The 69,738-nt window shown below is 51.1% G+C and overlaps 3 protein-coding genes and 1 pseudogene across 7 annotated transcripts in view; all 4 read right to left on the reverse strand.

Moving 5' to 3' along the window:
• Nucleotides 1-1,545: 1,545 nt before the first annotated feature.
• On the reverse strand, nucleotides 1,546-12,487 carry LOC136661226 (ADP-ribosylation factor 6-like). 5 transcript variants are annotated; one of them, XM_066638302.1, is made up of 2 exons: nucleotides 12,277-12,487; nucleotides 1,546-6,660 (listed from the first exon to the last, which is right to left on the reverse strand). In XM_066638302.1, exon 2 carries the CDS (start codon nucleotides 6,622-6,624, stop codon nucleotides 6,097-6,099), a length of 528 nt encoding a protein of 175 aa, XP_066494399.1. In that variant the 5' UTR covers nucleotides 6,625-6,660; nucleotides 12,277-12,487; the 3' UTR covers nucleotides 1,546-6,096. The 5 variants fall into 5 exon arrangements, with proteins under 5 accessions (XP_066494399.1, XP_066494396.1, XP_066494397.1 ...); XM_066638299.1 differs by lacking the exon at nucleotides 12,277-12,487 and adding an exon at nucleotides 11,555-11,635; XM_066638300.1 differs by lacking the exon at nucleotides 12,277-12,487 and adding an exon at nucleotides 11,274-11,537.
• A 3,022-nt stretch (nucleotides 12,488-15,509) lies between these two features.
• Nucleotides 15,510-30,922, reverse strand: LOC136661102 (SPARC-related modular calcium-binding protein 1-like). The gene is made up of 13 exons (XM_066638121.1): nucleotides 30,821-30,922; nucleotides 28,107-28,163; nucleotides 26,872-27,074; nucleotides 25,040-25,148; nucleotides 24,219-24,318; nucleotides 23,588-23,638; nucleotides 22,909-22,965; nucleotides 21,716-21,793; nucleotides 20,351-20,543; nucleotides 19,849-19,931; nucleotides 18,700-18,799; nucleotides 17,459-17,706; nucleotides 15,510-15,923 (listed from the first exon to the last, which is right to left on the reverse strand). The coding sequence occupies exons 1-12, from the start codon at nucleotides 30,920-30,922 to the stop codon at nucleotides 17,466-17,468; spliced, it is 1,374 nt and encodes a 457-aa protein (XP_066494218.1). The 3' UTR covers nucleotides 15,510-15,923; nucleotides 17,459-17,465.
• LOC136661801 (5S ribosomal RNA) lies at nucleotides 22,608-22,724 on the reverse strand (annotated as a pseudogene).
• Nucleotides 30,923-58,873: 27,951 nt separating the features above from the next.
• RINL (Ras and Rab interactor like) overlaps nucleotides 58,874-69,738 on the reverse strand; it is a 12,119-nt gene continuing 1,254 nt past the window's right edge. Inside the window, exons 4-11 of the mRNA XM_066638499.1 lie at nucleotides 67,797-67,869; nucleotides 67,061-67,149; nucleotides 65,952-66,320; nucleotides 64,498-65,151; nucleotides 61,947-62,261; nucleotides 60,978-61,106; nucleotides 59,788-59,966; nucleotides 58,874-59,508 (exon numbers count right to left, since the gene is read on the reverse strand). Coding sequence (XP_066494596.1) covers nucleotides 59,143-59,508; nucleotides 59,788-59,966; nucleotides 60,978-61,106; nucleotides 61,947-62,261; nucleotides 64,498-65,151; nucleotides 65,952-66,320; nucleotides 67,061-67,149; nucleotides 67,797-67,869 — 2,174 coding nt within the window. The 3' untranslated portion in view covers nucleotides 58,874-59,142. The remainder of the gene's footprint in view (nucleotides 59,509-59,787; nucleotides 59,967-60,977; nucleotides 61,107-61,946; nucleotides 62,262-64,497; nucleotides 65,152-65,951; nucleotides 66,321-67,060; nucleotides 67,150-67,796; nucleotides 67,870-69,738) is intronic.

Raw genomic sequence — 69,738 nt, forward strand, 5'->3', positions numbered from 1 at the left:
TACAAACAGGTGAAGTCGGAGGGGGGGGCAGCCAAACCCCTTTCCCATGGCCCCAAAGGCAGAATCCAAGTTTTTCTGACTGAAAGGGAAACTATATCACTGGTTTAAAAAGAAAGGTGGGAACTCCACAGTCCTAACTCTTCAAGGGCAGAAATTAGTACTGAAAGTAGGGTGAGCATGGTGAGGTTTTATTTTGAAACACAACAAGCCTCTAGTCCTCAAGACTGGAGCATAAGGCAGAGAGGAATCAGAAGATGAGAGAGTAGCCAAGAAGGGCAGTGGGGGTGGACAGGAAAGAGGTGCAGCTCAGTGGGCCCACACACCCTGATTTCAGTGCAGGAGGTCCCAGCTTCACTCCTCAACGCGATTTCCAAGCGATCCTTTCCGACGATCCAGAAGTCATCACAAATGGATGCATTTTGCGAGGTGCAGTTTTACAGAGTCAAGATGCCAGCAGAGCAACTCTAACTAGACCAGACTGCAAAGCAGCCACCACTACAGATTCCAGGTGGCTGGGTTGTGGCAGAGACAGATGTTGTGTTACCCTGGCCCAGGAAGCAGCCCCTAAACCCTCACCACAAGGTGACAGTGGAGTGAGACAACATCTCCCACATTAGGATGGGAACCCTGGTGCACTCCTCCCTCAGGCTTCCATAGGCACCTGCTCTTGGCAGAAGAACAGTTGCCCACCCAACAAAAACTTGGGACATTTTAAAAAACATTCACTACACTGTATTTCCACAGTTGGGAAACTATAAGAAGAGCCCTGCTGGATCAGGCCAAAGGCCCATCTAGTTCCTGCATCTCTCAGTGGCCCAACAGATGCCTCAGGGAGCATACAAGACAAGATCCCTGTTGCAACTCCTTTGCCTTTGACATTCAGAGGTAGCCCACTTCTCACGGCTTGTAACCAGTGATGGACTTTTCCTCCCTAAAAACAGCCAGACCCCTTTTTAAAGGCATCTAAGCCAGATGCCATCACCACATCCTGTGGCTAGGAGTTCCACAGACTAATTATGCATTGGGAAAAGAAAATATATTTTCTTTTGTTTCTTCTAAAGCTACCCTGCATGTGCTCAATCTTGTCTGATCTTGGAAGCTAAGCAGGGTCAGGCCTGGTTAGTACTTGGATGGGAGACTGCCTGGGAATACTGGGTGCTGTAGGCTTATACCATAGTCTTGCGAGACTGAAGGTTGCCAACCAAGACCTGTTGAATTTCTGAATGTTGGTTGGGCAAGTATTAGGAACATGGTGGGGGGGAGGGAGCGAGGATCGGTGGCAACCAAGAACGATTGTGCACATGGCTCCTTATTTCAAGGGCCACATTTTGTGGCTGTATCCTGCAAATCTTAAAACCTCTGCTGCTTCCTCTCTCAAACCGGTGCCTTTTGTCCCATCCATCTTGAGTACTTCTCTGGGGTCACAAAGGCTTGTGGACTTGTACATTTGGGGAACTTATCGGCAAGGCTCACCCCTCAAGGAAATCACAAAAATGTGTATATATACAGTATGCATATTTAAAAAACACACTTCATTTTCATGAGAACTAGAAAGAAAAAAATCATTTATTTTTCTTTTTTAAAAAACAGTTCAGTGAAGTGAGCCCTTATTTGTAAAGACTTGGGGTTCCCCCCTTGCCCAGGCACCCATAACCACAAGAAAAAAATGTTTCACCCTCCCCACCCAAAACAAGGAAAAGATTCTAAAGAAATTCCAGCATTAAACGTACAGTACATTTGCATATGAAGGTCAGCATCTGATAAAACACACCCCATATATATATTTTTTTTTTCTAGCCAGGGAAGAAACAGAACATTTTCTTAAAAAAAATAATAAACCAAAATAACCCAGTGTATTCCAGTTTGCCAGCTGCAGACTTGCTTACAAAAAGTACCTTGTCTTCCCTTAAGTAACTTACTGAAGGCACAGAAGAGATCCAATTCTTTCCAACACTACCAAAGAGAGAAAGCACACCCATTTTGTTCAGTCGCGCATGCGCGATCTGGGAGTGACTGACAGTGATTGGAATCAATACACCGGCTAAACTAAAAGAGCCACTGAACATGGGGAAAAGAAAGATTAAGTGCCTCCGTGTGTACATTTTACATCCGCATATAACAACATCCTAGTCAGGATAACTGAAGTGCATTAGAGATCGAGCCTTGCAAGAAGCTCGGACCTTTGCCTGCAGACGGTGTGGTCCACCCAGGTCAGCCACCCTGTTGAGCTTCATAAGCCGCCACCTAGGCACGAGTGCTCCTTACTCTGGTGTAAGGTTCATGTGTCTAGGTGGCTCTTTTTGGCTAGGTTTCGCGCACGCACAGATCCGCAATGGGGGTGCAACTGTTGATCCTCTTTGACCCGTGTAAACAGCAAAGAAAGTGACCCCAAATAGAATTGTGGGACAATTTCTGAAAACTTCAGCTGAGCCACGGAAGCCCCGCAGAAGAAAATCATGTCTACGAGAGAGGAAAGGGCAGAGCACAGGCAAGGAAGGGTTTTTTTTATTTTTTGCTCAAATCCCCCGTCATACGGATTCTCAGCGACGTGCCTGTTGCAAGCATTTTGTGCTTTGCAAATGGGATTATCTTGGACGCCTAAGCAGATGGCCATCACCTGACTAATTCCCCTCCGTCTCAATGCGGCGACCGCCCAGGGAATCTGATCGCCCAATTCCCACAACACAAAGCAGACCTGCGGGAATGTCAGCAAGCACCTTGGGATCACAGGCAAAATTACTTCGGAAGTAAGAGGAAAAGATATTGGAGGAATGTTAACTTCTTTTTTTTAACTTCCCACCCCAGCCCCACAAAAACACAGTTTTAAACAGACAGTTTTAAACAGACAGTGACTTAACACAGTTAAGTCCAGCTTCTCTGGGGAAGAAGAAAGCCCTCTGCTTGGAATGGGCACACAGACCTGCCCTCCAACTTTTCATTCAGATTTCCAACACAGAATGAGCAAATTAAAGATTGGTCCACTTTTGAAGGAGTAAAAACTGGTTCCAATTTCTGGGCTGTTTCTGTTTTGCTAAGATTGGGGAGAAGATGTAGCCTGCAATCCTGCACCCACGATTTCTGGTTCCAGAGATTCAGGCAGGGGAGTTCACCTCCTGGAGGGTTGAGCCGGAAACAGAGGCAGGAACCCCCACCTTTGAGTTCCAAGTCTGAGAAAGGCACAGAGCAGATTGCTGCAGGCTGGCAGGCAGGCAGACAAGGGGAGGGCAAGGGTGTCACCAGAGCCAAGACCACAAAGGGTGACAAAAGAGTGAGAAGCCACAGGCCTGAAGCTTCAGGAGTCCAGTCACTTCTCCCTCCCCCCCCTTTGCTACAAGGGGGGAGGGAAGGAAGTGCATGCCTTGTGGGAGCTATGAGTCACGTTTTGTCAAAAGGAGAGCATGCCCAGGGTGTGGGGCCGCGGCAAGAACTGGGCCGGAGGGAGGGGGTGTGATTGCTCAGCCGGGACAGCCTGCACCACAAGACAGATCACCCACCACCTTTCCGCTGCAGGACTATCTGTGCTTCAAGGCACGAGGAGAGGAGAACTTCCCTCCCTCCTTTCCTCTTTGCAAGCTCAGTGCTGCTTTGGAAAGGGAGCCCTGCAGAGGCGGCTACCCAGGAGGGAATCAGCACCGACACCCATCTGCAAGCACTCCAAGGAAACCAAGATTAGAGTCCCTCTCCACCACCACCACCCCTCCCTGGCCTTGCAGTGGGGCAGCTTCAGACAAGGGGCAGCAATTTCTGGGATGTAGAAAAGGGGAGTACACCCCACTACCACAGCATAAGATTTTCTAGGCTCATCTTTCAGCAGATGACCTCTCTCTCTCTCTAGAACCCACTCCCATACCCACCCCAAAAGTCTCCCACTTTGGGACTTCCACACATTAAAAATGAATGCCGGTGGGGCCATGTGACTCCCAATGAGGAAACACATTCACATCATGAAAAAGGCAGGGTGCCCACGAACCAGAGGCAAGCTGGCTCTCCTGCAACTTCTGTTTGAGTAGGGGGCAGTCCCCCCCCCCCACCATCCTACTGAACGGTGGTGCCGTCGCAACAGGCAGAACTTTTGTTGTAGTCATCGCTCTGCTCAGATGGCAAAAGGATGACAGCCCAGATCTTGTGTTCCGAACAGAGGAGAGCTGGTTGTAACAGCAGCAGGCCTGGAACCAGACGTCTAACAAAGCTAGTCTGAGAGCAGGTTTTCTCTGCTTGGTGGGAGGAAAGAAGGACACACACAAATCCCTGAGTGCCAGCCAGGTTGAAAGACAGTGCTGGCTTGTAAAAGATGAAATTTGGGGTGGGCGGGCAGGTCTTTGCTTTGAGGGCCTTGAAAAGCATAACAGAAGACCTTCGGGTCAGGGATTCACAGGCCCAGGCCTCCAACCAGTGAAGAAAAGGGAAACAAAGCTTTAGTAAGAGCGGAAGAGGAAGTCAGGGCAAAAACCAACTCATCGTCACTCAGCTACTTCTCTGAAAAAAGTCACCTTGCAATCTGTGCTCAGATGATCTGGTGAAACCCAAACTTTGGCACATAGAAATTTGGGTTTCACCACATCATCTGCTATCACCTTTACTAATGAGATTTTGTTTTTAAAATCCACACCCAGCACTTGGAACTAGGACTGGCAAAGCCCGACACACACACACACACACACATTCCAGCCAGGAGAACTTGAGTTCCCAGGGTTGCAGACATGTCTTAACTGGATGAGTTCAGGTAGCAGCCAAGGGTAAAGGCTGGCATAAATGGCCAACCACCCTCCCACTAGGATGGTCAACCTATCAAGGCAGGATCAGATCGCTAGCCAAAGATGTGGTCCAGAGTAAGTCACAGCCATCAGTAAAAACAACCAGGGTGGATTGGAGTGGGAACGTTCCCCTCACTCCAAAGACGTTGTGTGAGGGGCAGCAGAATGAATATGGAGTTCAAAGCACTGGAAAGGAGAAAAAGCAGCCCCTGATGGATTTGGTCATGCCAGGAAGCCAGAGACTATGAAAGGCAGTTGTGGGACAGCCGCTTAGAAATGCAGGAAGCTTTATTACCTCTCTGAAAGTCCCACCTGCCTCTCCCCACTTCCCCACCGTGGTGGAAGCCTGTCACTTCTGAAAAGAAGAGCCTTCGCTCTTGGAAGAGCCAACCTCCACTCTGACTAAGGGCTTCTTCCATTCCACCCACCTTACAGTGGGGGAACAGGTTCGTCCAGGCTTGTACATCCTTGCCTATTCCGGGCAGGCCACCTTAGCAGGTTGAACAGGTCAAGAGAGGAGGAAGGGAAGGCGATGGGCGTTTCCCTGCAAAGGCATTCTGGGATGCAGACAGCAGGAGCCAGGCATTGCCACAATTGAACAAGGCCCATGCAAGGTGGCAAAAGGCTTCCAATGCCTTGGCCTCTCCACGCCCCCGACCCCTGCGTCAAACAGCATGCAAAACATGCAGACGGTGGTGTTCAAATGGGTCCCTTGAACCAAGGCATACAGGAGCCAGATCCAAAGATAAGGGTCTAGCACACAGGCAGAATTTTCCTCCCCTAAGACATCCAGAATGGAGGAGACAACTTGCCTTCTCCAAATAATCTCTCCACTCCAAACGGCCACTCAAGAAACTCCATGCAACCCATTTGCCCAGCCATCTCTTGAGAACAGCTCCTCTCCCAGGTCAGCACCACTGTTGAGTCATCACAGGTCAGAGAACCACAGGGCCGGGAAAGGTGGACCCAGCAGTCATTGGGAGCTTTCTTCTCTAAGGCCAGGGCTTTCTGCTCCTTGCCCCCTCCCCACATACTGCCGCTCCCATCAGCAAAAATCAAAAGGCACCTTACAGGATGCAGTTGGAAGCTTAAGTGGTCTTGTGGACAGCTCGCTTCTGACCCAGGCCATTGCCAGTTGCAAAAAAACCCCTCTCCACTCTCGCTAACAGCAAGGAGGAACCCCAGTGCACCAGATCAGATTTCAAAACCAGCTAAAAAAAAAATGTTGAGGGGAGGGGGAGATAAGAAGATAATATATGTTGTAGGATTCATTGGTTAGAGATTTTGTGTGTGCGGACATTATAGATATATATATATATAATATATATATATAGCCCTAGAATTATGATTTGTAGTTGGAAGTAAGCCACATTAAACCTTCATAAAGTCCTTCTCCCGACGTAGCGCACGATGGCTGGACATACCAATTCCTGTCCCTAATGCGCGTGAGCCCCAGTTTCTCTTGGATCTCATGGGGTTTCATGGCATCGGGGAGGTCCTGCTTATTTGCAAACACCAAGATGATTGCGTCGCGCATTTCCCGGTCATTGATGATACGGTGGAGTTCTTGCCGACCTTCATCGATCCGGTCGCGGTCAGCGCAGTCCACCACAAAAATCAACCCTTGGGTGCCGGTGTAGTAATGTCTCCAGAGAGGCCTGATCTTGTCCTGGCCTCCTACGTCCCAGACGTTGAACCGGACATTCTTGTAGGTCACCGTCTCCACGTTGAAGCCCACCGTGGGAATGGTCGTCACGGGCTGGCCCAGCTTGAGCTTGTAGAGGATGGTCGTCTTGCCGGCCGCATCCAGGCCCAGCATCAGGATCCTCATCTCTTTGTTGCCAAAGATCTTGGATAGCATTTTCCCCATGGCTGAGGGTGGGTACCACAGTCCATACAAGGCTGTCTGGGGTGGGAGGAGAGCAGGTGGGTTGGGGCAGAAGAACAAAAAAAATTACAATGTATAATTTGAATATCAACCCCCAGTTCACTACCCCAAGTCTGAGCACACATCACTGTCAGCATGAGGTGAGTAGGTGACACAATTACAGGCTGGCCTACTCAAAACAAGGACGCCATTTTGGGAGGGTCCCAATGGCAACCACCACGTGTGCTCCGGCCTACTTCTCGCCCCTTTTTCTCAACCAGCATTGGACTGCCTTTTCTGTTCTGGACCATCCCATCTCCACAACTTCTGCCACGCTGCTCCCAAGGGGTTCCCAGGCCCAACACACTGTGAACAGCCTTTTCTGGGCCCAAACAAACACAGCTGTTTGGGTGGTGTCCCCTGCCAGGCACCCAATTGCAGTTTGGACGCCAAGGGAACTCAAATCATGAGCCTGGTTGCCCGCGATGAGTAAGAATCTGTTTGATCACCCAGAGCTGCTCCTAATGCTGAGGGAGGGAACCGACAACCTGCCCTTGTTACTTCTCCTCCTCCTCATTCCCTTCATACGTCCAATAAGCCCCCACCTCTAGCAAGCAAGGAGAGCAAGTAGATGATGCCTCCATTTGCCCTCTCTCCATGGACAAGGGAGTGGTCAGTTCTGGTCCCAATCCTCGCCACTACCAAAGGGGAAGAGGGCATGAAGAAGGCAGGCCCATACCCTCAGGGGGGCATTTTCACAGCTGGGGAGGTGGCACTTCTTCAGTGGCACCAGGTGAGGGAACAGCGCTAGTGAGCCACCATAATGTGCTAATTCCTGCCCTGAGACAACCAAGAAATAAAGGCTGATGGGAACAGGGAGTCCATCATTTTCCATGGCCTTGATCAGGGGTGTCCAAAGTTTTTGGCAGGAGGGCCACATCATCTCTCTGACACTGTGTCGGGGGCCGGGGAAAAAAAGAATTAATTTACATTTAAAATTTGAATACATTTACATAAGTTTACATAAATGAATTTATTAAAGATGAACTTATATGAATGAATGAAGGTCTTGCAATAGCTCAAGGCCTATAAAAGGCCTTGCACAAAGCAAGGCTGGCCTTTCCTTTTGCTGCCTCTGCTGCATCACAGACATGAAACTGCAAGCAGTGGCAGGAGCCCTCATCCTACAGCTCACACAAGAGGTCAAACAGTTGCCCTCACGCTAAGAGTAGCTGCGTTGGGCCAGTGTGGGCTCCAACAAATCTCTAGAGGGCCAGAGGCTCATTGGAGACTGGGGGCTCCCTGAGGGCAGCATTGAGGGGCCTCAAGGGCTGCAAGTGGCCCCAGGGCCAGGGTTTGGGCACCCCTGGTCTTGATAGTTGGACTTCCAGATTTACACTCTGTGTGTTTGTGTGTGTGTGTGTGTTCCTTAAGGAAAGAGCAAGTGCCAATCAAAGAAACCAATGGAAAAATCCACAACTCTAATTCAGCAGTGTGCCATCCTTAACACACAAAAGGCTACAGCAAAGCCAGGTCATACAAAGTGAGGTTTTACTGAATTCAGATTTCCACACCACATCCACTGCATCCACAATCACAGGGTGGTAGCAGCTTCCAGGCGCAACCTAGAATTCTGTCAGTGAAACTCTGCTTGGTTTCCATTTCTGGGGCACTGTTCTTGCCTTTCCACCTCCCCCATCTCTATGGCTGCTCCTCCCCTGGGAACAGTCCCCCCACCACTGCCCTCTGTTTTCCAAACCACTTCCTCCTCTAACATCTTCAAGCCCCACCCTTCCTCAGCATGCGCTCACACTGATCTGCTCCTGGCTCCTCAGGTATCGGGTGCTGAGACCTCAGGCTGTCCGTGACATCTACGATTCAGAGGAGGCCTTCCCTGCAATGACAACAGGCTCAACACCTTGTACAGCGCCTGGCCCTGTGACAGCAGCCATGAGTCAGGCTGTGGTTACCATCTGCTACCACAAGCTAGAAAAATCTGAAGTCTACAGCAATACAATTGCTCATTTTGCAGAAGCAAGGAGCAATGCATCCCTTTCCAGAAAGGTACAGAGGCCCCACCTCGAGCCCTTGCTCTGGATGTTTTGCCAAGCATTGCCAATCCAATTTCAAGCCAATCCAGCTGGATAATCAGTCATGAGGTCTAGAAACTTGCTTTTAAAAAAAAGAACTTGCTATAAAACTCGATTTTAAAAAGGAAGCCAAGATTCACAAGGATGCTGCGAGCAGGACTTAAACTCCACACTTTCTCCAAGTTTACAAGGTTCTACAAATATAAGGAATGGAAACAGCATGTGTTTGTGGTTTGCAGTTGTCAAAGGAGGTCATGCACTAGATGAGGACCCAGAGATCTTGCTTCAAGACAATTCTCCTTGCAGGATCTTGGGAGAAGTACAGGGATGGATCCATTTGGAAAAAAAGTGAATCCTCATAACTGCATAGCCCTTAAAGGGAAAGGACTGCTGCAATATTTTTTTTAAAGCTTTCCAAACAGGACAGTGTCCCTCATCCATGCACCCCTGTCCAAAATCCAAACTCACCTTTTATGCAGAAGAGGAAGAGGTGCCAGTACTAAAAAGGAATCCATGACCTTCTTTGAAAACCATACTCCAACATGGCTGGGTGCCCTGCCAGCTTAGGCAGCAGGAAAATCCACATTATCCCTTCTTCTACTATACTTGACTAGACATTGTAATTCTGCTTGCCCTCACAGCCATCTTGTAATTTCACTATCATGCCCATTTTACGGACAAGCATACTGAGGCTAGAAGACAACGGGTGCAATTCACAAAATGTCAGGGTCATGAAAATCTTGTTGATTTCAGAGGACTTTGATGTCTTTTGCTTTCTCCAAACTGTGGTCAGTGACCACATGCAAGGTCTCCAAGCAATTCCACAGCAGGACTTGAACCCCAGCTTTCCCTAAGAGAGGAAATAACTGGGGGGGGGCACTACAAAATCTGGCCTCACTTTTGCTATCCCTGGATAAGTAGGGCATGTTGGGAATACTCTCCCAAAGATCCCTGAAAAAGATGGTCATGCAAAGCTGAACCTCCCTCCACCCTACGTTCTACAGGAAACAGGGTCATGATTATGTGGGGTTCTCTGGCTCTCACAAACACCCTATGATGAAAATAAGGCCAGGAGACAACTTCTCTAAAACCAGTGAGCTGCCTGAATATGACAGGATTTGAATCCAGGTCTGTAAGGTCAAAACCTCTCATCTATCCCAAAGCGGCAGGGTCCCCTTATACTCTCCACCGTAGCTTTTCAAACACACTCAGCAGGTTATTCACGCCCTCTCATTCAGAGGGATTTGTAAAGGCTTCAGATTCCTAGCCTCTTTCAACAACTAGCCTGGAGAGAAGTTACACCTGCAAGAGAGAGAGAGAAAGAGAGTGACCTTCCATCTCCCTCCCTCTCACACGTGGGAGCCACAGCACAGAAGGGATCAGGGCCACCGTTCTGAAGGTCAGCACTCAAGAACAGCAAACACCCGCCATTCCTAGGTCACCTGATTCCCAAGGCGCAATACATTTCCGAGTGGGAGTTTTGCTTCCAAAGTCAGAACACTAGCAGTTGGACAAGTTGCAAATCCTGGGCGGTGGCAGAGGGCCGCAAGGGGGGGGGGAGAGAAGAGAAACGCTGCCATTGTAATTTCCGATCTCCACCCACGCCGTTGCCAACGTGGTTTGAAAAAGATATGACCCACTCTTACCCCCTTCCTGGGGAGACCTCAGTGCCACCAAACCACACACTCCAGGTGCGAGAAGATATTTTAGTCCAAAGTTAAGAATGGCGGGAGGGAGGAGGGCTGTGTGTGGAAAAAGAGAAGAAGGCACTGCGGAAAGTTAGCTGAAGTTGTGTTGCACAAGTGACAACATTCACAAGTTTTGCTGACGCACCATCAGGGCCGCACCATCTCACCAGCACGTTGGAGACTGACAAACCCAGATTGCTGGAAGGCGACCAAGCCTTTCAAGGGCTCACACCAGCCAGGAACTGGAGAGCACCAAAAATGAGACCTCGGTTCCACTCTTCCAAAATGGCAACCTCCAAGAAGCTTCCTTTCCTCTTTTCTTGGCAGCCTGAAGCGGAATCACCCACACCGGAATGGAAACATTCTTGCTTTGCTTCCACACCAATCTCCCCTCTGCCTGGCAAAGGCACAAATCCACCTCGCTGCCCTCCCCCAGCCCCATCGCTGCTCCAGAAGTGGGTCAAACAGATCTGGTTGCAAAAGGGTGGGGGAGAGGGAAGCCCAACGGCCCAAGCAGCAGAACCAGGGTCTGCGCCTTCTCGGAGTTGCCCAGGGCTAGCAAGCAGCTGTAATAACAGGAAAGGGGGGGGGGTCCAGATGATCTGGGGCCAGGTCCCTGGAGGGTGGGGGGGGAAGGGTGGTGCTCTTCTCCCCCCCTCCCCAGGGAAATCTTCAGGGAATTTCCAGGTTTTTGGTCACACCACCACTGCAGCCCCCTGGAAGTTTTTTTTTTTGGGGGGGGGGGGTTTACACTCCCATCTCAGAACCAAAACTTTTTGAAGGAGGTGGGGAATCAGAAGCACAGATCTTCCCAGACTGGGAAACAAGACTGGACTCCCCCCCCCATGACCCCCCACTTCTCTCCCCCACCCACCTCCGCACCAAGTGGGTCCGCGCACAGCCTCCGGAAACTGAACACGCGCCTGCCGCTCCAGCACTGGGCAGGGCTCCTTCAGTTCAAACCCCGCAGATCCCTCCCCTCCGTCCGAAGCGAGAGGCAGGCGGGCAGGGATCGAGCGCCGGAAAGGGGGGGCAGAGAGTGCCGAGCGGGCGCCGCCTCGGGGCTCCCGATCGCCCCCCAAGACTCCCGAACCAGCACCTGGAGAGCAGGCAGGCAGCAGCTTCGTCCCAGGCCCCGATCCCCACCGCACTCACCCCGGAGGAGCTCGATCTGGTCGCGCCCAGCCGCACTTACTCCGCGGCCAGCATGCCCAGAGTGGAAATCAATGGACCTCTCCGCAAATGAATGAGAAGCTGGCCCGGGGAGGGGGGGGGCAAAGCCACGGCACTGGCCCCTCCTCCGCCTTCTGTCAAAGTTGCAGAGGGGAGGAAAGGCGGGAGGAGGAGCCCCTCCCCACCCCACCCAGCCAGCCAGCCACCCTCCCCCCCCCAACGCTGCGCGCCTGAAGCCCAGGGAGGTGATCGCGCGTAAAGGCGCATTCATTCATGCCGTGGCGAGCGCAGGCGGAGCCCGGGTTGCCTGGCGCTTTCCCCACTGCCACACGTGAACGCCCCGCCGGATCCTCCCAGGCACGTTTACTCAGGAGCCAGTCCCGGGGGGGGCACAGGATCTGGATCCACATGCCCAGAGAGCCCCCCTTAAGGAGACCCCCTCTCCCTCCACAAGCCTAGAGAGCCACCTCTTAAGGAGACCCCCGCTCCTTTTCCCTCCACATGCCCAGGGAGCCCCCCCCTTAAGGAGACCCCCACTCCCTCTCCCTCCACAAGCCCCGAGAGCCACCTCTTCAGGGGACCCCCTCTTCTTCTCCCTCCACACGCCCAGAGAGCCCCCCCTTAGGGAGACCTCCACTCCATCTTCCTCTTCCAGAGAGCCCGCCCCGCTCTCTCTCCCTCCCGGGGCGCCAGGAGAGACTCACCTTGGCGAGATCGCAGGACGCGCGCCCCGAGGAAGCCCCTCTCCTTCGGCTGGGCGGGGGAGCGCAGGAGATCAAAGGCGAGCGCAGGAGATCAAAGGCCGGCGGCCACGCCCCTTTCGAATGTTGGAAAAGTTGCGCGACAAAGGCTCGCGCCCGCCGCTGCCTCAACGTTCCATCCAGCCGCTGCCCGGCTCGCCTCTGCTGCTCCTTCCTCCTCCGGCTGCAAAGTCATCCGCAGCTTCCTCTCCTCCTCCTCCTCCTCCTGCTGCCACCCCCAGCCGGCCCCCTCCCCTGGCAAGCCTTTGGGGTGCTGCTGGCGGTGGGCGAGCCTGCCTGCCTGTGCGCAGCAGCCCAGGACGGGGGAAGCCCTCCGCAAGGGGATCTCCCTTCTCAGACCCCCCCCTCCCCCCGTGGCTTGCAACCTGTCCCGGAATAGGAAAGGGCGCGGACGGAGGGGAGGGAGAGAGAAAAAGACTTCTCCTTCCCCTCCCTCCGGGCGACAGCGCGCATGCTCCTCCAGGTCCCTTAAAGGAGCAGCACAGACTTGGCCGCTCCCCTCCCCCCCTCCCGCGGAGTCGTGGTTGGACTTGTCAGTTGGGGAGGAGAAAAGTCACATCGCCCACATTCTGGAAGAACCTGCCCCTCCTGCTGTGTCTTTGGCCCAGCAGAGGTCCAGCTGGGGAAGCGTAGCCTTGCCGTGGGGCCGGCCCGCTCAGGAGGCCAACTGAGGCCATCGCTTCAGGGCGGCTTCCAGTGGCGTGGCGAGAGGGGGTGCAAGGGTAGCAATCGCACTGGGCTGCCGGCTGCCCAAGGGCAACCATTTGGTCACCCACCCATGCAGTTGCCACCCCCCCCCCCCACGATTGCTGCTCGCGCATCTTGCAAAAAGTACCCGAAAGAGCAACACACTTTGCAAAAGATCACTTTGCAAGGGATCGAAGTCTCTGGCCGCTTCCTCCAGGGACAACCAGAGGGCTTGGGGGGGCAAGCAGGAGGTGGCATTTTTATTTTTCAATTTTTGAAACAAAACCATGGGTGTGACATCACACCTGGAAGTGATGTCACTTCCAGGTGTGATGTGGGGGGGGCATCATTTTTAACTTTGGCCCAGGCTCCAGGGTGGCTAGGTGCATGACTGCCCACCTCCATGCCTCCACTTCTCCTTCTCCCACTGCCTGGATTGTAAAAGGAAGTGCAGAAGAGGGGAGTAGCAGACACTCTAGCCCACCACTCTCCTCTCCTCCATGTTTCTACTTCCCCTCCGTCTTCCTTTTCCAGTATAGGGAGGGAGAGAAGCAAAGGCTGTCACAGCATCAAGTAAGGGGGAAGTATTTGGCACACTACATCAGGTGCTGGAAGGAAGGCTGGCCCTGTCTAGTAGGAATGCCTAGCTGCTTATGTCCCTCCCCCATCCCATCACCTGGTTAGTGGTATAGCTAAGGTGGGGCTGGGGTGCAGGGCCCCAGGTACCACACCTTGGGGTGTCAAGCAAGGGGTACCATCTTCTTTCGCACCCCCTTTCGTGGGCACGTGGAGGAGTTGTGTGCTGCTCTGAGCAGCCAATGGCTTTTTCCCCCTTCAATTATTTCTGGGTCAGGCACTTCCAGGGGTGATGTCATGAGTCACAGCCTTGGGTGCTAGAGGGGCCAGCTACACCACTGCACCTTGGCTTCCTTTCTTCCAGCACCTCACACACAAAAATAAAGTCTTGTTTGTAACACCCCAATCATCAAAGCAAAGACCATTTCATGAGTCTTTACATTTACATGCTCTCCAGATCCCTCCTCAAAGGATATCTTTTCCTGGAGGTGAGGTCTATCTGTGGCTATGTAAAACCTCCATGTCCAAAGGCAGTATACCTCAGAATACCAGCCGCAGGAGTTTTTACTTTCCTGCCCTGCATCTTGTGAGCCAGTGTGGGAAAGAGGATGTTAGGGCAAATCTGGCAGGACTTCTGTTCAGTGAAACCTTTGGTGCTGCTCCTTACATGGAATTAAGCTGAAAACTTAGGGGCTTTCTCAGAGTGCCTCGCTTTGTGTCTGCTTCCCCCCTTAGTGCTTTGCAACCCCTCTAGCTATGCCACTGGCTGTGCATACCTGTGCATACCAGGCCAGGTCGAATGGCAGCCTATATGCAGAACAAGACAAAGAGACAGGATTTCCTGGTTAAAGGACACCTATTCTAGGCAGACCTCTGTCTGGGCACATCTCTCATTTCAGGAATTAATCACGGCTGGCCTGGGAATGTGGTTTAATCAGGGGTTTGCTTGCCAACTCCGGTTTTCATTCCAGAGCTTGAAATCACTTTGAAGTTCTGCTGAACTGATGCAGCCCTGCAACAGCAAGTGGCGCTCTACTCCCGGGGAAACGGAGAACTTCCCTCAGCGGCAGGGAGACTATGAGTTGGATCCTATGAAAGCAGAGAGCTAACTTAGAATAGAGAAACTATCCATTTTCTTTCTCCTTTCACTGCTGTCAGAGATATAGGGGAGTGGGAGTGGGAGGGGAGTGGACAGAATTCAGGCCTTCTCTTACAGCAGGACTTCCCCCCCCCCTTAAGTCAGCAGGTGCACTCAGGCGACTCCTTAGAAACTTTTTTATAGGACCTTAGCCAAGAAAACAGGTTCAGCAGCAGGCAGACTAAGAATTTTGCCTGGGGGCATGTGTTAATGTCTGGGCTCTTTCTCAAGGCCTACCTAAGAGATGTTGTGGCTGCAATCCTATCCACATTTTCTTGGGAGTAAGCTCCATTGACTATAATGGGACTTACTTCTGAGAAGACATACATAGGATTGGGCTCTATATTGCACTAAGGCTCTGATCCTGTGAACATTTACCTGGAAGTCCTTCACACTTTAGCCCCTGCACACTTCCACTCCATTTTCCTCTTCAAGCCAGGGAACAGGAGGAGGAACATCAGTGGAAGCGGGTGGACAGAGGTGGGTGTTCCTGCCAAACTGCTGCCCCAGGCAAGTGCCTCAGTCAGCCTCAGGGATAGGCCGGCCCTGCAGGGCATTGAAAACAGGTTGCAGGATGAGCCTTGTGCCACCCATGAAAACCAGACTGAACTGGAATGAATGCACGAACGAATGAACAAATGGACACGCTGTTGTGTATCTATAATTTATTGATTTAAAATACAAATTACGGCTTGCTTGAAACTCCAACTTATCTTTACGCAGAGGCAGAAAGATTTAAGTAACTCATACAACTGCTTCTGAAAAAAAGGTTTTAATGAGAAAGCTTTGGACATTCATGTATTTTTTTCCCCTCTTAAAATTACATAGTAAAAATAAAGAAAAAGATTAAAATATATATCTATATGTATTTTACAAAATATCCGCAAAGAGCTGGTTGTTGCAGGCTTTTCTTATCTACATTTGTTTCCTTTTAAAAAGCAAAAATAAAAGAGAAACTGAAGGTCAGTAGGCAGCCACAGATGCCACACCCCCGTCCACGTTTATTGCCACGTTCCAGACCATCATCAACCTTCTTGGCCGAAAGCCTAGTCCGTCTCTTTAAAGTGCAAAGAGTCTGCAATCAGAGGCGGGAATGCAGTGCTCAGAGTGTGAGAGAGAGAGAGAGAAAGAGAGAGAGAGCCCCCAGGGTTGTGAAGGGGAAAACTCCATGTATTCAGGGAGGGGGAGCCTGGACAGAGAAAGAGAGAGAGAGAGAAATTAATTAAGTGCAACTTTGTAAACCTTCTGAGAGCCAGGATGGTGTCGTTAGGGAGTTGGACATAGGCCCGGAAGACCCAAGTTCAAATCCCCGCTCAGTCAGGAAGCTTCTAGGACAGACAGCATCATCACATCCTGTGGCAAGGAGTTCCACAGATGAATTACACGCTGGGTCAAAGGATGGCTCTGGGAGAGCCCAATTATAATACGGGCTGAATAAAGAGCTTCCCGAGGCTGCATCCAGCCTGCAGACCTTATGTTTGACATCTCTGGTCCACAGGGTGCTATTTCTGATGCCAGCTGGGGACACTAAAAGGGCACAGGGCTTTGGCAGCTGCCACTGAACACCCCCTCCCTCCCTGCCTCTGTCTCAGGAAAGTAACCTTCCCCCAGCCCATGGGAACAGTTTTCCTATTGTATTCCTCAACCACAGTTTGTTCTCCCGGCAAATAATTAAATTGAGCAGGGAGAGAGAGGAGAACAATCAAAGACCCAGAAAAGCCCAAATGGAATTAAACCAACAAAGAAACACAAATTTTAAAAACATCAGATAAGATCCACATGTGAAACCGTGCAAAGAAAATGCGGAGCCTTTTAAAAATGAAGGCAGTTTAGAGTTTCTAAACACACAATCCCGGCAACAGAAATCAATTTGCTCCAGGGAAGAGCTAACTGCTTCATTTCGCCCAGGAGAATAGATGCCAGAGACCGTGTTCCCCAGAACTAATCCATGATTAAGCCACCACAGGTAAATGCAGAATCCTCTTTTGTTCATGGTGGAAATTGATGGGGGAAGATTCCGGAGTGGGGGGGGGGGCACTGGATTGAGTTAGAAGCAAAAGATACATGGGTCTTTGGAGAGAGAAGATCTTTGTTCTAGTCCCAGGGAAGGGACTGCCAGGAGGCTCAGGCATCAGGAGCTGGCAAGGCTGGCTGTGGGTGGCCACCCAAGATTGCACCTGGCCATAACTATACCCTCCAAGAATATCTTTGCAACCAATGAGGACCAGAAGCACGATTTAAAAAGATTAAATAAAAATTAGGAAGCTGAGATGCGTGGCCATTATCACATTAACAACCCCCACCTTTTTGCAGATTTTTGGAACATTAGGCCTGCAGGATCAGGCCAAAGGCCCATCTAGTTCAGCTTCCTGCATCTCAGAGTGGCCCCACCAAATGCCTCAGGGAGCACACAAGACAACAAGATGCCCCTTGCCACCCTCTTGCACCTGGCATTCAGAGACAGCCCACTTCTCAAACCAGGAGGTTGCATAAGCGCATCATGGCTTGTAACCTGTGACAAACTTTTCCTCCATAAATCTGTCCAACCCCCTTTTTAAAGGCATCTAGGCCAGGTGCCATCACCACATCAAGGAGTTCCACAGATTATCTACACGCTAGGTAAAAGAAATATTTTCTTTACAAGGACACTAGGAGGAGGTGGCAGCAGATGGACACACCTTGTGGGGTTACAGGTAGGTCAGGGGAAGGCAGGAGGATACGCACCACGGCGTTAGCTGAGCCCCAGGCAGCCTCTGAGCTCGTGCAGGGAGATGAGCTTGTTGTTGTTGAGGTCACAGTAGTCCAGGAACTTGCGGACGCAGCGCTTGGGCCGGGTGTTCTTCTTCATGTAGAGCTTGAGGGGCCGCAGCTCCCGTTCGCTGATGCTGTTGCTGAAGTCTTTGTCCAAGCGCATGAACTGCCAGCGCACTGCTCGCTCCTCCAGGCTGGGACCCACTAAGCTGTCTGAGAACCTGCAGGAGTGAAACAGAGACCGGAAAAGTCGGCAGGGTTCTGACACAGTTATTTTGCGCCCCTTGCTAGCCTTCGCTTAAGTAGTACTATGTTCTGGGTCAGTTCTGTGGAACCTTGACTCCTGGACCCGGGTTCCAGGTCGATGCAGGCAACAGCATTACAAACATCAGTCTAACATGGGCCTGCAACAGTGTCGCCTGGGTGCCAACTGTTGTGAATGGCCTCTTTCGAAAGCAAGCCCCAAAGGCCTCAGAACAAGAAAGGCCACGTGAGAGAGATGGGGAAGTGGTTTAACTTCTGCAGCAGAAGCCTGTGTGAATGGTTGGGCTCATATGAACTCTTCAGGGCCCTCAACAGTCCTCAATGGACTAGGAACCAGAGACAGTCAGCAGATGTTGTTCAGCAGATAACAGAGTAGGGTTTGGGATACATGGGTGAATCTCTATGGGATTTGGATGGAATGGACCTATGACTTCAGGGAGGGGTGAGCTTTTCAGGGGCCATCTAGCTCTAACGCCACAAGCTTGAGTCACCAAGAGAGGCAACTTCCAAGTAATGGTGTACAAAGAGTGTGGCCAGGGGGGGATAGCCCCAGGTGCCAGGCTGCAGGGGGTTGTCTGAGACGGTTCTGCAAGATGGCAACAGAGGCCGGGTGACCTTGGCTGCAGCCACCCACAGAAGAAGCATGTTAATTTGTATGATTATATATACGAAGTTACAAAGTTATGTATAAATTTACAAATATAAATATACAAACTTACGAAGTTGGTATATATATTACAGACAATACATACAGAGTTCAATAAAAGAAAAAGTTCCCTGCCTGCACTTCTTCTCTGGTCATTATTCCTCTTCTTCTTCTTTTCATGTCATGACTATTACTGAAAATAATTTTGCCATGGGGGGAGGTGCCAAGAATTTATGGGCCCCATATGCCAAATGAGCTGGGTACGCCACTGCTTCCAAAGCTCGGCTCCTGCCGTGGCGCTTACCTTCGATACGGGACGGGCATCATCCGTGACTGCAGCATGTCAGATGCCAAGGCTTTGATCAGGTTGGAGAGGAACTCTGCCTTCTTAGAGCCTGGACAACCTGGGCAGGAAAGATGACGCGGCTGGAAGTCAAGGGGCTATGCCTGGCACCCAGATTTGTAGGGCCTGGAAGGTGATCTGTTAGGTACTTAGGGCAGAGTGGAGTCAAAATGTCTGTGGAACACTTTTGGCCCCCAAATGGGCTTGGAGGGCAGAGCGAGCAAGTTAGTAAGTGGTTTCATGAAAACTGTGCCCCCCCCACCTTTTCCACAGCCACTGCTGCATGTTTGCAATATCCACCTGAAAAACCAAATCAGATCAAGGAGAGGAAAAGGAAAGCTTCCTACTCTGGCCTTGTCTGGGTAGGAAATGGGGAAATGGCACCAGGCAGCTGCGGGGAGTGTGAATGATGAATGCCTGGCCTGTTTGTGGCCCTCCAAGTCACCGAAATAGGACCTGCTCAGCTCAGCTTGAGGGCTGGACACAGCAGGCAGGTCTAGGTCTAGACCTAGACTCTAGACCTACCTCTGGCACTGTGTCCAGCCCTCCACAGGGCTTGAGTCACCAAGAGAGGCAACTTCCAAGTAATGGTGTACGAAGAGTGTGGCCGGGGGGGATAGCCCCAGGTGCCAGGCTGCAGGGGAGTGTCTGAGACGGTGCCCCTAGGATTGGGCCCAGCAGCCTACAAGGGCCCCACATGTGCTCCGGTCTCAGAGCTCTCTTCCGACTCAGAATGGAGCAGACGTTGGCGAGACCCTGTGACGGGCAGGCATGTATGACGCCTTGGAATTGGCCAGGCCAGGGACAAATGCTGGAGCCCAGCTTCCCTTTGTTTGGGCACCGTAATAGTTTCTGCTGATCAGGCCCCTCCTTCATCAGGAGGAAACCTTTAATATTAACCAAGGTCTGGATCATTTTGTCCAGTTTGGTGGGTTCAGTTTAAGCAATCATGTTCCCTATCCTGTACTGGAAAACGTTTTACATTTTTTGAGATCGTCGTTGCACCGCCGCGGGTACCGGTTGGAAGCCAGGCCATGAGTGCTTTTTAAAAACAATAACAGCAGTGACACCCATGCCAAGCATTCGCTTGCAAACCCCTGGAGAACCCACCTGGCAGTGTCCGATCCCGGAAAAGGGAGCCAATCTCTGCGCTCCTGGCTGCTGCATCAGCCTCACAGTCTGGGGGGAAGTTCCTGGAAGGAGGAAGGCAAGCCTTGTCGAAGCTGACAAGGGCTGCACAGGCAGCCCATCATGAAGCAAAGGAGGGGGAAACAGCCCCAGTTGTCCAGTTTTAAAGCAACAGGTCATGACCCACAGTTTGGGAACCACTGAATTAGCTTTTCCTTTCAGGGAAGGTGCACCAGTCCTTTGACTGTTTTTGTGGCTCTCGTGTCTGGATCTTTTCCAGAGTTTATGCACACAGCCCCTCAAGCTGCCATCTAAGGAGAGACATCCCTGGTCTATTAGTCCACTGTGGCAGCAGCCTTGAGATGCCAGGGGGATGACCCAGGCCTCTCCTGCCTGTGTTTGACCACTGAGATACAACACAGTTTTGCCATCTGGGGGCCGTCAAGGCTAACAGACAGACAGCATAGGGGAGGAGAATACGGACCGTGTTGACGTGCCCGGGACAGGACGGCCAGTGTCCACCCGCACACACCAGCAGTAGCCAGTGGCCTGGTGGCATTGCACAGCCTTGTAAGTGCCATCCCCCTCGCACTCAGGGATGAAGGTGCCCTCCTGTTGATGTTGCCGAGCCTCTTCGAAGGCGTCGCGTCGCTCTTGCTCACATGACGGTGGGTACTCTGCAGGGGGTGGCACAGACCAGCCGAGAGTCAGAACAAAGAAGCCCGTTCTCTGCTGTCGGCAAACTATTGGACTATGACAGTTTTAAAACAAGTGCATATCAACTTTAAAAATATGGGATTTAAAAAAAACACCCAAATTAATGCAGAGTGTTAGCCAAGGCTCTTTTAATCAGATATGCTACTGTGATCAGTAGGATTTACCTACTGAACCACACAGAGCTATTCCAGGCGGTGGGAGCATAAGAACATATAAGAACATAAGAACAGCCCCACTGGATCAGGCCATAGGCCCATCTAGTCCAGCTTCCTGTATCTCACAGCGGCCCACCAAATGCCCCAGGGAGCACACCAGATAACAAGAGACCTGCAAGGCCTCCTGGGAATTGTAGTTTAAGAACATAAGAACAGCCCCACTGGATCAGGCCATAGGCCCATCTAGTCCAGCTTCCTGTATCTCACAGCGGCCCACCAAATGCCCCAGGGAGCACACCAGATAACAAGAGACCTCATCCTGGTGCCCTCCCTTGCATCTGGCATTCTGACATAGCCCATTTCTAAGATCAAGAGGTTGCATATACACATCATGTCTTGTAACCCGTAATGGATTTTTCCTCCAGAAACTTGTCCAATCCCCTTTTAAAGGCGCCCAGGCCAGTTGCCATCACCACATCCTGTGGCAAAGAGTTCCATAGACCAACCACATGCTGAGTAAAGAAATATTTTCTTTTGTCTGTTCTAACTCTCCCAACACTCCATTTTAGTGGATGTCCCCTGGTTCTGGTGTTACGTGAGAGTGTAAAGAGCATCTCCCTATCCACTCTGTCCATCCCCTGCATAATTTTGTATGTCTCAATCATGTCCCCCCTCAGGCGTCGCTTTTCTAGGCTGAAGAGGCCCAAACGCTGTAGTCTTTCCTCATAAGGAAGGTGCCCCAGTCCAGTAATCATCTTAGTCGCTCTCTTTTGCACCTTTTCCATTTCCACTATGTCTTTTTTGAGTTGTGGCAAAACGGAGGCTCCGAAGGGGAGGGGCCGCTTGCAAGCTGCGGTGAGTCTCCCTGCAAGACCTAGTGCTTTGCACCCCTTCTAGCTACACCACTGCTTCCCTTGCCAATTGATAATGACACCCCTGCTGGTCACTGAGAGAGATTCGCTCCTGAAAATGCTCACCTTGAGCCTGCTTGACTGTGCGGTTGGGCTTGAAGTCTGGGATTATGATGGGGATGAGAAAAGGCAGGGAGGTCCCCTCTGGATGCAGTGGAGAGAGAGAGACAGAGACAGAGAGAGAGAGAGAGAGAGATACACACAGACAGACAATAGGAAACAGAAAGCAAATGTTGTTAGGAAGCTTTTTATCACCAGCTGTGGCACTGCCCTGGTCAAGGCACCCACCTCATCCCTAGTAACAACACTGACCTCCTCTCTCCCCGACCTCCAGTAGCACAAGCATAGGCATGCCTACTCAAAATAAGCCCCAATGAATTTAATGGAACCTATTCTTGGGTAGGTTTACACAAGATTGCAGCCTTAAAAACTTTCCCAGTTATTGTAATTTTATGTTACACCAACAACTGCTTGTGTGACAATTTTTTTCACAGAAAAGTGCTCACTTATGGTGAGCCCTCTTGAAGGTCTCTTAAATAGGGCCAAAAGAGGCTTCGGCCCCAGCACTTCTCGGTATTAGGAGCCAGTTGCTGCCTGGATCCCAATTTTTCCATCCAGGTCAAGAATTATTATTGTCATTGTCAAAATATTTAATTTTTTTGCCAGCTGGCTTATACAACCAAGAGCTTGCAATCTTGACAAAAGACACAAATAAGGCACCAGCAAACAGCCCCAGGAACAGATGCTCTGCTGGGGTGGTGGCAGAGGGGGGCAATTGGCTTTGCCAACTGCTCAAAACAAGAAACCACCCCCTAAAAGATGCTTCTTTATTCAGCTGGCAGGGGTAAACAGATACTTCTCCTCCTCCTATGCTACACCCCAGCAGTTCCACGCTGAAAGGAGCTTTCACATTTAGTTGCATGGTTGGCAAGCTTCAGTCTCGAAAGACTATGGTATAAGCCTACAGCACCCGGTATTCCCAGGCAGTCTCCCGTCCAAGTACTAACCAGGCCTGACCCTGCTTAGCTTCCGAGATCAGACGAGATCGGGCATGTGCAGGGTAACAGTTGAAAGACTGAAAGTTAGGGGGGGGCTCATGGACAGTTGGCCTCACGGACACTCAGGCCCCACTCAAATCTTTTCCTGTTTCATTCAGACCTTTCTTGACACTGAACGCCCACAGCAATCTCAACAGGGGGCCAGGCTGCTCTTGACCCTGGACGGGCGGAGTTGGGTATGGGAGAAGGAGTACCACTTACCTTCGTTCTTGTGGGCCAGGGAGCTTGGCTGGGTGGGCAGTGGCCTGGCATTTTCTTCTGCGTTCAGGGAGGAAAAGAGTTCGAAGGCAACTATTACAGAGGTTTTAATGTCATCTTCTCTGTCCAAAGAGTGGGGGAGTTCAGCACTACAGGGTGACATGGTGTCTAGAATCCCCGCCAGTATCTTTTCCCCAATAGAGGATGGGTGCTCTGGACAGGCAGAAACCCAACTGGTGCAGACTTTCCTAGCATGGAGAAAGCTGAACGTTGAATTTTTGCCTGCCACACAAGTATTAATAACACCAACCTTCCTTCAAGGGAAAGAACACACAGCAACCCACCTTCTTTCTCTCTTCAATGGGAGCACCCCTCCAGATTCCAATTATCCAACCCACTGCTCTCCCAGAGCTGCAAATGGAACCCAGGAGTCCTGGCTCCAAGAACCTCTTCCCTTGCCCATTGGACTCAATGACGATTGGAGGTGCAGTACCCACACCTGCCTGTAGAGGGAGGGCTCTTCCTTCCTTCCTTCCTTCTTGAGAACATGAAGTAGGAGGGCAGATGTTTAAATATATTGGCCCACTGGGTACAGACAGCTGGGCTGGAATTTGGCAGAGGGTTGGGCAGGCAGGGCAGGGCGTGCAGTAGGGGGACAGGGACAGATTGGATGCAGTCTTACCTCTCCGAGAGGAGTTAGGATCTTGCCATGAAGTTCGCACTGTGTAGGACCCTGGGGGTGGAAAGGGGGTACAGAAAAAGGCAGGAGGAATGAATGGAAAGCGGGACACACCAGGTCTGGTTTTTGCCTCCCTCCTGCTCTGACTTGGGTTGCCAAAGTCCTGAATGGCCCCATTTGTGTGCCTGGATTAGCAGCTGGACATGCAGCAATTAAATGGGTGCCTCCCTGGGTCATCACTTCATCTCTGTGCCAGGCTGATGAAGCTTTACCTGATTCGCAGGAGGCACAAGAGAAGGTCCAAGGGGGGAAACGGTGGCCACCTTTCCTCCTGGCAAAGGGGGATACAATGGGTGAAAACCGGGCAGGCCATAAGAGATGTCAGATCTTGGCCGGGCAGCTGAATCCCAGGACATGGGGGGGGGGAGATGTCACCAAAAGCAGGAAGTAGAGCCCAAGACTCCTCACTGCCTGAAACAGTGTACCAAATGCTGCCCTACCCCCCTTGAATCAGCTGCCATTTCCTGAATTTTAAGAGGAATAGGGGGATGAAGTGGCAGTGTGGAAGAGGAGAGACATGCAACAGAGAAGATCGAAGTGTGGAGGAAAATAGAGTCGTGGGCTGGAGACCTACCTGTACAATTCGGTGTCTCATTGAGTACTGATGTCCCACTGATTGGTTTGCCTTCAGGTGTGGAGCACCAGCAGTAGCCAGTCTGCTTATGGCACTGAACCTAAGAGGGGAAAGCAGAGGGAAGAATTCAGCCTAAAACCTCACAGCTCCTTCCTATCATGAATGGCGTCAGTGGCGTAGCTAAGGTGGTGCAGGGGGTAGCAGTTGCACCAGGCATCAAGCTTTAGGGGGGCAACAAGCTGAGCTTGATACTAGTGACTAAAATTGTGAAAATCTTGGTATGTATGAATAATACCATCATGTTATAGATAATTGGAAAGGTAATTTAATGCAGAATGCAATGAAACAAACCGCACTGGAATATCTGTTTTCTATCAAAAGTTACGGCCAATAAACCAGAAAATGAAAACACAACTGCCTTGTGGAACAAAAAGTGAATTTGCTTAACTCCAAACTGACCTATGAGACTGTTCTGAGTGCCAATGAGATGTTATTATACTTTTATTTTTATTTATTTACTTAATTAAATTTGATTTTGTCAAATCAAATGCGGGGGGGGGGCTACAAAATGTTCTTTGACCCCTGGTTCTAGATAGATGCCGTAGCTATGCCACCGACTGGGGGCAGGTAGCAGAATACATGAGTAGTGAGCTGCTGGGGGGAGGAGGTGGGTTCCTCCCAATTTTCACTTTTTAAAAAGCCCGGGTGTGACATCACTTCTGGTTGTCACATCACTTCTGGGGCAACATTTTGAGCTTGGCGCCAGGCTACACGATCATTAGCTACGCCACTGATATGGCATTAGTTGGGAAAGGGCTTACCCGCATGAAGGAGCCATCGGCACTGCATTCTGGGACGTAGGTGGCATGAGCCTGGCGCCGGGACTGCGAAAGGGCCATCTCTCGATCCTCTTGGCAGCGGGTGAGGTTGCTATCTGTGTCGAACAGGAGGAGGATGTGAGAAAAGATAGACTTGGGGGTCTGCACCAGCTGTCTAGAGCGCCTCTGAGCATGCACAGGATGACAATTTTTCCAGGACATGTCCTTTTTTTCCCCTCATGTCCTGAAAAAGAACTTAAATGTCCTCCTTTTCCCTGTGAGTGGGTCTCTGCAGGCAGCTCATAGACTTCTTGTAATTAAAAAATTAAGGCTGCAATCCTATAGACTTTCCTGGGAGTAAGCCTCACTGAACACAATGGGACTTCTAAGTAGACATGCTCAGACTTGTGTTGTAAATGTAATAAATTCAATGTAATATAGTTTTACATTTGATAAGTTACCTGTTGGCAACCTTCAGTCTCGAAAGACTCTGGTATCGCGCTCTGAATGGTGGTTCTGGAACAGCATCTAGTGTGGCTGAAAAGGCCGATTCGGGAGTGACAATCCCTTCCACACTGGCAGCAAGTGCAGTCTGTCCCTGGTCTGTCTCCCTGGCTATGGGCCTTCCTTCTTTGCCTCTTTGCCTCAGACTGTTGGCCAAGTGTCTCTTCAAACTGGGAAAGGCCATGCTGCACAGCCTGCCTCCAAGCAGGCCGCTCAGAGGCCAGGGTTTCCCACCTGTTGAGGTCCACTCCTAAGGCCTTCAGAACCCTCTTGCAGATGTCCTTGTATCGCAGCTGTGGTCTACCTGTAGGGCGCTTTCCTTGCACGAGTTCTCCATAGAGGAGATCCTTTGGGATCCGGCCATCATCCATTCTCACGACATGACCGAGCCAACACAGGCGCCTCTGTTTCAGCAGTGAATACATGCTAGGGATTCCAGCATGTTCCAGGACCGTGTTGTTTGGAACTTTCTCCTGCCAGGTGATGCCGAGGATGCGTCGGAGGCAGCGCATGTGGAAAGCGTTCAGTTTCCTCTTCTGTTGTGAGCGAAGAGTCCATGACTTGCTGCAGTACAGAAGTGTACTCAGGAAAAAGCTCTGTAGACCTGGATCTTGGTATGTTCCGTCAGAACATGTTCCTCACTGAACACGTTGGAACTTACTTCTAAGTAGACATGCTCAGACTTGTGTTGTAAATGTAATAAATTCTATGTAATATAGTTTTACATTTGATAAGTAATATAGTGTTTAAACTGACCACATGAAATATATGAGTGTTTTTAGCTTTTATTATGGCCTATATTTTTCTTGGATGTCCTACACTTTGGGCTGCCTTGTCTTCTTTTGCAGTTACAACATCTGGTCACCCTGAGCATGCACAGAGAGCATTCCTCTCACTGCTTAAGAAAACTTCTGTCATCGGTGACTGGGGCTGGTAAGGTTCCAGACCACGCAGCCATGTGCCTGGCAATCAATGCTTTCCAGAGCATTCTCCCTGGTGGAAAATAGGGCCTGCCCCAGAGGTATGAGGGGGTCAGCAGAAGTCAGCCACAAGGTATGTGTAACAGGGACCAATGAGGGACCAATTCCATGTGCTACTGTCTAGTTTGGGTTTTGCATCCTAAAGTAAACATGGCAGCCACATTGAGGGGTGGGACCCTGATTCAGACTGGAAGTACGGCGTGGAGGTAGGAAGGTGTTTGACACATCTGTGCTTCCAAGGCATATTCTGGCTCGAAATTCTCCCCCTAAAAGCAGCTACGCCCCCGAAGGTGCAGTTTCTTTCCATGGGAAGCCTTTGGTCGTCTCCCCCCCCCCCGGTCAGGTCTCTACCTACTGTTGGGCTCTCGATGGGTGCCCCCTTCACAGCGGAAGCGTGGCCAGATTTCCAGGGAAGGCTGATGACATCGCGCACGCTGGAAGGTGCAGGGGGACTTGTAGAGTTTTCCGTCGGAGGCACATATGGGTCGGCCGCGCTCGTGGGGACACTCCATGGGGCACGGGGGTTCTCTCGGGTCACTCTCCGATATGATGAACTGTGAAAAGACAGACAGGTGTCAAATGAGAAGGACCCAATTAAAAAAAACAAACCTGTAGCCAGTTCATCAATGAATGAAGCAAAGAAATCTGCATATATAGTAATTTCATACAAGAAAAAAAATAGACAGAAAGCGAGGCTATTTTTCTTAATTTCTTGGGTGATGCATGTCTGGCTTGCAGCTGGCAGCACTGGAGAATAAATTTGCACAGAGGACAGTGTGAGAAATTTGTATGTTGGCACTGCATTTGTTCATCTTCAAGGTGCTACAAGCCTCTTGGTTGGTTTGGCCTCCACAGTCCAGTGTGGTTACTCTGCTGGAAGCGATTAAATCGACACAATGTTGCACATGCACCAAAAGGGACAGAAGGGCATTGACCGGTCACCGTGGATTCTTGTCTGCAGAAGTGCGCAAGTGATGCAAATAGAGCAATAAGCCGAGAAAAGTGAACGAGACCTGCCAAATCTGAAATCTGGAGTTTGTTTGACTCTCATGAGTGGTGCCTTTAGAGCAGCAGTTTTCAATGTTTCTCTTCCACAGCACATGCACCTCTATGGTCTTCTCCTCTTGCAATGTCATTTTTGGCTTCCGGGAGACTCTTCCAGGTCTATTTCCAGGGCAACTGTCTGAAGTAAGGAATTGTCTGTCCCTCTTCCTCTGCTGGAAGACAAATAGACAATTGCCCTGGAAACAGAGCCACAGAACCTGGAAGAGGTTTTCAGCTATTTTCAACCACTGTGCTCCAACTCCGGCACCACACCCGCGGACCTTTCATGGCACGTCAATGTGCCGTGGCACACCGGTTGAAAATGGCTGATCTAGAGGCTTTCCTGGGTCTGAGACTGAAGATATGGACCCAAATTGATTCCCACTGCTGTCCTCCACAATCCATCTCCTTCACTTAAACTTTGTCTACGTGAGAAACCCAAACCAGTTTAACTGTCCATGCTTCCCCAGAAGAACCATTGGGCACTGTTCCGTCCCTCCCTTGCCCAGCTCTCTCCCTCCCTCCCTTAGGGGGAGCTGTACCGACTGTATACCTTGGCAAGCTTCAAAGCCGCTGGTGAAAGGAGTTGGTTTAACTAACTGCAGAGCAAATAAACACAGGCAAAAGAGCACCAATTAGGAGCTAACCCTGGTTTCAGACCTAATTGTGCTGGATATACAAGGAGGTGAATTTTTTCCCTAGGCAGATGCCCAACCACAGGCTTGTAACTGCAAGGGGGGTAGTGTGTGTGTGTGTGTGTGTGTGTGTGTTTAAAATCACAACCAATCAAAACAGCTGGGGGGAAAAAGACAAGTTTAACTCTTTGTGCATTCCTTGCTACAAAAAGGAGAAACTTGCTATAGGTAGCTGCCTCAGAGTGTTGCCATTTTTCTTGCTGAGGCTTTTAAATAGCTGAGTGACAGGCAGAAGTGCAACAGGTGCAGCCTTTACTGGACACAGGGGGATGGAACAGCGGAGGCACTGTATAGTCAAGAGAGGGATGCTCTAGCCTAGTTTACTTCAGCCTTGGGGTGGGGTCGCGAAGCCTCAGTTGTGGGGTCACAGCAACTTATGGGAATGGAAAAGGTTGAGGACCACTGGACAAGAGCACCACCAGGTAAAGGGGGAGGCATTTGGTGTATCCAGGTAGCAGGAGACTGTGTCCCAGTCCTGCTCAGGTTCTTAGCAACTGTGCTAAAACTGCTTTCACCAGTGCCAGGCTTCACGGTAACTTTTTCTGCTCTCTCTAATAAGAACATTTGGTTAAAATGAACAGTGCTGGGAGGGCATATTGGGGGTGGGGAGTGGGCAGCAACAGAGTTGGGGGTGGGAAGATAGGGTCTTGGGAGGAAGGGTTGGGATTGACAGTGAGCAAAACAAAGGCGAGACCCAGAGAAGAGGTGAATGCCTCCGTTTTGCTCCCACCACCCGGAATGGCTCCAAAGAGGAGGGGGAGGCACCACTTGCATGGCGCGTTCAGGTGTATGCAAAACATAGTGCTTTGCCCCTCCTCTAGCTATGCCTTTTGTTGTGGGCATCCTTCAGTCTCGGGAGACTATGGCGTCACGCTCTGAATGGTGGTTCTGGAACAGAGTGTCCTCTCCAGTGCGCGAAGCCTGGGTAAAGTAGGTGTGGAGGATAGGCTGTTACCCATGCAGCAAATCCCCCCTCTCCACGTCGCTGAAATGGTCCAATGGAAAGGCAGAGGCCAATACGGCTGGTTCCAGCGGCGTCGCAGAAGTTGCCAGAATGTGACTGTGTTCAGCCATGAACTGCCTCAGGGACTCCGGCTCTGGATTCTGCCTCGAGGTTGACTCCTGAAGCCTTTTCCATAACTGGATGTAGCCACAAGGCAGTGGAGTTTTGGGATCAGAGTTTCCTTCTCTTAGATGAGCTGCCTTCCCAGGCTGACGAGTCCCATCTACCTGGTTGCTGTTTAGTCGCCTCTTACGACAAGTACAGCCAAACTGAGGGCCTATTCTTATCCCCAGCCCCCAGGGGAAAATGTAGATATGCCCCAGTAGCTATGCCACTGATCCAGATATCTATGATTGTTTTGTGAGTCGTCATCCCCCATGTGTCATTTGTGTCATTTAGGCTGGATCTTATGGTATTACGCAGAGAACACCCTCCAGGTGCCTGGCCCTGAACATAAGGTGGATAGACATGTCTCTGTCCCGAAGATTTTACAATCTCAAAGAGACAATGGGAGGAGAGGGAAGGGATTCGCAGGCATTAACTGGAGGAAGAAGAGGAGATTACGCTTCAGTAGCTGTACCTGGAATAGTCATAGGGACTAAGGGGTCAGGCCAAAGGATTCCTGAAAACCGTAGGTTTTGAGGAAGGGTTGACAGGAATTTAAACCGGTCCAAGGTGGCGTGTCAAAAACTGCCAGCTGGGAATTTTTTTAGGGCCAGGTTTAGGATTTTTGCAAAATGTCATATTAGGTACCACAGAAGCCACCACTCGTGTAGGAAATAAAGGGTGGAACACTGGAATCACCCCCAGGTATACTCAGCAAGGTTCAGGCGCAAGAAATAGCCCCATACTGGGATGGATGCATGCCTGTCAACAACCCTGGTGGCTCAAAACAAGGCACTGGAGACAAGTGACAGCTGTCTCCTTTGTGCCCTGCATCTGGCTGGATTGGATTTGATCCTGCCCGGCAACCCTCTTTTTTTGCCCCCTGCCTTGACCAGTAGCCCTGGTAATAGGTTCTGGGGCTTCATCCTGCCCCAAATGAAGCCCCGATGCCCACCAAGCACAGGAAACAGCCAGGCCTTAGAGCCGAGAAGCATCCCCCTCCCTCCCCACCTCCTGCAGACACACTCGGGCAGACATCTCCCTTCCTGCCCCCAAACAGCCATCCATTTCAGCTCCCGGCTTCTCCAGCAAAGAGGAGCTTGTTTGGGTTCCCGGAGGGGGGATGCCTCTCCTCGGCTGCCAAACCACCAGCCCAGCTCCCCTGCTGAGAGGCGGGAGAGCCCTGCCAAGGCGTTGAGAGGTGGCGGCTTGTTTGGGCAGCAAGGGGGAGGAAAAGATCCCCTTTCGCTTTCCACCCTCCGTTCCCCCCAGTGGCTCCTTTGGATTTATGGCCCAAAGCTGTGTCTTTGACTGGCAGCGGGAGAAGCTGTGAGCTCATGGAGGCCAGCAGCCATGTACTGCGCCGGCCTGGTGTTCCACACCGGTCCCGGACACTACTTGGGATAGAGGAAAGCCGCTCTGACCATCAGACTCTCAAGAGTGGCAAGTATACCTCTTCCTGGGAGTGGCAGGGGTCTCCTTGGGAGGTCCTGTCCGTAACGCTGCTTTTCGACCAGTGGCACTTCACAGGATGCAGGTACTCCTTGGCCCCCATGCCTTGGTGACCATGTGGCACTGGGCTGTCTGGTGTGCCCCTGCTAGGAGTAGGGGTGACCAGAGAAGTTGCTGCCCCAGTGGATCAGACGTGGCAGTGCAGCTGTCTGGCCCCTGGTCTGAGGAATGAGGTTGCAAACCCCAATTGTGGAGCAAGCCACCAACTCCTGGGTGCAGCTGCCACCTCTTAGAAAAGCGGTACCCACAAAAGGTGTACTTGGAGAAAAAGGAAAGGTTGACAAGACCTGGTCCAAGAGCCGAGTGGCGGTGGTGTCCTTTCAGGCAGTTCAACCACTATCACCCGATTAACCCGTCTTTTTAACAATCTATTTTCCATATGCAACAGCAGCCAGTTTCCCAGCTGGCCTTGGCTCCCGTGTCATCTGTCACAGCTTAAAATACAGACACCCCTGTAGATGCGCCACCTCTGTAGCTATGCCACTGTGTAGATGTGAGTAAGTGACAGTGTTTCTGTGCAGGCCTTGACAAGCTTCACCTGGTTTCTATAAATCTGGTTGCTGGTAAGGGCACAGAAGCAGGCAGTGTCGGTTTTTCTTCTGATCAGTTGGCAATCCTAACACACACACCCAGCATTCCCCCCCCCCCTTTTCATTTCAGGTTTCAGAGAAGAAGGTGCATTAATAGGTCCCTTTTCTATGAAAAAGGATTCAAAACTAAATCATGCTAAAAACTGAAGTGTTTTTAAAGAGAGAGAGCGAGAGAGAGAGAGAATGAAACACAGCTTATAAAACCCAACAAAAATAAAGGCAGGCCATAAAAGCAAAAACTAACAGAAGGTGAGAAATGCTGTTAACAGCCACCGGAGGCTCTTAAAAAAGGAGGTGAGCCGAGGCCAGGTCGTTGCAGATGGCAAATAAGAACCTAAGAACATAAGAACAGCCCCACTGGATCAGGCCATAGGCCCATCTAGACCAGCTTCCTGTATCTCACAGCGGCCCACCAAATGCCCCAGGGAGCACACCAGATAACAAGAGACCTCATCCTGGTGCCCTCCCTTGCATTGGCATTCTGACAGAGCCCATTCCTAAAATCAGGAGGTTGCACATACACATCATGGCTTGTACCCCGTAATGGATTTTTCCTCCAGAAACTTGTCCAATCCCCTTTTAAAGGCGTCCAGGCCAGATGCTTGTGGGAGAACAGCAGCAAGGCTGCCCAAGCCTCCCTGATATCAGAGACCATGAGTGCCCCCCCTGCCCACAGCACACAAAGGGCATGTTTTTCTCTCCCACCCCCATTACTCCCAGTTGCTGCCCTACATCTGGTTCTATCTCCCCGCTTTTCAAAAGTCAGGAAGGACAAGCAAAGGAGGAAGGAATTGGGGAGAGCACTGCTAGAGACTGGTAGCCTAGAGAGGCTGTTCTCCCCACTTTCCCCCTCTCCTGTTACTACTACTACTACTACTACTACTACTACTACTACTACTACTACTACTAATAATAATAATAATAATAATAATAAATAAACTTTATTTTTATCCCGCCCTTCTCCCCAAAGGGACCCAGGGTGGCTTGCAACATATTACTTGCTACCATTGCGTCTGCTGATAGCCGTCCGGCAGAGCTGTTCCGTGTGGTGCGGGGCCTCCTCCATCAGGCCCCGCCAGTGGACCAGGAGGAATACACGGTCAGCCGCTGTGACGTGCTTGCCCAACACTTTGCAGATAAAATTGATCGTATTCGTCGCGACTTGGATGCCACATTGACAATGTCTGTTGATGTCCCCTTGGCAACTGCTTGTCCAGTATTGTGGGATTCTTTTCAGCTTGTGCAGCCTGAGGATGTGGACAGACTCCTTTGGAGTGTGAGGCCGTCTGCCTGCCTGCTTGACCCTTGCCCAGCTTGGCTGATTAGAGCGGCCCGGGGGGGACTGGCTGAGTGGACGGGGAGGGTGGTCAACTCTTCTTTGATGGAGGGGACATTGCCGCTCGCCTTGAAGCAGGCAGTGGTTCGCCCCCTCCTGAAGAAGCCCTCCCTGGATTCCACTGTGTTGAATAACTATCGGCCAGTCTCCAACATCCCGTTTCTGGGCAAGGTAATTGAGCGGGTAGTGGCGTCCCAACTCCAGAGGGTCTTGGATGAAGCGGATTATCTGGATCCTTTTCAATCTGGTTTCAGACCGGGCTTTGGGACGGAAACTGCCTTGGTCGCCTTGGTGGATGACCTACGCCGGGGACTGGACAGGGGGAGTGCGTCCCTGTTGGACCTGCTGGACCTCTCGGCGGCTTTCGATACCATCGACCATGGTATCCTTCTGGGCCGATTGGCCGAGTTGGGAGTTGGAGGCACTGTTTTGCGGTGGTTTCGCTCCTACTTGGAGGGTCGGTCCCAGATGGTGGTGCTGGGGGATGCCTGTTCGACACCCTGGCCCTTGAGGTGCGGGGTGCCGCAGGGTTCAATTCTGTCCCCCATGCTATTTAATATCTACATGAAACCGCTGGGAGAGGTCATCCGGGGGTTTGGAGTGAGGTGTCATCAATATGCTGATGACACCCAGCTCTATCTCTCCTTTCCTCCAGACTCCAAGGTGGCGGTTGAGGGCCTGGAGCGCTGTCTGGAAGCAGTGAGGATCTGGATGGGGGCTAACAAGCTGAAATTAAATCCGGATAAGACAGAGGCTCTCCTGGTTCGGAAATCCTCGATGCAGGTGCTGGATTATCGACTTGCTCTGAATGGGGTTGCACTCCCTCTGAAGGAGCAGGTTCGCAGCTTGGGGGTCCTCCTGGATTCGCAGCTGCTCCTGGATTCCCAGGTGGCGGCTGTGGCTAGGGGGGCCTTTGCTCAGCTTCGGCTGGTGCGCCAGCTGCGACCGTACTTGGATCGTGCAGACCTGGCCACGGTGATCCATGCCACGGTGACATCGAGGTTAGATTACTGTAACGCGCTCTATGTGGGGCTGCCCCTGAAGACGGTTCGGAAACTACAATTAGTACAGAATGCGGCGGCCCGTGTGGTCACCGGAGCCAGGCGGTTTGACTCTGTCAGCCCGCTTCTCCGGGGGCTGCATTGGCTGCCCATTCGTTTCCGGGCCCAATTCAAGGTGCTGGTTTTGACCTTTAAAGCCCTATACTGCTCTGGGCCAGGATATCTTAGAGACCACCTACTCCCGTACAATCCGGCTCGCCATCTCAGGTCATCAGAGAAGGCCTTTTTGCAAGTGCCGCCACCCAAGGAGGTCTGGGGGGTGGCTGCAAGAAATAGGGCCTTCTCGGTAGTGGCACCAACATTATGGAACTCCCTTCCCCTTGACTTGAGAATGGCTCCCTCTCTTGAGAGCTTTCGGCGAGGCCTGAAAACACTGTTGTTTAAACAAGCCTTCTGATTTCTGGCCTTCTTAACTTTTTTATACATCTTTTAGTTTTACAGGCTTGATTCCTCGGTGATCTGCTCTTTTACTCTTTTAATCTGACTACTGTTTTTATGGCCCTGTAGTGTGTTTTTAAATGTTTTTATCTGTTTGTATTAATGTTTTTTAAATTCTATTGTTTTTAATATGTTGTTAGCCGCCCTGGGTCCCGTTAGGGAGAAGGGCGGGATAAAAATAAAGTTTTATTATTATTATTATTATTATTATTATTATTATTATTAAGAAAAACAGATTAAAAAACATAATTTAACAGATAAAAACATTAAAAACACATTAAGAGAAACCATAAAAACAGTAATCAGATAAAAGTCAGAATAAAAAGAGCATCAAACAGCAGTTCAAGGAGGAATCACGCCTGTAAAAAACTAAAAGATGTATAAAAGATGTTAAAAAGGCCATAGAGTCAGAAGGCTTGTGTAAACAACAAGGTCTTCAGGTCTTGCCGAAAGGTCTCGAGGGAGGGAGCCATTCTCAAGTCAAGGGGAAGGGAGTTCCATAACATTGGTGCCACTACTGAGAAGGCCCTATTTCTTGCCGCCGCCCCACGTACCTCTTTAGGCAGCGGCACATGTAAAAAGGCCTTCTCTGATGACCTGAGCCGGATTGTACGGATTAAAACAACAGAGGCAGGGAGCTGGAGGGAAGCAAAAGCTCCAACAGCCCCACCAGCAGCTCCTTCGTCACCACCCTATGACGGCTGCCACCACCAGCAGGCAAAGACTTCTCGTGCGCCACTATGTACCTGCCATCTCACTGGGGTTTGTTGGAGTAGAGATTTTCAGCTTTTTTTTTCTCACATCATCTTCTCTATGGTCTTCATCTCTTCTGATGTCACTTCCAGCTTCTGGGAGACTGTTCTGGGTTCTGCGTCTCTGTTTCTAGGGCACCTGCCTGTAGCAATGAATTGCCTGTCCCCTCTTCCTCCGCCTGGCAGAGGAAGAGGGACAGACAATCGGTTTCCACAGTTGTCCTTGAAGCAGAGCCACAGAACCTGGAAGAATTTTCAGCTATTTTCAGCCACTAACTTAGAGGGTTGGACCTCAGCAGCAGACCCGGAGCCATCCCTCTGATACACTCTCTCACCTGCGCTACGACCAACAGCGTCACAGAGCCCGCAACACCACAGAGTGTGTGTGGCAGGAACACCCCAGCAAGGTCGTTGGGGACTGGTAGGTGTGACAGGGGAAGGGGAAGCTGCACTAGGCACCTCAACTCCTTGCACCAAAAAGTCTTGGGCCAGGACAGCTAAGCAGGGTCAGGCCTGGTTAGTACTTGGATGGGAGACCGCCTGGGAATACCGGGTGCTGTAGGCTTATACCATGATCTGGGAAGCTAAGCAGGGTCAGGCCTGGTTAGTACTTGGGTGGGAGACCGCCTGGGAATACCGGGTGCTGTAGGCTTAGACCATGATCTGGGAAGCTAAGCAGGGTCAGGCCTGGTTAGTACTTGGATGGGAGACCGCCTGGGAATACCGGGTGCTGTAGACTTATACCATGATCTGGGAAGCTAAGCAGGGTCAGGCCTGGTTAGTACTTGGATGGGAGACCGCCTGGGAATACTGGGTGCTGTAGGCTTAGACCATGATCTGGGAAGCTAAGCAGGGCCAGGCCTGGTTAGTACTTGGATGGGAGACCGCCTGGGAATACCGGGTGCTGTAGGCTTAGACCATGATCTGGGAAGCTAAGCAGGGTCAGGCCTGGTTAGTACTTGGATGGGAGACCGCCTGGGAATACCGGGTGCTGCCGGCTTATACCATAGTCTTTCGAGACTGAAGGTTGCCAACCAGGACAGAAATGAGTTGGGTGGAGGAATGTAGGCATCAGAGCCATGAATTCACTGCTCCAGGCGCCCCGTGTGTTGTCATGTTCTTGCATTCAAAGCAGGATCGGGATTTTGCAAAGTTGTTGGTCTGCATTAAAAACTGTATCGCTGATTGAAATGATTCAGACTGGGTTAGCTTGGCTTGAGGGAACCCCAGGAATGGTGCTCTTCAGAGGATGCTAAGCTTTTCTGTGCCCTACTCAGCATGTGCAGATTGGGCCTGCTCAAACTAAACAGCACCAATTAAAATACAGCACAATCCTAAACACCACTGCCTGACAATTATTTGCAGAGTGCTGTTGCATGCCAACCACACCTCGCCGTCAGCCAAGCAGGGCTCTGGCCAAGAGCCTGCACCCATCAGAAGACCCCCAAAGGTCCCATATGGCCAGGCCGACCCTGCGAAGAATCTCTTTGGAGCAAATCCATCTGCCTGGCTTAAAAATCACTTCTCCCCTCGTCCTGAGCCTACCTCGGAATCTCTGCTCCATGAGTAATGCTGCCGACACCACAGCCCAGGACACGTCTTCATCAGCATCTCCCCCACCCATCCACCCCAGCTCTCAATCAAAGAAATGCCTCTTTGCCGTACCGGTGCTGAACAGACATGATGTCACCTTCCCACCCCACCCCACCCCCACCCCCCAGGCTGGTAGCCTCTCTGTCCAAAAAGCGCCAAATCCCCCATAGCCGCCAGGCACGGGGCATAGCATACCCCAGACAGACGCTCTCCACACACCTCCCACGCCTGCCTGCGCCAGCCTGGATCCTGGCCGGCAGACATCCCCCTGCCCGGCGTCCATTCCAAAGGCCACTCGGTGGCAGTCACTGCCAATGGTTAGGTCACTCAGGCAGACGGAGTTAATGGCAACCAGCTCGTTATCGTTTATAACGAAACCTGGGCCATGTTCACGCGGTCAAAGCAAGTCAGTGTTGGGAGGAGAGCATGTTCTACAACTGTGTTGTTCATGCAGGATAGACAAGAGACACACTTCAACTGTGAGATCATGTACTCCCCTAGCCAGTGCTGCAAAAGGAACAGATTCTCATCATTCTTCCTTCTTCCACTCTCTGCATTCAAAATGAAAGAAGAGCAAAAGAGAAAGTGTGAAGAAAAGACCAGTGGTGGCCCAGAGTGACTCTAACTTCATAGACCTTTCTGTTCCAGAGGATCCAATGGCCAGCCGGGGTGGGTGGGGACAGCCCTTATTGCCTCATACTGCCCCCCCAAATAAGAACCCCTATTGCCCCCAAAGTCACTCCCCAGTGCAGCTTGATGGCTCACCCCATAGGAAAGCCTTACAATGAGCGGACACTATCTTGTTCTAGTTTGGGGAGGGGCTCCTGACTCTGGGGGACAGCACAGGTACTGGCCAATTGGTGCTGTGCACAGCCAGTTTCTGTGCAAATGTTCAAAACCCACATGTTCAAAGCTTGACTCTGGAGGAGATAAATGTTTGCATTGAACACACTACAAAAAAGGTGCTTCCTAAACGTTCCCCCCAACCTACAATTGTTACATATGTCACTTGGATGCAGCTGACAGGACTTGGTTAATAAGGCCCTGAGCCATTTCAAATAGGTTGGGGTTATGTGATGAGGCACCCACTTGATAAGTGCCGAAATAAAACAAAAGTGAGTGGGGGTTGTGCAGGATTGCAACATGCTCCTGGTGGACCTTGGCTGGGCAAAATGTGAACACAAGCCCTGCCAGATTTGTGTAATTTTCTCCTCTGAAAACAGCCTTGCAAATAGAGCATGTTGCAACTTTTCACAGATGAAAACAGGGACATGCTTGCAAATTTGATTCCAAGGATCACTGCCCTGCCTGAGGTCCGCCCCAGACTGTGACACATTGCCGAAGCCTCAACGCCACTTCCCATTCAGTGCACAACAGCCCAGCCCTCCACCACTGGCCTGGAAAGCCAAGAGACTGTTTGCTCTGTTGGTTAAAGATATACTCAGAAAGAACACAGTTGACCCGCAGTAGGTGACCAAATACACCTCCACACCTGCAGAGTGTCAGGCAGTAGGTTGCGCACCGTGTGGTGCCTCGCTGCCCATGCGCACACATTCTCACATGTGCAGGGGTGTAGTCGCAGGGGTGCTCCGGGATTTCCCCTACAGCAAGAGCAATGCTGCCTTTGAAACTTTTTTCAAAGGACCTTAACTGAGAAGAAGCACCCGGTTCAGCAGGAGGAAAACTGAGATGCTTGCCCAAGGGCATTTGGGATGGTCTTTTAATGCACTGGTTCCAAACCTGTGGTCCGGGGACCACAGGTGAACCACGAGACTCTGAGAAGTGGTCTGCAAGGTCTCAGAAAAAAAATAATAAAATCACCTTTGATCACTTCCAGTGTCTCGCAGTGCAAGCCATCTCCATGGACCACCAAAGAGAACAGATTGCGACAGCCACAACATTTGAAGAGTCAGCTGTGGCTGTGGGGAGGGCATTCTCCATCCTCTCTGACATTCCATGGGGGATTCCATGGGGGAGCCATTCCATGGGGGAGCACTTATTAGCTGGACCCCCAGAGAGAGGATGAGGACCAGACTCTCCACAGCCACAAGTGGTCCATGATAGTCCCAATTTTTGTCTCAGTGGTCCACGGGCTTCTAAAGGTTGGGAACCACTGTCTTAACAGGACACTGCTATAAGGGGGTGTCATTACAAGCTCCTGGTTTACAACTTCGCCACTGCTTAGGTGAATGGTAGATGCGTCCATTTCCTGTTTTGAAATGTGGCTCCTAGAGACCTTGGGGAGGGGGCTGAGCCACAAAGAATGACCATATACTGTACCGTCAACTCATTTGAACTAAGAAGGCATCCCCCAAACACAAAGACAGGGACAAGGTGGGAAAGACTTTCTGCACTGAGAACTGGTACCAGTCAGAGCAGGCTGTCTAGGATGGTTTGCCAGGAGACCCACCCCTTCTTTCATGCAGCTCTGCAGTCCTCTGGTGGGGCTTCAAGATCTGTGTTTCCCGAGAGAGAAAATTATGCAGGGGATGGACAGAGTGGACAGGGAGATGCTCTTTACACTCTCACATAACACCAGTACCAGGGGATATCCACTCAAATTGAGTGTTGGGAGAGTTAGAACAGACAAGAGAAAATATTTCTTTACTCAGTGTGTGGTTGGTCTGTGGAACTCTTTGCCACAGGATGTGGTGACGGCGACTGGCCTGGACGCCTTTAAAAGGGGATTGGACAAGTTTCTGGAGGAAAAATCCATTACGGGGTACAAGCCATGATGTGTGTGCGCAACCTCCTGGTTTTGGAGGTGGGCTATGTCAGAATGCCATATGCAAGGGAGGGCACCAAGATGCAGGTGTCTTGTTATCTGGTGTGCTCCCTGGGGCATTTGGTTGGCCGCTGTGAGATACAGGAAGCTGGACTAGATGGGCCTATGGCCTGATCCAGTGGGGCTGCTCTTATGTTCTTTATTTTCTTAAAGTCCAGTGGAGACAGATCTCTAGTGTGCAAACTGAACCGTGAAGCAGACCAGGGTCTTTGCTCACTATCTGGACACTATCTGTGTGCCATAGATGAACAGGCCGCAGTCAGGGAAGGGTCTGGAAGGGCTTAAGGTGCAGCTACCGTGCTTCGATTGACAAGCCAGCCTGCAGACACCGGGCGTGTGAAGCTCCACCGAGCGCCAGTGTGCATGTGTGGCGCTCCACGAGTGCCTCCGAGCTTACCTTGGCTCCCGTGTGCTGGCCGTAACCGCAGGGGCCGCAGCCAGGAAAATCTGAGTGCTGCGTCGACAGAGCTGCAAGCTGGCCAGAAAAAGAAAAAGTCTCCATCCCGCAAGCGCTTTGCCAGTCCCAAGAACATGAAGCTGTCACCATCTACAGTTCTCACGAGAGCGTCTCCTCCCAGGCAGGAACACCTGGGAATGCGCAAGCCTCCTGTTTCCTATGTGGAGACCTGTCAGGAGTTGCCTGCACATGGAGACTTCCTCCAAGCAGAAGGAAGAATACGATCCTGAAGTGGTCCTGGCAGAGCTGGGGGCCCTGGGAGCTCAAGATCCTCTGAGGGAGAGCCAGAGACTGCACCCAGATGACACTCCAGGGGGTTCCAATAGTGGGGAACCCAAACCGCCCTTATTGAGGCCTCCATCTCCACTCTCAACCCTCCCTCAGTTGTGGCAATGACCAGCAAGGCCAGGACGAAGCTAAGGCCTAGCCTGTGTCCTTTTGGTGGCCTAAGGCCTCCCATCCACCTGGCCTACCTGGGAGGATGAAGTGAGTCTGTGTAGGGCTGGCCTAAGCCCTCCAGGTGCTTCAGCATGCCAAATGCTGTATCTGGTGGTGTGCCAGCCTGATATGCTACTTTTCTACTTGCAGGGTGTGCCCAATCATGCATCAATGCCTGTAGGCAGCAAACATGATATGGTGGTGCTGGTGGGGGAACCGAAGAACTTCCCTTGAGATGTTGGCCTCAGTCTTGCCCCCTCTGCAAGAGAGCCATGTACACCTTTCACTGGCGCTCTTCAAAATCAGAACTAATTAATGCAATTAAAATCCACATCCCCAGTGTTGCTAACCTGCTTCTCACAAGCCCCTCCCGGGGGGGGGTTAACTTTGCTTTTAATAAAGGTTCTTACAGAGCACAGCTTGACGTGAAAACCGCACTTGTATGGCACAAGCGCCAGTCTCTCCTCTCTTCCCTGCCCCAGCTAGTACATCAACACGATGATGCCATTTTCCAAAATAAAGTGATGTCGCCACCGCCGAGACGGACGGTCCCCAGGCTCATAAAAAAAAATGAGAAAATTATATTTTAAAAATAATATTTGTCTCACTCCCATGAGCAAAGAGACCTAATGAGTGCCCTCACGGAGGCGTAAAGTTGTCTCCCGTGTTGGGGAGGACGACAGCGTTTTGGATCGGGTCCCAAATATACACGCGCCGAAAATGACAGGCGGAGCTGCTCCAAGGACACCCAAATGCCACAGACAGCAAGGAAGAGAACCAGGGAGGATTTCTCCCTTTTGATCATTTAGGTCAGCTATTTTCAACCACTGTGCCATGGCACACTGGTGTGCCGCGAATGGTCCCCAGGTGTGCTGCGGGAGTTTGTTGGAGCGTCATTTATTAATAGGACCATTGGGGGACATGAACCCCCCACCGACAGCATGGTGTGCCTTGTCAGTTGTCCAAAAACCAATGGTGTGCCTTGACTATTTTAGTACCTTGTCAGTGTGCCATGAGACGCAAAAGGTTGAAAACCACTGATTTAGGTGCTTCCAAGCATCACACCAAGTTTACTCATAGAGGTAAAGATACATTCAGATGCACGAACCCACACTGTGGTGATATTCAACATTTCTCTTCTCACAGCAAGCTGCTCTGTGGTCTTCTCTATGGTCTTTGGCTCTTGTGAGGCAAGACCAATATGGTCTTCACTTCCAGGTGATCCTTCTGGGTTCTGTGGCTCGGTTTTTAGGGCAACTGTCTGTAGTAATGAATTGTCTGTCTTTTTCTTCAGGACAGACAGAAAAAGAGGGACAGAAAATTCATTACTACAGACAGTTGCCTTTGAAACAGAGCTGCAGAACCTGGAAGAGTTTTTCAGCTCTTTTCAACCGCTGTGCCTGGGGGCACACCTGGAGGGGGCACATCTCAACTCCTGGGGCACACCTGCAGACCTTTTGCGGCACACTGGTTGAAAATCACTGCCTTGTCAGATCCATAATGAGAGATCTCTGTTTCTATCAAACAAAGAGCGTCCAATAGCCCGCAGCGTCACATCAAGCAGCCGCATCGTGGCCCAAAGAAAATGACAGCCCACCAGGAGGTTCTGCTGGTGGTTGATCTCAGGGGTGGGCACAGCATTTCGGAAGCACTTGGGGATCACGACATCTGAACCTGGCTTCTGTCAAGTGAAACCATCAGACCGTTGATGCCTACGGTTCTGTGGCAGCATCGACCCCAAATTTCCCATTGCCTGCCACCAATCCCTTCAACTGCTTAGTGGGGACTGAGGCCAGAACTGCAAAGCAGGGAAATCTACTGCTGAGTAGGGCCCTCCTCCTTGCACAGGTCAGCGTTGCCTTAACTCTCTTAAGAGACTGCCTCCAGCATTTGCTTTGTAAATGTAATGCATGCGAGTGGGCTGTGGAGATTGCAGGAGAGGAGGCAGAGCAGAAGCAAGTGTGGAGGAGAATAGAGTGGTGGCCTAGAGCGTCTCCCCTCTAGCCCATCACACACACACCCTCTTCAACTCTATTCCCCTTTTGCAAACCAGCGAATGAGAGAAGGAGGCGCAGTGGAGGTCAGAGGGCAGATGGAGTTGGGCTCTCTCTGCCGATCTGCTACTGTAGGTGGACTGCCTCAGTTGACCTCATGGATGGGCTGGCCGTGGTTGGGCTTCACCATTGCCTCGCATGAACTCAGAACATGCCTCGCATGAACTCAGATTACGGGGCTGGGGCACCTTCCTTATGAGGAAAGGCTATGGCGTTTGGGCCTCTTCAGCCTAGAAAAGAGACGCCTGAGGGGGGACATGATTGAGACATACAAAATTATGCATGGGAAGGATAAAGTAAATAGAGAGATGCTCTTTACACTCTCACATAATACCAGAACCAGGGGACATCCACTAAAATTGAGTGTTGGGCGGGTTAGGACAGACAAAATAAAATATTTCTTTACTCAGCATGTGGTCAGTCTGTGGAACTCCTTGTCACAGGAGATGGTGACGGCATCTAGCCTAGACGCCTTTAAAAGGGGATTGGACAAGTTTCTGGAGGAAAAATCCATTACGAGGTACAAGCCATGATGTGTATGCGCAACCTCCTGATCTTAGAAATGGGCTATGTCAGAATGCCAGATGCAAGGGAGGGCACCAGGATGAGGTCTCTTGTTATCTGGTGTGCTCCCTGGGGCATTTGGTGGGCCGCTGTGAGATACAGGAAGCTGGACTAGATGGGCCTATGGCCTGATCCAGTGGGGCTGCTCTTATGTTCTTAACTACAATTCCCAGGAAGCCTTGCAGGTCTCTTGTTATCTGGTGTGCTCCTTGGGGCATTTGGTGGGCCGCTGTGAGATACAGGAAGCTGGACTAGATGGGCCTGTGGCCTGACCCAGTGGGGCTGTTCTTATGTTCTTATGTAACAGACCTTAGGAAAAGACCCTGTGCACTGCAGGAGAAGATCAGTCATGGGTGGGGCAGTTGCTCTTTCAGGGACACTCAAAACAGAGCTTGAAACCCATTTGGAGGAAGAGAGACGCTGCGGTCTTTGTAGTTGCTTGATGATGCCCTCTGGCTTTCCTGGGAACGTAAATGAGCAATTAAAACAAATTACGGGTTTTAATTGGGGATCAGACACTTGGATGTGAGACCTCAGGATCAGCCTTGGCTCCGCTCTACCCCCCTCCCCTGCCATGAAGGCCGTTCTTGCTCCCCGGACCGCTGTAGCTCGCACGGCTCCCATTTCTCTGCACCCTGGCCTGCCCACCGAGGCACGCCAAGGCACACACGAGGCCTTTCAGCTGTCAGCCGGGAGTAATTTGTTAGCGCCTCCAGCAAACATGGCAGAGAGGCTTCCCTCGGACCCAGCCCGCTTGCCCGATTGAAAGCCTCTTTGTCGGACACCCCACCTCGCTTCCCCCCGAGACGACAAAAGCCTTTGGTTAGCAAACGGGCCCCGCTCAGTGGCTTATGAAGGGGGCCTTATTTGAACGGGAGAAGAGGCGAAGGAACGCAGCCAAAACACATCAGTCTTGCGAGACCTGAAAAAATAAAATAAAACCCTCTGCCACCCAGCGCTCCTCCCACCCCTGGAGCAGGTACGACTGGTAAAAACAAACTCCTTGCAATAAGAGACGGAGTCGTTCATTATTAGGGGAGCCACACGCAAAGCAAATTCACTATGAGCAACAAATGGGGGCACATCTGAGGTCATCTAGACCAATACTCTATTCTCAAAACACAACTGCTTGCATTTACACGTACCTCTTCTGTTCTCACTTTAGCTTGTGATGGTCTCCGGCTCCACCCCTCCCATCTCAAGGTACTTTGATCCCCACTTTCCCCCCCTTCTTCTATCCCAGCATATATGTAAGCGTGTTTGTGTGTATGTACATCTGTAACCCCTGGGGGCTGGGGATAAGAATAGGCCCTCAGTTTGGCTGTACTTGTCGTAAGAGGCGGCTAAACAGCCACCGGGTAGATGGGACTCGTCAGCCTGGGAAGGCAGCTCTTCTGAGAGAAGAACTCTGATCCCAAACCTCCACTGCCTCGTGGCTACATCCAGTTATGGAAAAGGCCTCAGGAGTCAACCTCGAGGCAAAATCCGGAGCCGGAGTCCCTGAGGCAGTTCATGGCTGAACACAGTCACGTTCTGGCAACTCCTGCGACGCTGCTGGAACTAACCGTACTGGCTTCTGCCTTTCCATTGGACCATTTCAGCGATGTGGAGAGGGGGGATTTTCTGCATGGGTAACAGCCTATCCTCCATACCTACTTTACCCAGGCTTCGCGCACTGGAGAGGACACTCTGTTCCAGAACCACCATTCAGAGCGTGACACCATAGTCTTCCGAGACTGAAGGATGCCAACAACATCTGTTACACGAAGATACACACATCCCTGGCAACGGAAGATGACACTTTGTGCATCTGATAAATTGGAAGGTTGCACAAGTTTAATTTTCATCTTTTTTTTTTTAAAGCAAGACTTTTTTGCAATGAAGTCCTCTTTACAAACACACAAAGCTCCTAGTCCTCATTGGTCCTTCCATGTCCATTTGCTTCCAGAGCTGTGGTTTTGACCTCAGGCAGCAGGTTGGCACGGGGCAGTCCCTGGCCTCAGTTAGTTTCTCAGACCTGAGAACCTTCCGAGAATTTTCTGTACCTTTCTTAGATCTCTGCGCCATTTCAATAAGCAATCACCTTCAGCATTCTTAACCTCCAGGAATCCAGCATTTCTGAAAAGCTATTGTAACTCAATTAATTAAAGAACCGGCCAAACTAATCAAAGGCAAACAAGAGGAAAGTAGAGATGTAAGAACATGTTCGACAGAGAGTTGGTTTGAGTTCAAGTTCCCATCACTGGTGGGAAGGAAGAGAGAGGGCCTCAGGGTTGCACACCTGTGTTGTGCGGGAACCGGAAAACACTGTGGGATGGAAAGTGGAGAGGCAGAAGGAACCCGACACCCCCACAAAGACAGCTATGACTTTCTGCTTGGGGATTTTACTGTTTGGAATTGATCTTGTTAGGGACCTTGGTTACCTGTTCTTATTTTTAAAGGAAAGGCTGGGTAAAAATATTTGAAATAAAAACACCTCCACCTGTGATCGTCTCTGCATTTAGAAGGTTAGTAAACATTCTGTGACATCACAGCAGCTCAAATCCTGTCTGGAGGAAACAGAGGCAATTGTTGGGTTTCAGTATTTATACAGCTGTGGATAGCTACGTTGTTTTTTGTTGTACAGAGTGTGCTACGATTCTTTCAGTAACTCCATGAAGTAGGAGAAACAGTGTAAGAGTGACTTGCCATCCAGGAAAGTTGTCATCTCTTGAGCTCCTATGTCTTTAACAGCAGCACCTTTTTTCCCCCCTGAAAGTATGTCTTTACCCAGCGTGTAATTCATCTGTGGAACTCCTTGCCACAGGATGTGGTGATGGCATCTGGCCTAGATGCCTTTAAAAGGGGATTGGACAGATGTCTGCAGGAAAAATCCATGACAGGTGACAAGCTATGATGGGTCTGTGCCACGTCCTGCTTTTAGAAGTAGGCTGTCTCTGAATGCCCCGTGCAAGAGAGCGGCAACAGGATGCAGACATCTTGTGGTCTTGTGTGCTCCTCAAGGCATCTGGTGGGCTGCTGTGAGATGCAGGAAGTTGGACTAGAGGGGCCTTTGGCCTGATCCAGCAGGGCTCTGCGTGACTTCCTCTTTGCCGACGATGCAGCTATCACTACCCACTCTGCCAAAGATCTCCAGCAGCTCATGGATCGTTTTAGCAAGGCCTGCCAAGATTTTGGACTGACAATCAGCCTGAAGAAAACACAGGTCATGGTTCAGGATGTGGACTCACCTCCCTGCATTACAATCTCTGCGCATGAACTGGAGGTTGTCCATGACCTTGTGTACCTTGGCTCAACGATCTCCGACACTCTTTCTCTCGATACCGAGCTAAACAAACGCATCGGTAAAGCAGCTACCACGTTTTCCAGACTCACAAAGAGAGTCTGGTCCAACAAGAAGCTGACGGAACATACCAAAATCCAGGTCTACAGAGCTTGCGTCCTGAGTACACTTCTGTACTGCAGCGAGTCATGGACTCTTCGCTCACAACAGGAGAGGAAACTGAACGCTTTCCACATGCGCTGCCTCCGAGCATCCTCGGCATCACCTAGCAGGAGAAAGTTCCAAACAACACAGTCCTGGGACGTGCTGGAATCCCTAGCATGTATGCACTACTGAAACAGAGACGCCTGCGTTGGCTCGGTCATGTCGTGAGAATGGATGATGGCCGGATCCCAAAGGATCTCCTCTATGGAGAACTCGTGCAAGGAAAGCGCCCTACAGGTAGACCACAGCTGCGATACAAGGACATCTGCAAGAGGGATCTGAAGGCCTTAGGAGTGGACCTCAACAGGTGGGAAACCCTGGCCTCTGAGCGGCCCGCTTGGAGGCAGGCTGTGCAGCATGGCCTTTCCCAGTTTGAAGAGACACTTGGCCAACAGTCTGAGGCTAAGAGGCAAAGAAGGAAGGCCCATAGCCAGGGAGACGGGCCAGGGACAGACTGCACTTGCTCCCAGTGTGGAAGGGATTGTCACTCCCGAATTGGCCTTTTCAGCCACACTGGACGCTGTGCCACCTTTCAGAGCGCGATACCAGAGTCTTTCGAGACTGAAGGTTGCCAACTAACTTCTTATGTTCTTATGGCCCCTATTCCTGTGCAGTAAGAAGCAAGGACCTAGGTAAGGGGATGAGTCTTCCAGGAGGCTTTGAACCTGGAGTCTCCTGTTTTTCAGAGATCAGTCCTGGGTTGCCACTTACGTGCAAACTGTGTCCAGTTGATACCTTGGCACACACTTGCACCTGGGACCCAGCAAGAGATGGACCCAAAAGCTCCCTTCCTTCAGGTTGCATTTGGAGAGGGGCGATTCCCTTCCACCCGCAACTTGCCAGGCACTGATATTCAGTCTCCTCTCTGCTCGGTCCATCTGGCACATCCTGGAGAAGCAGCACCACGAGGTATTGATCAGGCCTCCCCCTCCTCCTGGCTGCCTTTCCAGCTGACTAATTCGGCTCTGAGTCCCCAGAGAAGGGATGACATCAGCTGGGAGCCTCGCCCAGGCCGGAGCGGAGTAAAATTAGCTCCCGCAGGCAACACACACGGAACTAAATATGGATGTTTGGTTGTTCCCACTTTGGCAGCACAGGCCATATGTTGGAGTGTGCACAAGCATGACCTATTGCTGGGCCTGGACAGACATTTGGCCCAAGCCCACGGGCTGCAGGAGGGAATCATCGAGGGCTCTGCAACCAAAGAGAGCCATGAGCTTGCTCTCTCTGCCAGCGTCATGTGCTTGTACCGCAGGGATGTGCAGTGACTGACGGGGCTGGTGAGGCAGTGTCACCTAGCCCAGTGATCCGAAAATGACATCACTTCTGGGTCGCCTCCAGCTGCAACTGCTCTGGTCACGCCTGGAGGTATTTTGAGGCCCGGCGAGGCCACACAAGGCCTTCCTGGTCCTTAGAAGGCTTTCTAATGTGTCCAGAAGGCCTCAGGAAGGTAGTTCCAGTTTTTCGTAAAACAGGATGTAGCTTCTGAAGGCCTCAGACTCTCCAGCCCTCTGGATGCGACCAGAGTTTGGTTGCCTGGATCTGGTGAGTCAATGGGTCAGGTGAGGCACTGCCTCCCCTGGTTCTATTGACTGTTCACCTCTGCTGTATGAAGCGATTGGCCAAGGTTGGCAACTAGCTGGCTTTTGACTGGTTCAACCAGAGTTCTCTTGGGTAGCCAATGTCTGAAAATTAGGGACTGCCGGGCTTCATCACCCAGGATCTGCTAAGTTCTGAACTGGCTTCACCCCAGACTCACCTGGGTGTGCCCAGGTCTGCACAGTCTCCTCACATGTGCCCTCCCCCCCCCCCCACAGGCCTCCAGCCAAGGTGCAAGATCCTTTGCATTCTTGAGCTCCAAAAGCCAAGTCATGTGCATATTTCCATGAATTCTGGATTCGATGATGAGGACATCTTTCCAGTACACCTTTAAACAAAGCTGGCCCATAGCATGGCCAACTGAGGCAGTTGCCACAGGCAACAGACTGGCAGAGAGGCATCCCGCTTATCTCTGCCCACCCACTCACCTTCCACATTCAAGTCTGCCACTCTCCTCCACTGTCCCTCTTCCCTTTTCAGTCCAAGGAAAGGGCGGAGCAGAGACTGGCACAGCGCCCGGTAATGGAAGCAGCATTAGGCCCCATGCTTCAAGTACTAGGAAGTCTTGGGCCAGCTCTGACACCCTCCTGGTTTTTACAATTGGGGGGGGGGGGGTTGCGTCTGCAGAGTCCATGAGGAGCGAGACAAAAAATCGTGTCAACGTCCCCTGTGTGGGATGTTAGATGGGCTGGGATTATGAACCAGAACATCAAAACGTCCAGGTGCAAAAACGTGGGATTCCAAGATGGTAAGCTGGCAACCAGCCCACCTGATTGCTCCAGGGCTCCCTGCACCCACTCAAGGTGGAAGCCTTTTGAAATGGAGAACAGGCAAGAACTGCGGCTGAAATACAATTTACACAGGTTCGGATGGGAGGTGCCCGTCCGCTATCATCCCTGTTTATCAGGGACAGTCCCTGTTTTCTGGAAATGGTCCCTTGTATATCTAGACTCCTGTTCTGGACCTGAGAGCCACTCCCCTGGGCAAGTTTTGCTCTTGCAAAACCCGTAGCTGTTGCATCTGGGACATCCGCTTCCTTCCTCCCAACTCTCCAGGTTCTGAAGAAGCAGGTGTGACGACAGGTTGCGTCCCGCTTCTAGGAAGCGCAAGCACATGATCGTGAAGGCACACTACAGTGGGCAGCCTGCCATTTCAGAAGCTGCACGCAGAGCGTGAAGGGACTTGCTCCCCGCCAGCAGCCGGAACGCAGTGGCAGTTTACGTCAAGGTCCTCTATAGGCATCATGGCTGCTACCCCTGGATCAGCCCCTCTATGGTCATGGGTTTGTCCTTTTGAAGGCGTCTAAGTGAGTGGCCATCGCTCCATCTTGTGACAGCGAGTTCCACAGATGCATTGTCAAATGGACTCCTCCTCTGCCTGTTCTGAATCTTGTGACACTGGATTTCATTGGGAATAAACTTCTTTTTCTCCGCTTAGTCTGCTCCAGACCTTTCGTATACTATTATCAGGTTCCTGCTTTAGTGGTCCTTTTTCTAAACCACCCCCCTTCCCCCAAATTCTCATTTGGCCCTGAAAGGGTGGAATGGGGGGGCGGCATGGGCATGATCCTGGATGCGACAATAGGGGCCCTACACCCAAATCATGTCTCTGCTTTCTTCTGCAAAACTGTGGGGGTTACGGGATGGCACACACCTGAGATAACATGATTGGCAGGTCACAGAATGTGAGCCAACCAGGAAGCTGCTCGGAAATGCTCTGCCCAGCTAGAGAGAGCTGGACCACTGCAAAACCAGCCATCAGATGCTACCCGGGCACCCATTTCTTCCTTTCCTCTGCCAGCGAACAAAGCTCACAGTCCAAGTGAAACAATTACAGGCCCTGACATTTCTTGAGCCAACTCCTTGCAAGGACTCAGAAGCTTCACAAGTTTAGAGGGGCAAAGCTACATTTGCCAGAGGTCAGCAGCACCTACAAGTGAAGCTTCGCAAGCCCAACAAGGACAACCACCACAGACCAGCCAGGTCTGCATGGCAGTGCTTGTGGTTTTCAACTCCTGCAAGCTAGGTAAGGTTCATTGGCGTTATTCTTTTCAGCATGGGTTTTTGGGTGCCCAAAGAGAGGCAGAGAAGAAGCAATCATCCTTGCCTCTGACTGGCAAATCTTTGCTGCAAAGGTTAAGTGGCTTGGACAGGGGCACAGAGGAAAGTCGGTGGCGGAGGAAAAAGTGAAGCTCTGGATTCAAAGAGCCTTTTTTCAAAGGGAGAAGCAGGAGCCTTATTAAACCCAGAGAGAGGTCGTGGATCCCAATGCTTTCTGGCAAGGAGAGATGGGGAAGGTTCACCTGGTCGATTTCTGCTTGCCATGCACAAGAGACCTGCCAGCCAATAAAGAAAAAACTCTGCCAACTCTACTGTCACTCTTGGGGGAAGCAGACCAGTAATCGTGTGTTAACATTACTGGAGTCCGAAGCACAAACCACAGCCTCTCTCTTGTGGATCATCTCAGCTCCTCAAAAGGGACATTCATTCTTTGGGTGTCTGTGGTTTCGAGAGCTGAGAAATTCACTGCCAAACCTCAGCCCTCCTGCTAAGAGGTGGCTCGTTAAGCTCTTACCGTCAGGACCAAACTAAATAGAGGGTTTTCATACTGGCAAAGTCATTGTGGTGCCCACTCTGTATAACCGCCACCGCTGCAACTCTACACCGACCCTGAGTGCCAAAACCAGAATCTATAAACTACTTTGCATTGGCAATTGCGAGTCTTTGGAAAGTAGAGGGTTGCCACTGAATAAGCAACACTGATTTAAGGGGGGGTGGGGGGGGAGAGAATGCAGATTGCACTCAGAGGAAGTTTCAGAATTAAAGAACACAAATCAACACATATTGTATGCGCTCTTGACACAACCACCCCTGTGACACATCCCCAGTTTGACGGCTGACGGTTAATTCTGTGATTCTCAGCAGTTTCTACGGAGAGCACGTTTCAGAAAGGAAGACTCTTTGGGGTGCTTTCCCCACTGGCGAGCTGCCAAAGGAAAACCTCCCGCCCAGCATGGATTGTCTCGACAAGCACCCAGTTTCGGAAATTCAGCTCTAACTTTAAAATAAAAAATGCTCCATTTGAGATTTCAGGCCCGGTGGCATTGCACATTTGTGGATTTGCAGGCATCTGGGACCGATCTAAGGCCAGGAGGGTAAATACAGCATAAATCTCCCTCTGGGGACATACCTCCCATTCAAGGCCAAGGCTCCCTTTCCCTGTGCTGCAGCCCCCTCTCTCAAATTAATGCCACCTCTGTATTTCATGTTTCGGTTGAAAATATCTCATTCATGCTCTCGTTTTCAAGTCCATGTTTCAAAATTAAGAGGAGGAAGGTCTGCCTGAACCCTACTCAGTTGTATTCTGGAACTATTACACCTGTCTACCTCCTTGTCTGCCCCCCAACCCCTCCCAGCACATCTGCCAGGTTTGAGCTCCAACCCTTTTGAGGGCACCTTACCGGAGACGTGTCCCAGCGAAAAGGCACCGTCGGCTTTGGGAAAACCAACAGCAGCAGCCACGGTAAATGGATCATTGTGCTGAAAGGTCAAGGAGCTCCCCTTCCAAGTGGTTTGAGGTCCCTGGGAGAGGGGGCCACTGGCCACAGCTGGGCTGCATTTAGGGTTATAAAGCAACACAGATTCCACTCCTACCTCCCTCCCTTCCCTGCATGTCATTGCACTTCTCCCTAAGGTGGTCCAACCCACGTGGACCGACAACAGCTGGGAAGGACTCCACGCCCACTTGGGGAGCAGAACTCCTCCCTCCTCTCTCTCCCTCTCTCCCTTCCAGATTAAAGTGTGAACACTCTGCTACAGGGAAGCTCCCATGGTGGGAGGGGATCCAGGATCTGATCGGAAAAGGCTCAGTCCCCAGCATGGCTCTGCAGAGTGAAGGCTGAGCTCTGGAACTTGTGAAGGTGTTCTGCCAAATCCCAATGCACTGGGCCTTGTGCCCGCTTAAGGCTAATTAGCTTCCCTTGTTAAACTCACAAGTGCAGCAGGCAAAAGTCAGAGTCCAGTCCCAGTCCAAGGTCAAGCTCCAGTCAGGTCAGGTCTCCTCTGGGTCAGGGTAGCCTTTGGTCCTTCTGAAGCTGCCTTTTATCCTTGGATGTCTCATAATCCAAAATGCAGCTCAGCTGTGAGCTACCTTGCTAGCTCCTTGTTAAGTCCAAATTAGGCTCAGGTGAGCCATCTCTTCAGTCCTTGTCCATTCAAAGTCCCATCAAGGTCAAATGAAGCTCAGGTGTCCATCAGAGTCCCATTGGCCTTGATTGATTACAGCTGTGGAGCCAGGCCTGCCCTTCCCAGAGCTGTCAACCAGCTGTCAAAACATGGAATCGCTGTCAACACCACAGCACCCACCTGATGATCTTCTGATCTTCCATTACAGAAGGAATGATCAAGAGTGCCTCTGATAATATGCAGAGTGCCTTTCCCTCCAATATAGCTGCAGCTCAGGGGAAGGGCTGCAAAACCCAGTGCATATGGGTGTCAGCATAGATGAGCCCCAACACTGGTTTTAGAAATTCACTACTGCCAGAGACCCTATTGCCAGTCCGCCCTTTCTCCAATCTACCACCCCCAATTACCTCACCCTATCAGAGACAGAACCCGGGAATTCTGGTTCTTGTCTGTCTCCCCACCCCACTCCCACTCTCCACCCTCTCACCCCCACCATCCAGCTGTAGAGGAAGTCCTGAAAACCCCAGGACTGTGCAAGCCACCACAGGTTGTGTGAAGGCCACCACACACGGAATAATTCACCTTTTGTCAGGTGCTGCCTGCTCTCAGGTCAGGGCTTCTCTGTTGTGGTGCCCTGAACTCTTGATCTGTGCACCTGGTGCTAACCTTTCTGGTTCCAGGCACCAAATTGTATTTGCCCTGGGCCTTGTATATTCAGGAGATACAGTGGGATCTTATCTGATAGGGTTTTCTTTTCACCCATCTATGGCTTTTCCTGTTGGTATTTTTCTTCCAGTATAGCTGTGTCCTACTGTAATTGGGTTCTTAAAATTTCAGGTGATGACTGACTAAACTCCAGAGAGACAAGGTAGGGGGAGCTGGAGTCGCTTGCTCTGGATGAGACCAGAACAGCAAACTCCTGTCCTCATGGGACTAAGGGAAGCCACCAGGAACCTCCAAACTTCTGGCTGGCAGCGAATTCTCTTCTTAACAGTGGCTCTGTAGACATCTGTTGTCCTAAATTGGAAGAAGGCAGCCTGGACGTCCTGGGGGAGGGGTGAAGAGGAAGAAATAGGGGCTGCAGCTGGATCTAGGATTCTGGATCTGGGAATCCAGATCCACAGAACCCCCCCAGGGCACCCCAAAACTTTGGCTTGAATGAGTTTGAATGGCAAGAATTACACTGCCCTCTGCTGGCAACTAAGCTTGTAACACATTTTGTCTCCCAACCCCCCCTCCCATATATTTGGAGCATTTTCATAGGGGAAAATGGTTTTTCACAGTGGACAATTGACCTCTATGGTCTTCTCTATGGCTTTTATCTCTTGTGATGTCACTTCTGGCTTCTGGAAGGTTCTTCCAGGGTCTGTGGCTCTGATTTTAGCGCAACTGCCTGTAGTAATGAACTGTCTGTCCCTCTTTCAGAGAAGGAAAGGGTTAAACCACTCCCCGAAGTCCCAGTCCGACCCCTCCGGTCTTCACATGGCAAACTTTCAACCAAAAATCAAAAGAGACATGAGATCTGATCTCTGCTCCTCATCCTAATCTCATTTGACTCAAGCTGTTTCTGGGTCTGACAGAAGCCCCTGCCTTGCAACTAGTGATCCTCATGTTTCTGGGTTCTGAAGCTGGAAGTCTGTTTTTGGGCTCTGAGGCTGGAGAGTTACAGCAGACCAAAAAAAGTCTTTACCCAGCAGGTCTACAGAGCTTGCTTCTTGAGTACACTTCTGTACTGTAGCGAGTCATGGACTCTTTGCTCACAACAGGAGAGGAAACTGAATGCTTTCCACATGCACTGCCTCTGACGCATCCTCGGATCATCTCACAAGACAAAGTTCCAAACAACACAGTCCTGGAACGAGCTGGAGTCCCTAGCATGTTTGCACTGCTGAAACAGATGCCTGTGCTGGCTTGGTCATGTCGTGAGAATGGATGATGGCCGGATCCCAAAGGATCTCCTCTATGGAGAACTCGTGCAGGGAAAGCACCCTACAGGTAGACCACAGCTGCGATACAAGGACATCTGCAAGAGGGATCTGAAGGCCTTAGGAATGGACCTCAACAGGTGGGAAACCCTGGCCTCTGAGCAGCCCGCTTGGAGGCAGGCTATGCAGCATGGCCTTTCCCAGTTTGAAGAGACACTTGGCCAACAGACTGAGGCAAAGAGGCAAAGAAGGAAGGCCCATAGCCAGGGAGACACACCAGGGACAGACTACATTTGCTCCCAGTGTGGAAGGGATTGTCACTCCTGAATTGGCCTTTTCAGCCACACCAGACGCTGTCCCAGAACCACTTTTCAGAGCACGATACCAGAGTCTTTCGAGACTGAAGGTTGCCAATGAATGAATGAATATTAATCTGTAGAACTCATATACTGGAACTGATGTAGTGGATTCATCTACTAAGTAATGAGGCTGGCACCCAGATTTTCTGGAGAGCCATTTGAAAAGTGAGGGATGGTTGGATGACCAAGTCCTAATTGCAACCCCAAAGGTGCTGGCCTGAAAGTTCTGTGCCCCAGGTGCTATTGAGCTAGCTATATGCCAGCTATTATGCTAGGTGACTTGAGTGTTCCTTTCTGGAGTGAAAAGGCAGGATATAAATTCTACTAATAAATAAAATAAATAATGATGCTACAGCCCTCTGCCGGAACTGGGATTCATGTTGGCCCAGGGACTGCTGGCTGCTAACCTCTAAAGTCCTGATTAATGTAGTTACTGCCTACATCTCTCCCGAATCGGCCTTTTCAGCCACACTAGACGCTGTGCCAGAACCACCATTCAGAGCACGATACCAGAGTCTTTCGAGACTGAAGGTTGCCAACAACAAGGCCTACATCTCACATCTATTCACGTTTTCAGGTTTAAGGCAAAATCAAATTTTCTGCAAATTGTTTCCAGTGTCCCATTCAGTGCAAAGAAGGACAAGCCACATGGCTGGGGATCAATTTGGGGGGGGGGATGCAAGAGAAGGGTAGGAAACATTGTGTGGAATACAGTCCCCTCACCCCCCAGCACCTGTTTGTGGTTCATTGCTTGGGATACAGAAGGAAGGCCCAGGGGACTGTTGCAACATGGGGTGTTGGCTCTCGAAGCACTGTGCCACAGACCTGCCCGTACTTGAATCTCTGGTTACGAGGGCTGGTGCTGGGAAACAGTCACTGGGAAGATGACAACAACAAAAAAGGGAGAGCTGCCCTCCCATGCTCAGAGCTTCTCCCTACCCTGGCTCAGTGGGTCACACTTCTGCAGGTTACTAAATGTGCTACAAGACCTTGGCTTCCAAGAGGGCTGGGGCCAGGATGCTGGAGCGGCCCCCTCCAGAGCAAGGTTCCCTTCATATCCTAGAGATGGGGCATGTCAAGAAACCTCTCTGGCTGCCCCCAGTCTTCCCAGGTGCCCCCTTGCCAGACCTTCAGGCCCAAACATGATGTCTTGTGGGCACCTGTGTCTGAGGAACTGGATATCAAGGCCTTAATGTTAAGTGAGCAACTCTTTCGGATGCAATCCACTCCCAGAAATTGCCCCAGTCCAACTCCACCCTGCTCTGTCCACTGTCAGTGTTAGTCCTGGCAGTCCCAGCCATCTCAGCTGCCGGGGGGGGGGGGTCACCTTTGAGCCAGTATTGAGGAAGGCCCCTGGGGCAAAACTGGTCCCCCAAACAGGCAAGCCCCATTTGTTAGCCTAGAGCAGGGGTGTCCAAAGTTTTTGGCAGGAGGGCCACATTGTCTCTCTGACAGTGTGTCAGGGGGCCGGGGAAAAAAAAGAATTAATTTACATTTAAAATTGGAATAAATTTACATAAGTTTACATAAATGAATATATTGAAGATGAAATTATATGAATGAATGAAGGTCTTGCAATAGTTCAAGGCCTATAAAAGGCCTTGCACAAAGCAAGGCTGGCCTTTCCTTTGCTGCCGCTACTGCATCGCAGACGTGAGACAGCAAGCAGTGGAAGAAGCCCTCATCCCACAGCTCATGCAAGAGGTCAAATCTCACAGCTCACATTGAGAGCAGTTGTGTCGGGCCAGTGTGGGCTCCAACAAATCTCTGGAGGGCCAGAGGCTCATTGGAGACTGGGGGCTCCCTGAGGGCCACATTGAGAGGCCTCGAGGGCCACAAGTGGCTCCAGGGCCGGGGTTTGGGCACCCCTGGCCTAGAGTGAGCCAAAAGGAAGGGTGGAAAAGGGGACCTCTGTGGGAACAGAACTTTATGTGGGTTGAAGGTCATGGCCAACCCCTTTCTTTCCCTCCCTCCTTCCAAACTATCAACCTGAAAAGCCAGACATTAACTGGACTGAAAGCACTCAATCAGAATCAGGACCCGTGTAGATTTCCTAGCATCTACCTCACCTGCTGGTGACTGGGGGCATTAAAGGGCTGGGTGTCTGCAATGGAAGGTGAGCGCTGCTCTCTGCTGGAGGAAACCGGGCTTGCCACAGAGTTGCACAGGCAACAAACGAACATCTCTGGGAGATGGGCAAGTGTGGAGAGGGCACATTTAGAGTCAGAATGGGTGGATCTGCTGCTTGTTGCTTCTGCCTCCTTCTTCCCTCTCAGTGCCACTCCTGAATCTTGCACTGGAACATCCTCCCTAGTTGCATTTAACAAATTGTTTTCTTTGGCCTTGCCTGTCCTCGCGATCCTGTCCTCACCTTCACCTGCTCTTGTGTGGCCACCTGGCTCTCCCCCAGTGCTTGGACTACGGGAGAACAGGTAGCGAGGAGGCCCACAAGCTCCACCCCCTTTTAGCCATCTCACTGTGGCCTCTGCAGCCTTTTGAAAACAGCAGCGCCAACTTGCATTGACAATAATACATATTAACCAACTGCCTGACTAATCAAGGGAAGTCTTTTAATCAATTCATCTAAGCAGTTTGTAGGAACACAATAGCTCTGATCCAAACCACACTTAAATAACGTGTAGGAAGCTGCCTGCAAAAGGAGGGAAAGGGCAGGGCAAGCCCTCCAGGAAGGCTCCAGGTTCAAGAGGCACGCCCAAGCCACTGCTTCCTTCCAATTTTGCTAAACTCTCTGACCTGGAGGCAAACAGCATGAGGAGGTATTAGCCAGAGATGGGTGGACTTGCACCCTTGGGACTACTAAACAACTGTAGGGTACTCAGCCCCTGGCCAGCAGTGGTGTGGAGGGCTTGTTGGAGGCAAGGCTAGCAATCTGGATCATCTTCCTTATGGGGGGAAAATGTGACCAAATTCTGAATGGGAAAGCAAAATGACCTGAACGAACGATGCCATATATTCAAATATATCGCTTTAACTTTGCAGAATTTATTCCGCTGGCCATAGTAGTGTGCAGGGGAGGGAGGGAGGGAGAGAGCACTTCAGCCACATCCTGTGTGACAGGCTGAAGTCTTGCTCAGTTCCTGTCTAGATTTCAGGTACATTTTCAAAATTGAGCTCTGATGACTCTATGAGCTAAAAATGTACTCGGGAACAAAGATGTATCAAAAGAAAACACAAAACAAGGTTCTCTTAGAGGATGGGGTGTTGCACTGGGTACAAAACCCTGTGGTTGCACAAGGACATCCAAAACCAACCCTCCAAACGTGGTCTAGGGTCTAGGAGCCCAGTCCAGAGCATTCCAACTCCCAAGGGGGACACAGCCCAGGCTCCCCCAGGCTGCCACAGATTCTCAACTGGTTCAAGCCAAAATGAGAAGGTAGTGGTCTACGGCCCACTGGGAGACTGCAGGCCAATTTCCAGTGGGTCCTCCCTTGCCACGGGCTTCTAGGCTGCCGAGGTGGGATATGGACCTTCTAGCTGACGTGGTCTGATGCAGCAAAGCCATAAAGATGTTCCCAAGTGTGGAGCACGTACTTAACTCAAACGAGTTCGGCCTGAATTGAGCATGCAACTTCATTCCGCAAATCTAATGCATATTGGTGGACTGCAGGGAATCTGGTGAAACTCAGCTGGGTGCCCTGCAAGTCAGCAGGGAGCCCCATCATGGTTTAAGCGACAGAGAAGGGAACAGTAGGGACAACACTACCAGGCACTGGGGGGCAACGTCAGAGGCTGGTCAAGCCTGGCAATAGCCAAGAGTCTGTGTCCAACACAGGGCCACCTTGCCATGCTGATCCCCAAACCCTCAGAATCAGAAGCAGTGGGAGCACCCACCACACCATCAAGGGGCAGGCAGTGGATGCCCAGAAATAAAGAAAATATTTCTTTACTCAGCGTGTGGTTGGTCTGTGGAACTCCTTGCCACAGGATGTGGTGACGGCGTCTGGCCTGGACGCCTTTAAAAGGGGATTGGACAAGTTTCTGGAGGAAAAATCCATTACAGGGTACTAGCCAGGATGTGTATGTGCAACCTCCTGATTTTAGAAATGGGTTATGTCAGAAGGCCAGATGCAAGGGAGGGCACCAGGATGAGGTCTCTTGTTGTCTGGTGTGCTCCCTGGGGCATTTGGTGGGCCGCTGTGAGATACAGGAAGCTGGACTAGATGGGTCTGTGGCCTGATCCAGTGGGGCTGTTCTTATGTTCTTGACTACAATTCCCAGGAAGCCTTGCAGGTCTCTTGTTATCTGGTGTGCTCCCTGGGGCATTTGGTGGGCCGCTGTGAGATACAGGAAGCTGGACTAGATGGGCCTATGGCCTGATCCAGTGGGGCTGTTCTTATGTTCTTACGTTCATTGCTGGCCTTCCCAGGGCCCTCCAAAACCTGGTGCCAGTACAGTCACCAGGCCAGGTGTTCCACTTGCTTACACACTACTGAGTGAGGGACCGTCAGCCCAACAACTTCCCCATCACCGTTTCACCGCCAAATCTTCTCTGCAAGACTCTTCCAGACCTGCCAATTTATTCCCAAATCTTTTTTTTTTTTTAGAAACTTCTGTCAAAACCAAGAGAAGCCCGGAATACCAGGCAACCCTCCAGAACAAAAAAGGATATTTCCAGAAAGTTCAGTCTGCCTCCAAATGCCCTGTGTCCACATTTCTGGGAGGCTTTGGGGCTTCAGTCCAGCTATCGGGGTTCTGGAGAGAAGCAGGGTCAGTGGCAGGCAGTGGCCCTTCTAGGGTCTTATAAACGAAACTCGCAGGAGCCCCCTGGGATTGGAAAATATCCGAGCGGAGCCTCTGAGGACAGCTGTCTGCGGCCAGAAGCTGAGAGGAGTCGCCGGACACCAGGAAGAGACCATAGGCCTCAGGATTGGAGATGCCGTACTTCTTGGCGCAGGCTGCACAGACTGACGCTGCGGTCGTGTCCGGACGGATGGAGATGGTCTTCTGATCGCTGAAGGGTTCGAGGAAGGAGACATAGAGGATGTTCTGAGGAGATGGAAAGAGTGGGTTTAGCCCAACAAGGGTATTGGGGTGGGAGTCATCCTCTCAAGATCTAACATAAGGCAGTACAAGAGAGCCTACCGCAGGCAGCTGATTATGGGGCACTGAACAAAAAATGGCAGCCAACTCTATTTTTTCACTACCACAGAGGCTGCCATTTTGATTTTCTCTCCAAGACATCGTAATGTCCCAGACCGTTTTTATCCCGGCTCCCAGAATCCTTTGCTCTTAACTTCTTCTGCTGCCCCCCCATCACTGCAGTACCTGTGAATGGCTTCGGGCAACCTGCTGGTGATGGTGGTGGTGGTGGATGGTCCGGCGGCGATGCCACTGGTGAATGGAGTGCTGGGCCTCGATGCTGATCTGCCTTGTCATCATGGCAGCTGGCTGGAAGTTGGCAATATGGTAGAGGGCCCCAAACCATGTCGTGAGGTAATAACCGCCTGCAGGGTTGAGCAAGGGGAAGGGAGGAAATACAGACATCATGATAGAGAGCACAAGCGGAAGAACATTCTGGGTGCTGAGAGGGCCAAATCTGACAGAGGACTGGGTTCCATGCACAGCTGACTTGGGCCCAGTCCTATCCAATTTCCCAGTGCCAATGGAGTGTGTGCTGCATCCTACAGTGGGGAGACAGTCACAGAGGCCTCCTCAAGGTAAGGAAATGTTTGTTCCTTTACACTGGGGCTGCATTGCTGCTGCACCAGTGCTGGAAAGTTGGATTTACTCCGACCCCGAGTAAATCACAAAGCAAGAACTTTGGTCATGGTTTTCAGTTCTCACTATCTGTGCACTCCGTTCCCACGGATTCACTTATCCACGGGGAACATGAGTGTTACTCAAGTTGCACCATCCTCTGCCTGTTCTGCAGCCACTCCAAGGTGATCTGCAGCATCTGTACCCATCCTGAAGCTGTGGTGGCCATTCTATATCTGTGGCAGCCATTCTACCCATGGCCATTTTGAAGATATTCACTGCATCTATAGCCATCCTCAAGCTATCCGTGGCGGCCATTCTGAAGCTATCCACTGTTGGCACTTCTGACCAGGTTAGCTACCTCTCCCCCTAACCCCACTGATCCCATAGGATCCACTGGGTCTTCCAGAAAGAGAATTGACTCTATCAACTACAATATAACAGAAAACCAGCCCCACCAACTGGCCAAGAAATAGACCTCTTAATGCCCTCTGGGTCAAATCAGCACCATTCGTTTAACTTCTGTGCTTGCAATGCAGAAGCAAGATACAGCATAAACATAATGCCTTATGAACCCAAATGTCTGTTCCACCCACCTTGGGTCTCTGTACTCCTTGTATCCTAGGGAACCCCTGGTCTCAAAATACTAACTGCACCCTTTATACAGACACCTGAACCTCAGCAAAAACCCGAATCATTGTAGGGAACACAAAAGACAGAGGAAACTGACATGAGCTGGACCACACACAGCCTCCCACCTTCTCCCTGCAGCTGGCCAGGATCCATCAGCTCCATCATGTATTCCACATCCAACTGCACAGAGACAATGTCACAGTTCACCAGCGTGTAGGTCAGAACCGGCAAGAAGTCGTCCGCACCGAATGGCTCTACCAAAAACAGAGAGGAGAAATATTATGATTGGGAAACAAAGCAGTATCTGGTAGCTCACAGACAGCAATAAGGGTATGTGATTCTGATCTTTTGATTCTTGAAGCTTACCAAGGAAGAAGGGACCAGAAACCAGGGCTCCAAGGCAAACATAAACCAACATTTCATCTGACATCTGACATCATGATAGAGACATCATGATAGAGACAGCTCCTTAGAGCTCCTTGAGGAGCTCTCTCTGGGGGACAGGCCTTCTTGGTGGTGATGCTCCAGCTGATGGGACGGTCTCCCCCAGAAAGGTCCACCTGACACATTCTCCGCTGAGCTCTAGGCACAGAATTAAATCCTTTGCATTTGCTCAGGCTTTCAATGAATGGAAAAATTCAGAATGGCAAAATCCAGCCAAGAATGATCTCACATCGATGGTTTTTGGCTTTTTTCAATATAAAGACCATTAAAATCAATAAATACATTTTAAAACACCTCTGCTTCAAAACTCGGTGCTTCCATTCGGTTTTCTGACACAACCCCCTAGTTCCCATAGCTGACCCGAACTAAGTCTATCATTCAACTGAAAGAAACTGCACGTTCCACTTCCAGTTCATGCCAGTGGCTTCCAGTTGCATCCGGGAGGGGTTCTGAGGAGGCCAGGTCAGGCACAGCCTCCAGGTAAATTACAGCACTGTGCTCCCCACTCCCCATGGATTCCAGCATCCACAGATTTTGGTATCCACTTGGGGTCCTGGAACATATCCCCTGCAGATGCCATGGGCCTGCTGAATATATATGTTACTCCCCATCCTCTTAAGCCACCCTGGCAAGGGAGTCAGCCTCTGTACCTGTCCTGCCAGCAGACTGGTTCATGGCTTCGTAGAGCATCTTGCAGACCTTCAGCATCTCTACCTCCTTCTTCTTGGGCGAGTAAGAGTGATGCAGGAGATTCAGCTTGGTCCGGATGCGCTCCAGGCCGGCCCCATCAGGCACTCTGGCCGTCACCCCCAGCTCCCCCAAACTCTGCTGCTTCATGGTGGCCTGGTGCTCACACAGCCTGCCGATGGTCCCGTCGCGGGTGCGGAACTCCAGCAGTTGGGCGTAAATGGCGTCCCGGAGCGGCTTCAGCATGCACTTGTAGAGGGCAGTCTCCACCACAGAACCTGGAGGGGATGAGGCGAGGACGCAATCTTGATCAACACAGCGTGGAACTCCAGACCAAAGGGCCAACATTTCTTCCCTGGAGCTGCCAAAGTCCCCACCAACTGGATAAAAACAAGACCATTTGAGGCAGCTTCCTGGACTCCAATACCTGGCAAAGAAACCAGCTGCAGCATTCCTGCCCTCAAATCCTTCAAAAATCTGCATGTGTGGAGCTTCAAACTCGTTCTCTCATAGAATTCTGCACCTGGAACGCAGGATTCTGCTCTCTGTATGAATTTGTGCAAGCCCAGCTCATTTGCATATACCCTCCTATTTTGCATAATTAATAAACTGGGGGGAGGGGAAGCCTGGCATGGTACCAAATCCCTACAACTGCTGAAAATCCTGTTCAGCTAACTTGTTGTCTTACAAGATAGTCATCAGAGAGTAACTGATCACATAAATTTGTCCAACAGCGGTTTTCAAATGTCGTCATTAGTTTTTATATTTTCATTTTGCCCTTCCTCCAAGAAGCTCAGGATGCATACATGATTTCCCCCACTCCTGCAGTATGTTCAAAACAACCCTGCAAGGTAGGTTGGGAGGAAAGAAAACAACCGGCCCCAAAATTACACAGTGAGCTTTACGGCTGAGCAGGGATTCAAACTCAGAAGAATGTGATTATCGCTCTGCTAGACTGACACCACTCTCAGGATGAGAAATCTGTGGATTTTTTTTGCCAGGCTCTCAATTCTGCATGGAAATCCCAGGAGGGGGACAAGACAGTTGCCCAAAGCACCCCGGAGAATCTAAACACTCTATCTAAGGAAGCTGATATGGCTCCCCGTCACACGTTGCTTTCCTCCGCCTTCCTCCAACGGTCTCCACCATCAACCCTGCTGGCTGCACTGGCGCCCCAACCACACAGAAGCCGCTGGTTTCCTAAGCGTGAGGCTTCTGCCTGTACGTGAGCGGATGCTGTAGCAAGCCCGCCACAGCCCCGAGTGAAAACCACAGAGGTATTTTCAGCTCCTCGGAGATAAAATAAGAGACATTTATAACAGGTTTGTACAGAGCAGGCTCAGTAGCTCAGCACTATCCACCTCTTGGGTGGTGGGGAGGGGAGCAAGAGGTAGATTCTTGGCTTTGCCGTTACCCTAGATTGGAAACCAGGCTGACAAATTACCTGGGCAGGGACCAAACAGGAAGGCCCATCCATAGCTATTGGCTAAGGAAGCATAGCTTCCTTAGCATAGCCAAGGAAGAAGATATAGGGTGATAACAACAAGAACGAGTAGATTAAAGAACAGTTTCTATCCCAACGCAGCGTCTAGATTAAATGCGGGGGCACAGTGATATGTTGAACAGAGTTTTAGCAATGTGGTGATTGTATATGTAGTCTGCCTGACCTTGTTGTATTGTTGTTTTGTTTTGGTCTTGTCTTGTTTTACCTTGCAAAAGCACCTAATTTCGTTGTACTTGTGTACACGGGTACAATGACAAATAAATTTTCTATTCTATTCTATTGACCGGGACTGCTAAAATGGACCCTCCAGACTCAGGATCTCAATAGAAATGGACCTCAACAAGGCCATAGGAATGGACCTCAACAAGTGGGAAACCCTGGCCTCTGAGCGGCCTGCTTGGAGGCCCGGATTGGCCTTTTCAGCCACACTAGATGCTGTGCCAGAACCACCTTTCAGAGCGCGATACCAGAGTCTTTCGAGACTGAAGGTTGCCAATATATATAGACTCAGGAGCATTCTACCAGTCCCTGGTGACCAAGGAAAACAACAGAAGATTTTCTACACCCTGCTCAGAAACATCCCAGAATTATCAGAACAAATGTTGATAATAGGATGCTGGACTAGATGACCTTCAGTTCTGACCCAACAGGCCTCTTCCTGGTTTTTTTCCCCAATGCATGCCCATCTCACATGAAAAACTAGCTGGATTTTGACTATCACCCTCCAGAAAACACTGATGGCTGAGCTACGAGGCCCCACTGAATAAGAATTAAAAGCACAGTGCAGGCAGCGCTGCAGTCCAGTGTTACCTGAACCACCAGGTACGTGGGACAAGACTCATCACCAGCCACCCCTTTGAAAGGAAGAGAGAGCCAAGCTGCATGGCCTGGCAGGCACCCAACAGGTGAGGTGGAAAAGGGCCAATTCCCACAAGGCCCACCCACCACTCCTAGAGGCACCCCGAAAACGGAGGACTTGAGACCCTCCGCCACCAAGCACCCCTCCATACCCAAGTCCAAATCCTCAGCCTCGTTGTGATCCGCGACCGCACGCAGCTCCGAGCTCTCGCACAGGTAGCCCTTGAGGCTACTGAGCATCTGCCGGATCTCCTGCAGCATGTCTGTGCTGGTGGGGTGCCGAACCCCGGCCCCTCGCAGGATGTGTCCCACGAAGCTCTGCACTAGGCCCCCGAGGTAGGAGGTCGGCTCCTGGGCCAGCTCCTGCACGCGGTTGGAGATGCGGCGCTCGGTCGAGAGAAGCCCACTGAGAGCGCTGCCCACGGCCGAGAGGCGATGCAGCACTTTGTAGGGCAGGGCGGCCGAGGAGGGGCGCCGCTTTTTCTGCAAAGTGGTGGCGGAGGTGAGAGAGAGGCCGTCGCCCTCATCCTCCACACTGCTGACTGAGAGCGAGTCCAGCTCTGGGATGAGGGGGAGCACCATGGGCTCGCTGAGCAGGGAAGACTCCGAGCTGGACTTCTTCAGGGACCAGCAGAGAGGGGCTGTCGCCGGGATGCCTTCAATCCAGGACACACGGTGTGGGGACCTGACCTCCTTCGTTTCAGGGGACGGGGGTGTCTCCTCCGAGGTATGTTCAGAGCTCTTCCAGGCCAGGCTGCAACAGAAGCTCCTCCTTCTCAGGGAGGCAGAGAAGGGCACAGAGTCACCTGGCGAGAAAACAAAATGACAGGCTGGGTAGATTCGCGGCCATTCTTACTTTCCCATTTAATTAGGCTTGGGGGTTTTGTACTGCCCTGTTAACACTCACACCGCATCACAGTTCCTGTCCGTCTCACACATCCCAGCAATCATTTCAGGAATCATTGTTCCCATTTTACAGATCAAGAACTTGAGGCCCACTGGGATGATTGATGGTTTTGCACCCAGGGGTCACCATAACACGTTCACAGTAAAACTGGGATGTGATGCTCTCTGGGCTTCATCTGCGGCCCTATTCAGCTATGGAACTTGAAGATACCAGTCCCCAAGGCGGGCTGGAAACTGGAGCTGACAGGTTATCCAGCTTTGGACGGAAAACAATTCTGCTGGCTGGTCAGCAAAGTTCTCCTCCAGGCACCACTGCAGAAGGGCCACTTCCTCAGCACTGTGACTTCTCAGCACACCACAAGAATGCAAACATAGTGTGACAGGACAAAGGGAAGACAGACCTCCCCCAGTGACCCTGGTGCGCTGGCAAGTTCACCCAGGAAGAGGCAGGCCTTCAGCCAGTCCGAGGCCGTTTGGGGCTTCAGAAGGCAAGAACCAGCATGCTGGATCTGAGCTGGAAGCAGCACAGTGGGTACAGCAGAAGTCGTAGGCTCCAAGCAACAGGCCTCGGTCAATAGCTACATGGTGAAAAATTGCACTGACCATCGTTTTTAGGGGGCTTTCAGTTGCAGTCTCACAAAGATCAGTGCACTGCTGTGCCACTACTGTGGCTGGTCCCCACAAAGAGGCTGCTTCTTACCTTTCTCCTCCTCCTCCTCCTGAGGCCTTGGGTGGTTCAGACACTCCTGGGTGGGACACTTCCCCTTGCTGGACGCTGCACCTGCCGAGTCAGATGTCTGAGACCTTCCCAGTCCATTCCAAGCCTTCAGGGTCCCCCGCGTGCTACTGGAGCGGCACAAGGCCGGGGTGAAATCCAGCCAACTCTCGTCGCTGTGCACCGAGAGGAACAGCGGGTTGATGACGCACAGGGCCCCGTCCTCTGAGGTCACCCGGATTGAGCAGGCCGGCCGTTCTGGTTCCGCAGGGTCTCCGTTCAAGCCCACACTCTCCTGCTCTGCTTCGGTGGGAGTCAGCTCACTGCCAGGTGGAACGAGCATTGTCCAGAACTCTGACAGTGCAGTAAAGAGGAATGGGAGGAAAACGAGAAGTTCCGTTTGATGGCAAGGACTATCTGTGGTGGGCAGTTGTGAATTTGGGGGTTTCCTGGCTGAACTGTGCAAATTTTTGGAACACATACGTTAGTTTCACTTTTCGTTTTGATTTAGTTGTGGTTTTGTCCATGCAGGAGTAGGTGGTAGGGAAGCCAACTGTCCCAGAACACCCTAGGACCGCCAGTAGGTTTGATCAGAGCTGAAAACCCTCGCTGGGAGAGGCTACAACTACAGTGAAGCTTCCAAGTCCTACTGCACCAGGTGCTGGAAGGCTTGTTATAAATACAGGCTGCCTCCCGGTTTTTTTGTGTTTTTTTTTTTTTTTTTTTTGGGGGGGGGGGGGTTCCGTGACAGCTGTGTGTCAGGCTGAAATGCCACCACTGCAGTTTCCCAGCTTGCAAAAACAGAGATGGGAAACCCAGAATTTCCCCCGCATCCCCAAGAGGTGCGGCTGAAGAAGTGGGTGGGTGGAGCCTGGGGGTTGATGACGGGAACATCTACTCAATGAGGTTAAGACGACAAGGGGAAGAACGTGAGACTGGCTGGGAGTGGTGCCTGCCTGCACCTCCCCTCAAAGGCAGTGGCCCAGTTTTCCAGCAAAGCTCAGCAACGGGAATACGAGCTGAGAGGGGGCAGCAAAGTAAACGTGCCAGAAGCCACCCTCTTTCCCCAAATCTGCCCCGATAACGTCACTCACTCATGCCCAGTGCAACAACTGCATCTAGTCCTGGCTTGCGAGGAAGTCGAAAGGCATCTGGGATCCTCAGCGGGCAGGGCAGGATGTCCCTGGAAGAAAAGGCAGGGCCAGCACAGGCGTGAGTGGGGCAGCCAAGGGGGCTGGTCAGATAACAGGTCAAAGGGAAGGATTGCAGGCCGCGGGCAGTGTACTGACTGACAACCATCTTTCCAGCCGGCCGGCCTGTGTCGTCCGTACCCATTCTTGGGGAACTGTCAGCTTTCTCACAGGCTGTCTCTTCCTAAGAATCTGAGCTACAAACAGCCTGACGCCATGGCGGTCCACAAGCCCACCTGAAACACTCTGCAAGCTTTGCTCTGCTCGATATGCTTTGTTTTAACTTAGAGGCAATAAAGTATACTTTTGCATCTGACCCTGGACTGAGCATATGTCTGCCTCTGAATCCAAAAATAACTCCCAGCATGCGGCCTGAGCCGCCCGCCAGAACAGACACCAAGGCACCCGTTGCTCAAACTGGCCCATGGGTCAGTCTGGGGAGGTGGTTAGAAGGCTGGGGAATGCGCCATCTCTGGGGATCTTGTGCGAAGACCTGCCAGTGCTTGAAGGAAGCTGGGTCCCCACCCATCCCACTGTCAGAAGATCCATGATTCCAAATGGTGGAAAGGATGGACTGAACATCCCCCCCAGGAGCTTCCCCCCCCCAACCACCACATTGGAAGCCCTTCTGGCCACTGACCTGCTCACAACGTGAAAGCCAACCAGTTCAACGGGGTCTCGGAAGCACAGTTGGGAACGCTCAAGACAAACCGCTGTGGGGAAGAGAAGGGCAGCTCAGTGCATCAGAAGAGAGGCCCCCCCACCCCCAGTTGGCCTCCTCTGAACCCAATTTGCCTGCATCCCTCTTAAACCGAGGTGTCCAGACCTGGACACTGTATTCTTGATGGGGTCTGACTACGGTGGTGCCTTCACTTGTTGTGATCACAGTATTATACTTCTGTGGATGCAGTCTAGAATCATGTACCAGTACATCATGTGCTGTTAAGTTGTCCCAGTCCAGGGAACCCAAGAACCCTCAAGGCTGCCTCCAGCCCAGGACTCCGACACCATCCCTCCCTGCTCCCGGGCAAGGGGCAGTGCCTTGCCCACCCCCAATTCCCTCAAGCTTGCCGGGCAACCCTGAAGTAGTCACGCTACTTCAGCCTGTTCCCCAGGGTTGCTGCAGGCACGAAGAGGCAGGCAGCAGGAATCCAGCGCACTCTCCAGAGCTCCTTGCAAGAAAAGCAGGACAAACACTGAAAATTGGCATTGGAGAAATGATAGATATCCTCACCTGATGCTGCTGCAGTGCTGAGAGAGGGAGAAATACACAGAGGAGGCAGCTGTCAAGAGCTACCACAATGGAGCAGGGAGGGCTGACGGGCCAACGTCCAGCCCCTTCACAGTAAATTCCACAGGCCGGTGGGAGGACACCACACTCCCCACACAATGAGCAAGACAGAAGCTCTAAACCTCTTCCTCTTTTAAGGGAAAGGAAATACTGTTGCAAAACATCTATAGGACAAACCAAGGACAGTCTTTGAAACAGGAGGTGTGAGGCCTACTGTTTCAGCAGAGGAAGTCATTCTGGGAAGTGGGATAAGAACAGCCCCACTGGGTCAGGCCAAAGGCCCATCTAGTCCAGCTTCCTGTATCTCACTGTGGCCCACCAGATGCCTCAGGGAGTGTCATGAATATGTACAGTTTAGGCCTAGTAGCATTGCAAGGCCTGAACCAAGCTAAAACAGTAACACAGAAGTGGCTTGCATTTCCTAGCTGCTAGGAATTTACAAGTCAATGGAAGGTGATTATGTAGCACCTAGGCAGCCAGAAAGACGCCCATCAAGGATGGAATGCAGCTGCAGATCTCCAGGGGGAGGGAAGAGCTGAGAGGGCGAGCATCCAGCCCCACTTCTGGAAGACAGGGTCTGTTGGTTTTTGTCTCTTGGTGGAGAGAGGTGGTGGGTGCACAGAGAATAATAGAGTTAGCCAGTTAACTTTATTGTTTTATGCCGATATGTTTCCTAGAAGTTTTAATGCCTCTAGCATTTGCTGCCTTTTGTAACTTTTTGTAACCTTATGTACTTAATAAAGTAAAAATCCTTTTACCATGTTGGTTCATTGTCTGTTGGGGACAAAGGTTCAGAATCCTGCCTAGCCGTTCAGCAAGCTACCAAAAATCCTCATTGTGGACTAGTAACTTGAGGACTGAGACTTTAAATAAAGAAAGTGCTCAGTGCCTACAAGGGATATAGTTAAGCCTATAGGGTCTCGGTGTCCCTGGACTGAGGCACTGGCTCTTACAGGGTGGTGGCAGTACTACCGAACAGGGATCTTTGAGGGCTCTAGGGTTCAGAACCAACAACTCTGAGCACCCAAAACCCTGGGAGTGTGAGACCAAGTTTTCAACAGGGAGTACACAAGACAACAAGAGACCTGCTTCCTAGTGGCACTCCCTTGCATCTGACATTCTGAATTAGCTCTAATTAGACCTCTTTTCTCTGTGCTATGGGTAGGTCTCATCTTTGAGCCTGTAAAACCTTCCATGGGGAACAGATGCCAGATGTAGGGGAGGGCACCAGGATGAGGTCTCTTGTTATCTGGTGTGCTCCCTGGGGCATTTGGTGGGCCGCTGTGAGATA

Source organism: Tiliqua scincoides, chromosome 10 (genome assembly GCF_035046505.1).
Source record: "Tiliqua scincoides isolate rTilSci1 chromosome 10, rTilSci1.hap2, whole genome shotgun sequence".
Classification (NCBI taxonomy): Eukaryota; Metazoa; Chordata; class Lepidosauria; order Squamata; family Scincidae; genus Tiliqua; species Tiliqua scincoides.

Excerpts from the sequence above, each read along its gene's own strand:
- LOC136661102 (XM_066638121.1), bottom strand. The coding sequence starts at position 30,922 with ATGGGGGCCAAGGAGTACCTGCATCCTGTGAAGTGCCACTGGTCGAAA. Across the intron at positions 28,164-30,820 it reads CCTGCCACTCCCAGGAAGAG|TTAGTTAAACCAACTCCTTT; the intron begins GTATACTTGCCA and ends TTTGCTCTGCAG. Across the intron at positions 24,319-25,039 it reads CCGATGGCTCCTTCATGCGG|GTTCAGTGCCATAAGCAGAC; the intron begins GTAAGCCCTTTC and ends TTCCCCTCTTAG.